Below are 72,089 nucleotides of genomic sequence, written 5' to 3' on the forward strand. Positions count from 1 at the left end.
TTTTTTTTAGTTTTTTAACTCGAGAGTGTACGTTGAATTCTCTTTAGGAGGGAGCAGGGGGTAATTGTGCTGTTCCCGTCTAGGATCCTCCTGTTCTGAGAATCTTATCGCTTACGATCCTGACTCGTCAGGTGCTGAGGGAGATGGATTCCTTAATTTACAACGGTCCTTTCCTAGGTGTAACAAGAGTTGGGTGATTGAATCCCATATTGCTCCTACCAAATATATTGACCATCCGTACACGGTGTGCAGGGCATATCCGTGCACAAAAGTATCTATTATTAGTTTTACAACTCTTACTGACATGTATATTCCGATTATCCCCGCGCTGACATTCCCAAAGATCAGAAATCGATTCCAGAATTTTTCCCATGCAGATGTAGCTATTTTCTCTATGGAGGCTTCGTCCAAAAGGTTAGAGATAGATCCTCCATTTATGGAGCCCGATTGCCCCATCATTCCTCGGGCTACCGTGTTAAGCAGAGCTGGTCGTTCGGCAGGAAACATTATATGATCCCTAACCGTTTCGAGTTCATTTTCTATATATATTCCGCTTGTGGCAAGCGAGCCGGGACTAATATATTTCCATGCTGGTTTAGTCATGGGCTTCGCATAATTATATAATTATCGGAGGTAGCGTCTCGACTGGTTTGGGTGTGAATTTATATCATGAGTCTCCGAGAAGATACATGGCGGGTGCGAGTGAGTTGCAAGTAACCTCCGTCCCTTGACGCAATAAAATATGAGTTTGTGGGGTTAAAAATAGGCTCTCGTTATTTCGTAGTACTGGTAGCTGATCATAGCATTTTCCAGTGTGAGCAAGTTTCACTTCGACAGGTACGCATTTCACTATATGTATCACTTCTCCGGCCAACAAAGCCATATATCCTGGCCCTTGCATTATGTGATAGGCGAAAGCGTCTGGGGCGTGAGTGGCGAGAGCCAATGCGTTTTTTAGTACATTTTGTTCGAGGGTGCACTGTTGTTGGAGGACATTTCGATATAATTCGTTTACTTGAGTGCGTACGTGTTTTTCCACATACAAAAACTTGGAGTTTATGTAGGCAAAAATATCGAGATTTTGCGGGCGATATTCTTTACCGAATATTGAACTCCCGAAAGTTGTTTCATAGATCAATAATTTCGGGTGTTCGGTTCTTATGAGTATATATCCACAGTGTGTATATCGTCCTCTCATCGTCAGTGCGAAGGTCGTTTCTTGAGAATTTAAAGAGTAAACTACCTGTGATTCTTTGCCGGTATCATCTACTAGTACATCCGCGAATCCATCATAAAGTGACCCGAAATTAGAAAGCGCACATTGACTCGGGGGGAGTGGGTCCCAGTAAGTGTTTCCTTCTTCTAGATCTACACATTGAGTGGACTTGAAATCGCAGGTCACCGCGGACCGGAGCACTATTCGATTTGAGTTGAGTTGGACCGTGGCCTCATAATCTTGAAGTGTGATTTTTACAGTTGCGAGCACAATCACGTTGGGCCAACTTCCAAAAGAATCGGAATAACTAGTCCCGTGGCACGTTCCTGCGTTATCTATGTGCCCTGCTAAAGTTACTGGCCGTGAGACTGATTGATTTGCTTTTAAGTCGGATATCACAGTATTTCCGTGACGATAGGTTCCGATCCATTGCATTTTCATGCAAACTTCACGGGAGGTTTCTTCTATGTATGAGTATTTGCCATTAAGCACATCACCGGTGTGAGAGAACATTCCGCATGTTTTTACTATCCTATCGATCTCAACTTTGCATTGAATAACTTTTACTGTTTTAAATTCATTGATCTGTAAGAGTTGTATATATTTTTTGGTCTGGTTCACGCGTTGGAGAGGTATATCGCATTCTTCTGTATTAAGCAAGGACATTGTTGTTATATTTGCCATCGGTGATCCGCAATCGTAGCCTATTATTCCGGCTGTTTCGCGAGCCCATGCTATTATTAGTATTATAGCCATAACCCGGGGATCCATCTGAAATTTTGATTGTTGTTACTATTTATTTTAATGGTTAAGGATGGGTTTTATATGGGAAACTCTCAATCGATTGGGATGTACAATTCGGCTATTTTTCTTTATTCTTATTTTAACGTTCTTTCTATTTATTATTTCGAGAATTTCGTGAGGGCCAGTATAATGGTCTCCGAATTTACCGGGTTTAGGCCCTTTTAATAAGAATACGTAATCTCCAGGCTTAAACGTCTGTGGGTTAATTTTCTTGTCGTAGTGTTTTTTCGACTTAATTTTCGCATTAATAACATTTTCGCGGGCGTTGGTTTGGATGCCGTGAAGTTGCGTAACTAAATTTATCAAATAGTCATCGTAACTTGCTAATTTATCTTCTGGACCTAAGAGTTCATTAGTCGGAATTCTTGCTATTTTGCCGAATACTAATTCATATGGGGTGTGCTTCGTGGCTTCGTGGACGCTGGTATTGTAATTAAATATTGCGAGTCCGATCCATCTATCCCATTGCTTTTGTTCATTAGCATACTGCTTTAAATATTCTCCTAATGCATGATGCGATCTTTCTAATGAGCCGTTTGATTGAGGGTGGAAAGCGAAATTTGCGAATTCGGAACAGCTTTGCTATTTTCTTCATTAATTCACTAATGGAATTTCTTCCTTGATCGGTCAATATGGCTTTGGGCGCTCCTAATACACAAATAAATTTATCTACAAAGGCTTCCGCTATTGTTTCGGAAGTCTGGTCAGGTAAAGGAATCCCCATACAGAATTTTGTCAGCTGATCCTGCAGGGTTAAAATGTATTCATTTCCTCTCATGGTTTTAGGTAACGGCCCCACTATATCCGTAGCAACTTTGTCGAAAGAAGATCCTGGCGTGTCAGTTATCATCATGGGTTGTTTAGTTTTTACCCTAACTAATTTTTTCAACTGACACTGCAAACATTGCTGTATATAATGCTGGACATCTGTCTTTAAATTTTCCCAATAGTAATTATGTTTGATTCTGTTATAAGTTTTTGTAACGCCACGATGTCCTCCAGTAGGCAAGCAATGTGTTTCTCCGATTATAATAAGTCGAAGATCTCTTGGAGGGTATTTAACTAATCCATTGCAAATAATTAGTTTAGTCGTGGAGTTGATAAACGTTAATTGCAATAGTGGTTTAATGTTATTCCATGGTACATTGTTAACAATATCCGTTTTTGCAATACTAAGAGCTTCTAGTTTTAATTTTTCGGCCATAACACAGCGATCTTTTAGCACGGCTGTTACCTGAGTTAAAGTCATCGTTGGACCCTCGCGCTGTCCCTCGCTAATGGGCAACGCCATCTGGTAACGTTTTTTATATTTTATAGCCTTAACCCTGCCTAAGGTAAGATCTTCCAAGTTTGGAAGCTCATTTCTTTCGAATAATTTTTGAGAGCCTGAATCTAAAGGCTTTCCTGTAGTATCTACGAAATATGCCACGTTATCCTTCCGCAAGAATAATAATTCTCGAGAGTCGAAAACGTTGCTTTTAATTATTTGATCCTTAATAATAGTAGGCTTTGCTTTTCGTCGTTTATTTATTTTGCTAATTTTATTTGCGCCATTTTCACTATCGCTTTCTTTATCCGGTGGATCATTTCTATTTCTTGTCTCGTCGTTTTCTTCTTCTTCGTCCTCTGTTTCCTCGTCTTGGTTTTCCATTGTCTCGTCGTCAGTATTATCGGCTTCTCTTGCTATCGGTCTGTTTCTAATCTTTGATGATTCGGTTTCGTCTATTGAATAATTATGAGCGGTGTCTTTAATCTTCGCTGTCTGGCTTTTCGTTTGTATTTTGTCGCGTGTAGGAAAGTCTTGAGTTACTTTCTCTTTCATTGTAGACACAGGCTGCGTGGAATCCATATGGTTACTATACAGATCGTTGTCCGACGGCGGATTCTCAAATTCCTCCTCGTCTGAGAGGTACAATTCAAAGTCTTCGTCTTCTTCGTCTGTTTCTTCTAATAAATCGGCTATAATTTCTGCGTCTTTCGGGTCATTAGGATTTAAGATTTTATTATGCTTAACTACATTACAGATTCTTTCATCGTAATCTACTGGATTTCTAGATAAAGCGTCGGCATTTACATTAGTTTTCCCGGCTTTATATACTACATCGTAATCATATTCTGATAATTTAAGTCTCCAGCGAAGTATGCGCATATTTGCATCTTGTGCATTTTTGAACCAGAGTAGGGGTTTATGGTCTGTGACTAGCGTAAATTTACGTCCGTATAAGTATGGACGAAAATGTTTGACGCAGTATATTATTGCTAATGCTTCTTTTTCGTAGGTGTCGTATTTTATTTCATTATCGGTTAATGTTCGAGATACGTATGCTACTGGTCGATCTTTATTTATTTCTCCTTGTGACAAAATGCCTCCCACGGCTATTCCAGTTGCGTCGGTAGTCAAAATAAATGGTTTAGAAAAATCAGGATATTGCAATACTGGTTCTTTGCACAATTTCTCCTTCAATGCTTCGAAAGAATCCTCTTGGGCAGATGCCCATTCGAAGCGAACGTCGTTTTTTAGCAAGTTTGACAGTGGTTTGGCTAGCGCAGAAAAATTTGGTATAAATCGCCTGTAATATCCCGCTAATCCAAGAAACTGTTTAATATTTTTCGGAGTTTTTGTTCGAGGAAATCGTCTTACGGCTTCTAATTTTTTCGGATCGGGCTTAACACCGCTTCTACCTATTATATGCCCAAGGTATGTCACTTCAGTCTACAAAAATTCACATTTATCAGGTTGTAATTTTAAATTTGCTTTGCGGAGTCGATCCATTAATAAATTATATTTTCTTTCATGCTCTTCCAGTGAAGTAGCATAAATAACTATATCGTCCATGTAGACGAATAATTCCTTGCCTTGCAATCCGGATAATACTAAATCCATTAAACGTTGGAAAGTCACAGGTGCATTTTTTAATCCGAATGGCATTCGTTCGAATTCATAATGCCCGAAGGGTGTAGTAAATGCCGTTTTGTGACCATCGGCGGGGTCCATTTTTATTTGATGGAAACCAGAAGCTAGATCGCATACGGAGAAATATTCCGCTCCTCCTAATTGATCCAGGATGTCAACAATGTTAGGTAATGGATAAGCGTCGCCAATGGTTTTTTCATTTAAAGCGCGGAAATCTAAAACCATTCTCCAGCGTTTGTTTCCCTTTGAATCTTCCTTCTTAGGCACTATCCATATGGGCGTATTGTAAGGTGACTGAGATAATTTTACTACGCCTCCATTTAACAATTCTTCAACTTGTTTATTTATTTCTTCTTTATGAATTTGAGGAAATCGATATTGTCTAGTATTGATAGGTCGGTCGTCTGTTGTCGGTATTTGATGTTGCAACACGTGAGTCGCTGTTAATTTTTCTCCGGGTATGTGGAATCTATCCTGGCTGCCGGATATAAGACTCATTACGTTATCTCTTTCTTGGATATTTAAATGATCGAGACGTAATAACTCCATAATTTCTGCGAGCCTATTCTGCTCCAAATGTTCAGAAATTTGAAAACATTCGCGAGGTATTTTATTTTGCAAATCTCGCTTCTCTTCTTCTGTTTGAATTTGTTTACTTTTAAAATTTTCACTCATTTGTTGAGTTGAGGCAACATTTTCTGCAAGAGATTCATTCTCTTTAGAATAATATAACTTACTTATTTCGGGGGTCTCGGTTCTGTTCTCTTTTGAAGGTATTTTTGTAATTGAATGAGAGATGTCATCGTTTCTTATGATCGTTTTGTTTCTAAGAGATTTTATTTTTTCTTGAGAAATAGAGGAACTCTTTTCCTTCGGTTCCCTTGAAATAAAAACCGCATCGCTTGACGAAGTTTGGTAATTTCCCTCTTCACGACCGGCAGGGATGAAGTACTCTGAGGGAGGGATTTGGAAATATCCCTCACTAATAATTTTTTGATTCTTGGACAATCCATAAGAAGTTTGGTAGCTTACCTCCGTTTGGATTTGTGAATCGCTGGATAATTTAGGAGGAATTGGGAATTCTCTCTCCCTAAGAATTTTAAGATTACTGGACAATCCAAGACAGGTTTGGTGATTTCCGTTTTCTTGAATTTTTGAATCTCTGGGCAATTCAGGAGAGATTTGGAAGCCTCTTCCTCCAAGGTTTTGGAGATCTGGATTTTTGAAATTAAAATTGTTATTTAATTCTTCATTTTCCTTTAAAATTTTATCTTCGTTTTTCTCTTTTATTTTTGCCTCATTTCTAAATTGATTTTCCTTTATATTCATTCTTTTACTTTCATTTTCTTCGAGATTTTTCATTTTTATTTGCTTACTTAATTTCTCAATTTTTCCATCAATTAAGTTTACCTCCTTGTAATGTGTATTATTTCCGCCTTCATTATTAATTTTTTCGTTTACTTCTTCTTTGTTAGTCTTGCATTTTATTTCCATAATTTCTTCTGGTTCATTTGGTGTCTTGATTTTATCCTCGTGATCGTCGAGTACATAATTCAGAGGCTTAAGATACAGTGTCGGTACTTGAACTTCTACTTCTTCATCCAAAGTACTTATAACATTAAAGTAGGCCTTTCCGTCAACGTTTTCTGCTATAGTTTCTTTTGAATAGATTCCATGGGCAATTTTTAATTTAGGTATGTACCCGATTTTTATATCAGGGTTCCTTATTCTCACATAAAATAATGATTCGGACCGTGGAGCTGCGGTAATAATTTCTGGAAAAAAGAAAGGAACGTTAGTGCCTGCTACGTTTAAATAACCATTAGCATAGTCGATTTTGGAAGATGTTTGTTGAAAGAAATCGTTACCTAATATACCGGATTGTGATATCGGAAAATTACTTGACACGATATGGAATGTTACTTCTTTCCCGAAAAGAGGGAGAACGATTTCTCCGAGAGTATAAACCGGGTATTCATTTATTCCGCTTAACTTCAAAATATTATTGTAATTGATAACTATGTCCGTGGGTATAAAATGTTCTTTAATTATATTCGGTCCTGACCCAGTATCCAATAAAAAGGTAGTTTGCGGAATTGTTTCACAAAAATTTACCTGAACGGTAGGCACGCGACTATGCTTGTCAAGGTTTATGGTTACCTCGCGGGCGGTCAACACATGCTTATTTACTTGGTTTCTTTGGCTGGCGACGGGTGTGAGATCCTTCCGGACCCCTGCTGCACACCCGACGTCGAGGGTCCATCCGCTTCCCGAATTGTTTGCTTTTCTACGATTGTTGCTTGCAATTCGCAGTTCGCAATTCTCGAGGAGGTGCCCCTGCTCTTTGCAATATCGACAAACTATCAAATCTTTAGGTACCGCATCTACCTTCGGATTTGATCGACAATTTTTTGCGATATGCCCGAAATTATTGCAAATTTGACAAGTGATTTTTAATTTGTTCACCTCGCCGCGTTGCTCATTTTGTTTTTTCCAACAATTATTGGCCGTATGCCCTAGCCGATCACACCACTGGCAAACTAGAGAGGGCTTATTTTGAATATTAATTTTATTGTTTCTACATGACTTAGCGTCATGCCCGGATTTAGAGCATAATTGACAAATGACGTTATTTTCCCGTATCATTCTAACAGACTGTCGAGTTTGAGGATCACGTAACCGATATTTGTCGGCACCGTGCCCACGTTTTTTGCAAATTTGACATATTAAAATTTCAGTTCCTAAATCGGATCCGATATGACCCAGCTGAATTGTTTGAGTCAATTTTCTGCATTTTGAAGCTGAATGTCCCTCCTTGTAACAAATTTGGCAAGTTTCGCGCGGCCGACTAATAATTGCTTCTCGGTCGGCAGCGCTACCTTTGCCTTGCCGCAAGTCGGTCATTGAGCGTAGTTCGCGCTCTATTCTTAATGCATCGGATACGGTTTCTTGAACATTTAAATCTCTCGCGATTCTTTGCTCAATTTCCGGTTTCAACCCTCTAATGAAACATTTGCACATGTCTTTTTCCAGTGATGTTTTTACATTATGATCGGGTGGGCCATTTCCCCAGGCTTTATATGCTTCTAATATTTGTTTTCCTAACAATTTTACTCTATTTGCATAAGTAATTACGTCTTCTTCAATTTTTTGATAAATGCATCCTAATTCCCCTTGCAATTGATATACGGTCTTAGATGCTCCGTATACTTGTTTTAAATATGCGGTTAATTGAGCAACGGTATCGAAATTTTGATCCTGAATTGTACGGCGCGCTTCGCCGACGATTCGTGTTCTAATTATGCGAGCAAATTGAAGCTCCGCCTCGGCGGGTAGCATGGATTTAGCTTCCTCGCATCCTTCAAAAAAATAAGATAACGGAATATTTTGTCCATCAAAGAAAGGGACGGCCTCTACCGCGTACTTCAAAGAAGCGAACGGATTTGAGTGAGCCATTCCGGGTGGTTTAGTTTTAACGATAGGTTCGGGTCCCTCTATTCTTTTTACTGTATCGTCACCCGCAACGTCGGAGTCGTCGAAACCAGGTATTAGCGTCTCGTCGCCACCTCTCAACGAACTCTCCGAATCATGCAAAGTAAGAGCAAATAATCTAGGAATTTTTTTAAAGGATGTGGTGGGAGTTGATGTCTGTGTAATCGTGACTGGTTTACGTCCAGGTATACCCTGGTTTTCAACAGCAGATTTATAAATGTTATCGATTTCTTCTTTATTTGATCCGGACCTCGTAGTCATTCCTGCTCTTAAAAATTGCACTTTTCATCCCGGACGAGCCCCCAAAATTTCTCAAATGGTCTGTTACGTCCAGAATTCTCGAAATAAGTCTCTCGGGTCGGTTGGCAGGTAGAGACTTAGGGAAATAATTCGAGCGAGGTAGGAAGGACGGAACAGGCCTAATCTCTTGCACACATGTCTCCGGGCGAGTGCGACGAGTCGAATGCGTCAGGTGAGTCAGAATGTAGGTCAGGTCTCGAGAATGACGACCTGTGACTCTCATTCAGACTCTTGCATTCGTGTAGTCCTTATTTTGCGTAAACGAATTGAATCGCTTTTACGCGGGATCGGACTAAGTGCAATTTTATCGGAGCGGGAATTAGAGGTGATTGAAATAAAGAAAAATGACTGAAATTAAGAATTACAATTTATTTTAACATAATAAAAGAAATAACCAATTACAATGATAGGTGATGACTAAAATAATAATTATTAATTTACAAATAATATTTTTGTTAGTAGAAAACATGTATAATAAAAAGAAGAAAAATCTTATGATCTTAATAAAAAAATGTAATTATAACTTAAATTTTAATTGGTTACATTTGTGCTTAACGAGATATAAATGTGCATGTGTGGGTGTACATTGTGATCAGGTGATTCTTAGCTATACAGGTAGGCTTTGAAGCGAGTCGAAGATTTCTTCCAATTCATTGACTACTCTTCGATTCGTTTCGAAATTTTCGTTTACTATATTCTCTATTTGTTCGGGAGTAAATAATGAGTAGGAATGCGGGTTTTCTTGAGGAGACTCTAACGCGGGGGAGTATGGATCTTCCGGGGGTCTTCGAACAGGTGAATCGAGATTACGATGAAAAAAATCGGGGGAAGGTGTAGGAGGAAAGTCGGTGGCAGAAAAGGTTGAATCCCGAGGAGATGCTAAGGGCTCTGCAAAGGGATCGAAGGTAGAAGAAGGTGACCCTGGTGATTGTTTAGAATCTGTTTCTACAGTAGATCCAGGGGAGTAAGAAGGGGAGGGATAACGACAGGGGGAAAGAGACAATGATTCGGGGGACGGATTTGAGACTGGTGGAGATGAATCGGTCGGTTCACCGGAAGTTCTTAAATTAATTAGAACGCTAGGCAAAACAGAATTTTCCGCTCGCAGATGGTTCAATTTTCCGTAGAGCGATAACGATGCGCCAAGCTTCCGGAGCTTCTTATTTCGACGACTCCGACAGTTCTTAATAGCTTTTTGCGTTTTCCGCTCAGGGACACGATTACGCACTAGAATGAATTTAAAAATTAAGGCTACGTTCTCTCTTTCTGGTAAAAGGAAATAAAATCTAGATCGTATTTACTCAAAAGAAAGGAAAAGAAAGAGTTTTAATTATCAAAAGAAGAGAATTCTTTGTTCCTGATGGAGGTGAAGAGAGTTGCGGATTCAATCGAAAGAAAAGTCGATTGTATCCTGCGGAAGGAAAAGAGAGTTGCGGATTCAATCGAAAGAGCATTCGATTGTATCCTGCAGGAAGTAAAAGAATTGCGGATTCAATCGAAAGAGAATTCGATTATATCCTGCGGAAAGTAAAGAATTGCGGATTCAATCGAAAAAGAATTCGATTGTATCCTGCAGGAAGTAAAAGGATTGCGGATTCAATCAAAGGAGAATTCGATTGTATCCTGCAGGAAGTAAGAGAATTGCAGATTCAATCGAAAGAGAATTCGATTGTATCCTGCAGGAAGTAAAAGAATTGCGGATTCAATCGAAAGAGAATTCGACTGTATCCTGCAGGAAGTAAAAGAATTGCGGATTCAATCGAAAGAGAATTCGATTGTATCCTGCAGGAAGAAAAGAGAGTTGCGGATTCAATCGAAAGAACATTCGATTGTATCCTGGGGAAAGTAAAGAGAGTGAGAGTAATAGAGGGAGGAAAGGAAGGGTGGTGCAATAATACTGAGTATATGAGTGTTTTGAAAAATCTAATAAATATCTTATTAGAGAGAGAAGGTAGTCTTATGAAGAGTAAAAATAAAAATATAATAATAATGGACGGCTGAGACTTACTGTTGAGTGAAGTTTTGAAGGTGCGAACGATTTGGTGGTTGGCGGAGCGGATTCAGCTTACAACGGCGGACGGTTGGTCGACGGTTGGCACTCAGAGTGTTCGGATCTCACAATGTCGCGTCAAATTTAAGTACGGTAAATACGAATCCGAACGTCACAAACTCGGACATATAATGTCACGGAATGTGCGCCGGATCGAACTAGAGTGAATCGCGAACGAAAAATGAGCGATCGATCAGAATGAAAAAGGTGCGGTATGTGCTCGTAAGTGACTGTAAATGACTGTAAGTAAGTAAGTGCTCGCGAGCTCCGAAGCTCCTTCCTTTTATACCTGATTCTGCCTATGGTTCCTATGGGATTTTAATCCGCAGGTGTACCGTCTCTTATTATTGCCCACGCCCTACCTATTAATTGCGCGACAAGTGTTTCGAGTCGGTGGGGTCAATCATTCGCGTTTCAACGCTTGCTTCCGCCCAAAATCGGCACGTGTCAAGGGTAGACCAACCGTATTGACTCGACCGGACAATTTTAGCGTATCCGCGCGGTTAAGATAGGCCATCTTTTCGCAATTTTTCGGTTGCTTGGCTGCATCGATTTCGAAAGAAAAGAATTGTTACTCCGCAGGACGTAACACTATTATGAGATACCTTTTTTTAAATGCTTGTAAGTTTTTAAATTTATAACATTAACTTCTATTTTTATGTTAAAATTATAGGAAATATATTTATGTTTCATCACCAAAAGTCAGTAATCAATAAAAGCTATACTGTTTTATATGAATTTTTTTTATCAAAAGTGCCAATTTTGCCATTTCAAAAAAAGGGTTCCTAATATGAGACATAAGGGTTTCCTATATGAGATAGTATCTCATAATAGGAAACCAAGGAAAAAAGAAGAATTTATTTGTATATAAACACTTTTATTATATAAAAGTAGAGACATAATAAGTTTTAATTTTAATTATACTTAGTAATTATAATTTTTCGGTGGTTTTGATCAAAACATAATAATCCTAAGACTAGGAAGCAATCACAATTAGTGTATCAAATTTATATACTTATTATAAAATAAAACAGAAATTAAACGAAACTTAAATTTCTCAATTTTCATAAATTAAATAAGACTTGGGGAGAATTTGCACCTTGACAGCAAAGCAGAAAACAGAAAAGTAAAAGCTCAATCAGAACTCGCGCTGGTAGTAAGCAGTACATTCTAGTAAGTTTAATTTTTACTGCGTTGAAAATGTAGAGTTTTGTTCCAAATGAGCACCATTTGCGAGAAGTTTTGATTTTCTGTTTCAATTGAAAGAAAAGTGCAGGTAAAGCGCATCGAATGCTTGTCGAAGTGTACGGTAAATCTGCACCATCGGATAAATCTTGCAGAAAATGATTTTGACGATTTAAAAGTGGTGATTATAGTGTTGAAAACAAAGAGCATTCGGGTCAACCGAAAAAGTTTGAAGACGAAAAATTAGAAACATTACTCGATTAAGATTCATGTCCAACGCAAGAGTATTGAAAGTTACTCAACAAGCTATTTTCGAAACGACTCAAAACCGCAAGATACATCCGAAAGCAAGAAAATTGGGTCCCATACGAATTGAAACCGAGAGATATCGAACGACAATTTTGCATGTCCGAAATGTTGCTTGAACGGTACGAAAAGAAATCTTTTCTGCATCAAATCATTACCAGGGACGAAAAATGTATTTACTACGAAACCTGAAACGCAAAAAATTGTTTGTAAAGCCGGGCCAACCGGGAACATCAACGCCGAAGCCGAATATTTATGGTGCCAAGGTAATGGTCTGTATTTGGTATCAGAAAAGTGTGATCCATTATGAGCTGCTAAAACCTGGTCAAACCATCATGGGAGACTTCTACAGGCAACAATTCATCCGTTTAAAGTGAGCTATAGCCGAAAAACGTCCAAAATATGCAATCAGACACAAGTCTATAATCTTTCACCATGACAAGCGCTCGGCTTCATGTTGCTGTTCCGGTTAAAATCTATTTGGAAAATAGCGGATGGAAGTTCTGGCTCACCCGCCTTATAGCCCAGATCTTGCCCTTTTTGATTACCATTTGTTTCGATCGATGCAGGACGCTTTGACTGAAATACTCTTTACTTCACAACAGTGTATCAAAAATTAGCTTAATTCATTCTTGGCTTCAAAAGATGAACGCTTTTTCTGCGACAAAATCCATAAATTGCCAGAAAGATGGAAAAAAGTAGTGGCTAGCAATGGACACTTTGAATAAGGTATTAATTCATTTTATTGTTCAAATAAATGCGTTTTTCGAGCAAAAAAAACGGACTGAATGTACACCCAATATAATAGAAATATAATTAGCGCTCGGGCATCAGTAGGATGTTTCTGAAGCATATCAAATCTATCGCAAAAGTCAACGTTAAAAGAAATGGCCGATCGTATCGAAAACAACGAGAATAATGTGCAAACTTTGAAGATTTAATAGACAAATCTGACGAAGAGTTGCCCGACAATAGTAATATAAACAGTGTTATTAGTAAAGATGATAACACTGTTTATATTACTATCGTCGGGCAACTCTTCGTTGCTATACATTCACCTAACCTAACCGTGAGAATCGTGTGGTAAAAGTTATAACGAGTGCCGAACTACGCGCTTTAGATGATCGCACGAAACACTGCATTATTCAATTCTGCTATTTGACTGGAGGAGCTTTATCTGTGGGTGCATATTGTATGATTTAGCTCAATGATATTGAACTAGGATCTATGGACGCTGTTCAAACTCACTGTACAGATTCTCTTGAACGACTTGACGGCGATTTATGCTCCAATTGCAGACGATCCATGCATGTGTACGTTTCGACTAACATGTGCCCAATTTGTATATACCCAGTCAGCAAAATGTTAGCACTGTGTCGGCAGGCTGGCGGCAGATTCGATCAAAACGTGTTGACAGACTGAACTCAACTGATCTCAAATTCTACTTACGTTCTGTTAACAGAACTTGTTGATATTTTATGTCAGCAGAATGACAGCACCAGGCGAGCACGCCATGCTGCCAGCACATGACGCCAGATAGGCGGCGGAATTCAAACATGACATGCGCAACACAATCTGACGGCAGACTGCTAGCACAAATCGAGTACGCCGTGCTAACAAGTTTTGACGTGACGCTGGCAGCAAAAATCAAGCATTTGTATTTAAAAATTTCAAAAATTTTTATTATAAAAAATTTTTTTTAGTTTTCTTGCAGATTTTATTCTTATTTTTATTATAGGTTAATCTAATTTGCATATATTTTATTTTACTAATTACGATTATGCATTAATTCTTAAAAACGCATTGGCGCCGGTGGGATTTAAACCTAAGATTTCGGGACAATAACCTAATACGCTAACACTGAGCTAATCGTACATTTGTGATATCATTAATAAAAAGTTATATTTGAAGTAAAGCTGATTTGAACAAGAAGAAACTTACAGTTACGTGTTGAGTATCGCGCAAACATTCTCACTAGCTCTTTGATTATTTAACCTTAAATATTTTAAAAATAAACTATATAAACTATATAAATAATTAAAATCCATTCCAGACTAATATAGTCAAGAAAACAACAATTGAAAATAGTTCCGGAGCATGAAAAAACATTATTGACGTAAAAAGCACGCTAGCAAAAATCAATTTTGCAACTAATTGTTATAAACAAATTGTTAAAAATTGATTGTAGAGAAAAACTGATTACTCCAATCGATTCGACGGAAAAAATGACTCAAGAAACATGTATAACACTTTCTTAGTTGTTATAAACAAATTAATTGCAAAATTTATTTTTGCAATGTTTCTTTAGTAATTTTTCCTGTAGAATCGATTGGCGCAATCAGTTCTATTTTAGAGTAAATTTTTAATAATTTGTTTATATCAGTTAGTTGCAAAATTGAGTTTTGAAAAGTTTTCTTTAAATCAGTAATGTTTTTTCATGCTTTAGTCCTATTTCCGATTCCAATTTTTTTTGAATATTTTTGTTAGTCAGACAATGGCTAGGACCAGGTTTTAATTATTTATATATGCGGGCAAATGCAGATAGAAATCTGGACAAATGCATGCGGATAGATACGAATAGGATTTCTATACGCAATCACGGACAAGTGCAGAGAGAAATTGCGGCGTATAGAATGCAAACAGAAACAGACAGAACATATGCATAAAGAAATTGATTGGTCCAATAATTAAGCAAATGCATAAGAAAATAGATCCATCACTTTTTTTATGCATATGTTATTTATGCATGCAATTGTGCAAGTTTGAATAGACCCTTAATAAATTTATGAAGAGTGAAGCCACAATTTAAAAATATGAAAAACAGCACATTTTGCTTGATTTCTCCTGTCAGCGTAACGTCAGATCCTGTTAGCACGGGGTGCTCGATTTGTGCTAACAATCTGCTGTCAGATTATGTTGTGCAGGTCTTGCTCTAATTTTGTCGCCTATCTGAGATTAAATGCTGACAGCACGGCGTGTTCGCGTGGTGCTGCCAGTCTGCTGTCAGATTGTCGCATAGATCCTGCTCGTTTTTTGCCGCCAATCTGACGTCAGTTCTTGTCAGCACGCGGTGCTCAATTTCTACTGCCAGTCTGGCGTCAGATTGTGTTGCGCAGGTTATGCTTGATTTCTGCCGCTAATCTGACAACAGTCCTGTCAACACTATGTGCTCGATTTCTGCTGAAATTAAATGTCAACCGTTTCTGTCCTATTTTTGACAGGAGTTTGCTGACACCGCAGATATTGCAGAGTCTGTGTAAAATATGTTGCCTTCCTAGCAACAGAAATTAATAGCAGACTCTTCGAATAATCTGTTTGTTCACGTTTGGCTGACGGGGTATATTTAAAAAATATATGTAGACATTATACACAATGAAAAACAGATCTTGACGAAGCAGTCCCTGATGTAGACTATGATGTAGAAGATATCCTGGAAGTTCTCGATACTGTGCCGGAAAAAACCGATTAACAAGTATCGCTGGTAAATTTCTTACGCGATAGAGAATTGGGCATACGCTGGACAAGTAAACGTGCCATGAGATAGGGTGTTAGCATCAACTATGTAGATGTTGGCGATTTGTAATTTACAATGCAAAGGAAAGTGTATACGTGGACACTAAACAATTTGTGCACGTTTAAAGGGATGCTAAAGTGAACGGCGAACTCAATTGAGGTCGGTAATGTTAGAATCTGCTTGACGACCAAACTTCAATGATCCTGCGATATCTGCAGTCCTCTGCAAAACTAAATGCTACATCTGCGGCCGTTTGCAGAACTAAAAATGATAAATGTCGATAACACTAACATTTTATCGATATTTATCACATTATTATATAATCTCTGTTAATCAGCTCTACTCTATTTCTTTTTGTTATATATAATAAAAAGAGAAGGGAAGAAGTACAGTGACGTACAGCGTTTTATAAAAATTATATGCGTATGATAAATGCTTGTAGCATTTTATCATAATTAGCTAGTTCAAACGCCTTCGACACTTTGTTATAAAATAGACAAAGCACAATTTACAGCTATGGCATTTTGTTATAAAATAGCTAGTCCACGATAAATGCCCCTGGCAAAATAATTAGAAAACCAGCCTATAAAATGCCTTTGGCAGTAATTGAAAATATAATTATAATTAGCAAATAGTTTACCGGTGTAGAATTTATGGCGAAAGAAACCTGTTGACATTATATTATGTCTCATTATAGGTTTCTTATACCACCGTTGTCCGTCTTCATAGACGATGCGGCGGCCCCGTTGTCCTCCGCTGCCGCCGTCGGGCGGATCCCGATAGCACACGGGACCGATAGCACACCACCACTCACAGCGGCCAATGCCTAAAGTTTTTCCGCTGGTTAGGTTAGATAAGTTAAAATGATTGGTCGGTGGGCTATCGTACCGTGCGCTATCGGATCCCGTCCACCGCCGTCACCTTTGCCACCTCTCTTTCTCTTCCTTCCTCGTCGCGAAAATGGACAACCCTGCCCTCGCGATTCCCGCGGTCGTTCACTTCCGGTACACTGTCCTTGATGCCGAGCATGCGGCGGCGACGGCTGTGGTTGCGGTGACGACGTCGTCGTCGTGTCATCGGCGTTCTCAATACTAACGCGCGTCGCAGCGTTATTATTAATACTAGTTATGATTCCTGCGACATCACCACTATTATCACTATCGCAATTACTATCGACGCCGCTGTCGCTGCCGACGACGTTACCGCTACCGTTGTCGTGGTCGTCCACTATTATCACCGACGACGACAACGACGGACGGCAACGGACGACGACGGACGACGACGACGACGACGACGACGATGACGACGACGAAAACAAACTTCAAATACGAAGAAGACAACACAGTAGAAGAACTAAGGAAAATATTCAAGGAAAGATTCAGAAAATTAGTGGACAGATATCAAAAAAAGAGCACAAGAAGCAGCGGCAAAACCAATGGCGTTAATAACGACGAAAGAACCTTTCAAAGGATATTCAAACTGGACCGCCTACAAAAAACAGCTGGATTGTTTTTTTCTAGTCAATGGTATTGAAGAAAATAAGAAAACACTTTTGTTACTAATAACAAAGTTGAGTCCAGAAGTGTACAAAATATTACAAACATTATGTTTGCCAAACACACTGGCGCAGAAAAGTTATAAGGAATTAACAGAGCTACTAGCGGAGCACTATCAACCGAAGCATGGTAAATTTATAAAAAAGTTCAAATTTCGCCAAAGGAAGCAGCAGCAAAATGAGACGGTACAACAATTTATCACGGCTCTAAGAAAATTAACGAACCAATGCAAGTTCTCGGACACGGAAAAGACAATCCTAAAACAAGTAATGCTGGGACAGAAAGACGAGAATATGCAAATGAAATTCTTGAAAAGAGAAATCATTCTATCTATGTCAAAAATGATCAGGACAGCAAGTGCCACAGAAACAGCAGAGGCTTTAGCAGAAAGGAGCAATGCAGAGACAATGAAGGAAAACACCGAGTCAAATATGTTCGCATTCCAATCAAGACAACCAAACAGGCGCCAAGGACAACGCTATGCCAGCGGCCAACAACAAACTTAGAACAGCAGCAGGTATACATCAAAAAGAAAAGCGCTCGACAACAACGGTCCGACATGTTACTCTTGCGGTAAGGCAGGGCACGTAAAAGCCGACTGTACATTGCGATACAAATTTTATAGCGAATGTGGACAACAAGGCCATATATTTAGGTCTGTACGCGCGACAAAAAGATAAACAGTAATAGTTCAAAGAAAGCGACCCAACATTTCATGCAAGCAATGGAGGGCGATAGGGCAACCAAGTAGTTAGTAGTGAGTCGAAACGGGGAGTCAGACATTGACGAGACAAACAAACACAATTTTTTTTTTACTGAACGGCGAAAGCAAAAAGGAACAAGTAGGCCCTTATTACTTAGACAAAATAAATAACAAAACCATAAAAATAGAAAAGGACACGAGGTCGCCGATTTCAGCTATATCGCTAAAAGATAAGAATATTCTGTTTTTATCGTTATACATTTATCCAACAAATAGAAAGTTTAAAGCATACAATAACAGCATAATAAATCCAGTTGCTATATTAAAAGACTTAAAGATTGAATATGTTATTAATTCGAGCACGCCTCGCACGTGCTCTGCCACGTTTGTTTCACGGGAGGATTGCTTCGTGGGTGAGAACGTGGTCGAGAAGCTGGTGTTCTCTCGATTACAAGATTTATTAATCTCAGTAAAAATCGTACGGTTACGATCGCACCGTCTTACTCGGTCGCGGGACGTGGTGTGCTGCCGTGGCTGCATCGCGAGCTTCCGAAGTTGCTCGAGAGAGAACGGACCGAGCCGAACGAGAAGTGTCCGAGTCACTAGACGCGAACCGACACAAATGGGGGATTTCTCCGCGCGGAAAAGTACAACTAGTATTATAAGAAGGGCAGTACTAACTGTAGTACTTAATAACGCTGGCCCCCTTGAAAGTACAAACTTTCAAATTAGCAAATGTACTTAAATAAGCAGCAAACAAAGGAAAAAAAAGGGAAAAAAGGGTGGGGGCAACAGTTAACGCAGCTTAAACGTAAGTTATCAACGCTAGGGGCTTAGAAGATAGAACTACATAAACGCGCGTTCAAACTTATAACGTGACGCAAACTGAAATTAATGTGTAACTGAACTGAAAGGTATGACCGCAAATAAACAAAAAAAGTGCGTTCCGAAGGACGTAAAACTAACAGATTTGTATCTTACATTCAGTGCCCTTAGGGCAATCACAGGTCATGCAAGCTTACTTAGCATTAACACTCAATGTTACAACTAGAATTATATTACAACCGACGTTCGCTTTCTAAGGGCAGTATCGCTAGCCTTGGCAATGGCCTTACAAACACGCCCTTAGCAGTCTTGATAGTGGCAGTTCGAGCCACCTTGTCGGATCCAGGGTGGACCTCCTGCACTCGTCCTATCGCCCACTGAAGCGGCGGCAAATTCGATTGTTTGATAAGCACCACTTGGTTAGGCATGAGCTGGGTGCCCTTGTCGCACTTCCATTTTGTCCGCTCCTGCAGGGAATGCAGGTACTCGTGACTCCACCTGCGCCAAAAATGTTGTCGCAGCTGTTCTACTCGCTGCCACCGAGTGAGCCTATTCTCATTTATATCGCTTACATCTAACTGAGGAAAGCTGTTCAATGGCGAGCCAACCAAAAAATGACCCGGGCTAAGATACGCTAAATCATTCGGCTCCTAACTTAACGGAGTAAGGGGACGAGAATTTAAGACGGCCTCTATCTCTGAGAGTACCGTCTGCAATTCCTCATATGTTAGATGCGCCTGGCCCACGATGCGAGCCATGTGTAGTTTTGCGGATTTTACCGCCGCCTCCCACAACCCACCGAAGTGAGGAGCGTTCGGCGGGATAAAGTTCCATGATATCTCCTGCTCAGACATGAATCGCGAAATGTCAGCCTGAGCTTGCCGCCCGCGGTAAAAGTCGTACAATTCCTTTAATTGATTTCGGGCTCCCACGAAAGTGGTCCCGTTGTCCGAATACATGTGCGAGGGCTTACCTCTTCGCGAAATAAATCTCTTGAACGCGGCGATGAAGGCTTCTGATGTGAGGTCGCTGACGATCTCTATGTGCACGCCCTTGGTGGCGAAGCACACAAAGATCGCTACATATGCCTTGCTATTCCTTGCGTTACGGCGCCTTTCTTCCCGTGTTCCCACCGGTCCAGCATAGTCGACGCCGCAGTGACAAAACGGTCTGGATACGGTGACCCTGCCGGCCGGCAACGAACCCATTGTAGCTTCCGAAAATCTCGGTTTTGCTTTGAAGCACGTTATGCATTTTTGAATGATATTACGTGTAGTCGATCGTAACGATAACGGCCAGAATCGCTGCCGGACAAACGCCATAGTCGCCTGTGCACCAGGGTGCATGTTTATATCATGTTCGAGTTTTATTATTCGCCTAGTCAATTTGTAATGCCGCGGCAATAGTATTGGGTGGCAGGCATCGTATTGCAAATCTGAGTTTTTTAGCCTGCCGCCCACGCGTATCAGTCCGACTTCGTCCATGAATGGAGCCAACGAGAGTATATTGCTAGATGCGTTAATGGAGCTTCCCTGACTTAGAATCTTGTATTCGCTCGGAAAGGCTCGGGCTTGTACGACTCTACACGCGACTTTTAAAGCAATTAGTTTCTCAGCGGGCGAAGGATATTCAGTGGGTACTTTCGGTCGATAAATCTTCGAGAACCTAAGGCAGTAAGCTATAATGCGACATATTTTCTTCAAATAGGAATATTTTTCCAATAGGTTATTGATCACGCACTCGGTTTGTGTGACGACTGTCGCGACAACTCTTATTTGCTCGGGGACGTCGTCGTCCAATTGTTGGAATTTACCGTTTGGCCATTGGTCCTCGTTCATTCCTAAAAAGGGAGGCCCGTGCCACCACATGGAGGCCAATGCTAATTTGCGAGAGCCTATTCCGCGCGATAGGATATCGGTAGGGTTGTTCGGTGAAGGGACGTGACGCCATGTTCTGATGTCAGTTGTGCGCTGGATCTCGCCGACTCTATTGGCTACAAACACTGACCACCTACGGGATGTGGAGGTTATCCAGTTTAGAGTGGTTGTGGAGTCGGTCCACAGAAATGTAGCTACATTTGCTAGATTTATAGCCTCCTTGATCTTAACAATTAGCCTTGCTAGTGGTAGTAAGACCGCAGATAATTCGAGCCGCGGCAAAGAGATTGTTTTGAGAGGTGCTACTCTGGACTTGGAACACAGGAGTTTCGTGCAATAATCGTCTGGTCCGAGCTTAGCACGCACGTATACACAAGCTCCGTACGCACGTTGGCGTCACAGATACCCGTGTATCTGAAGTAATTGATGTTCGCTTCGGAGCTTGACACAGCGGGGAACCCTCAGATCATTCAACTCTACCAATTGCGTCTTAAGATCGGCCCATCGAGTGTGAATCCCTTGAGGAACGGATTCGTCCCAGTGAGTGCCCACTAGCCAAAGTTCTTGGAGGATAAGCCTCGCAGTAATTGTAACGGGGCCGAGAAGGCCCAAGGGGTCGAACAGCCTTGCTGCTTCCGAGAGAATGGTGCGTTTGGATACGAAATTGCAAGCGGTGTCAACCTTATAAGAAAAATGGAATTCATCCTGAACTTGATTCCATTGGATACCTAAAATAGACGAGTCGGCATCGTCCTTGATTCTGATCCCCGTCAGTGATGACGGCATTTTTTAGTAATTCGGGGCAACTTGATGCCCACTTGCTGAGCTCGAACCCTCCCCGCCTTAGTAATTGAATTGTCTCGTCTCGAATTAGTTTTACTTCTCGAACGGTATCTGCCCCCGCGAGCAGATCGTCCATATAAAAATCGCATTTGACATGTATAGAACCGATGGGATACTCGGCTGCGAATTGATCGGCTAGGTGTGAGAGACACCTGGTAGCCAGATATGAAGCGGAAGCCGTGCCGTAAGTAATCGTCATCAGCTCATATGTGCCGATCTCATCGTCGGGGTCTTCCCGCCACAATATACGCTGTAAGCTAGTTTGCGAAGGATCAATCAAGATTTGTCTGTACATTTTTATTATATCGGCTGTAATAGCGTACCGAAAAGTTCGAAACCGAAGCAATATCGACATTAAGTCCTGTTGGACTACCGGTCCTATCATAAACGCGTTGTTCAAAGATACGTTAGAGCTCCCTTTGCAAGACGCGTCGAATACAACGCATAATTTAGAGGATTCGCTCGAAATCTTGTGCACGCAGTGGTGCGGTAGATAGAACGAGACTGGTGTCTCGATGTGTTGTGGTTCAACGCGCCGCATATGAGCTAGTGACAAATACTCGCGCATGAATTGTGAATACTGAGCCTTTAAGTCTGGATTACGTTTGAAACGTCTTTCGATTCCCATTAAACGTTTGAAGGCGACGCTGCGAGAATCTCCAAGCCTGGAGATTATTTGTTCCTTGACAGGAAGCTTCACAACGTACCGGCCTTGTGGCGTTTGGGTTACGTTGTTTAAGAAGTGACGCTCACAATATCTCTCTTCCAAAGTGTAATTGTCGGGAGAATCGGACCTGTCTTCAAGTTGCCAGAGTCGGCCTAATTGCGCGTGCAGTTCAACGTTAGTGATTGAGGTGTGAAATGAATTTACTCTTGACGCGCTAGCTAATGAATTGCTGACTGGACCGCCTATTACCCATCCTAACTGCGTCTTTTGCAACGTTAGTCGCCTGTCGGGAATTTTAATCTGACCGACGCACAATAGTTCCCAAAATATGTCCACCCTGATCAGAATATCTATGTCTGTTGATGCATAAAATCGAGGATCAGCTAGTTTTATATTACGAGGGACGTCGATCGCGTTTTGCTTAAGAGAGGAGGCAGGAAGCGGATCGGTGACGCGATCCGCGACAACACATTCTATGCTAGCGTTGTACGAGGTTAAGCGTGATTGCAACTTTACTTCGACTACCTGCGCTGTTGTCGACGCGGTTCCGTTTACGCCCGAAAGTGATACGTTTAATGGATGTGAGGTTAAGCCGAGGCTTGTTAAGTATTTTTTGGAAATTAAATTGGCTTGCGAACCAGAATCTAATAATGCTCGGCCTGGCCTAAGAGAGCCTTGGCTGTCGTAAACATATACTACCGCCGTGGACAGCAAGGATTGGCCGCTTCTAAGTACGCTCGACGCGGTAGTTAGCTGCGCGACCATTAAGTTCGACAATTTCGACGTTTCAGTATCTCCCGCGTTGCGTCCGGACGATCCCGGGAAAGCGTTGCTTACGTGCAGCAACGTATTGTGCTTAGCTTGGCAAATTCTGCAGCCTCCGGAAATGCACTCACTCGACGCGTGGGAACTCGAGCGCAAACAATTTGAGCACAATTTTCTATCGCGAATTTCCGCTATTCTTCTTTTTGTAGCAAGGGCTAAGAAATCCCTGCAATAATACACCGAATGCTCTCCTTGACAAAAATGGCATTTTTTCTTTATGGTGGTAGCACACGACTGTTTTTTAACACAAGATTGTAAACGCGCGCTGGACGTTTTCGCGGCCGCGGCGCTCGACTTGCCCGTGGCTTCGAGCATCTGACATTGACGCGTTATGAAATCAAAGAATTGTTTTTGCGTTGGCAGTTCGTTGCCGACTAACGACGATTGCCATTCGCGCAGCGTCACGGCATCCAATTTCGAAGATAAGACGTGTATCAATAAATCGTCCCACTTGTCCGTGGGACGTTTAAGCGCCTGAAGGGCATGGAGGTGCCGTGCTGCGCCATCCGCAATTTTTCGTAGTTCGACGTGATTCTCCTTTGCCATTGATGGCAATTCAATAAGAGCCTTAATATGGCTTTGTACTATAACGCGTTTATTGTCGTACCGCTCCTTCAGGAGCGTCCACGCGACCTCATAGTTTACATCGGATATCTCTAATGAATCGACGACCTTGCCCGCATCGCCGGTGAGCGAGGCTCGTAGATATTGTAGCCTCTGAATGTTACTTAATTCAGTATTTGAATGTATAACGGAAACGAACGTGTCGCGGAACGGGAACCACTCGTCGTATTTGCCCGAAAACGAAGGGAGATTGAGCTTTGGTAAGCGCACGTGCGTTAAGGGACGCGACGATTCGCGAGCGGTGGATGTTGAGGGACCGACACTCAGCGCCGTACCGACACTCACTGCGGGGGGCATAATAGTTAATAGTTCCCGCATTTTGGCCGCCAAACTATAAAAGATATCTTCGAACGTGGCTCGATCGGGCGCCTCGGCGTCATCTAAGGCCTCTAATTGAGTTTGTATGCCGTCATAATCCGCCCAATATTTATCTAGCTTGATTTTACTCTCCTCAATCTGAGCAAGCTGCGAAAGATTGACCGTGCGTATCGCGTCCACGTACGTCTTGATTCTCGTACACGACGATTTAATGGTGGCGCGTTGCCTTTTGAGTGACGCGAGATCGTTATCGTCAGGCATATTGAAAGAGAACAGAAATTTTCAATTCGCGAAAGCTGATTGGCTGCTACTGAAAGCTTACCTCGCTTTGCTAGTGCGCGCGCGCACGCGACCGAATCGTGTTGCTAGCCGTTGGCGCCGGGAGGGGGGAGAGGTCTCCTTTGGCGAGGCGATGTCCAGAAATGGCAGCTCGATGTCTGGCTGTCGAAGCCGCTCGTCCTGCGTCGTCCTTCCCCTCGAATGCTCGTTGCGTCGCCTCGGCGGGGCGCCGCGTACCTGCTTACCGGACTTGCTCGTCGCTGCGGTGCGCCTCCTAGGCGAGGCGCCGTTCGAATATGTCGTGCGCTCGCTTATGTCAAGAGCCACGTGTCCAGTTGGTCGGACGCGTTCCTTGGAACAATCACTGCTGCACGCCCGTTGCCTCAGGTGACGCGCCCCGAAGATGTAACGTGCCCGCGTGGTCGGGCTACGATCCTCGTATTTAATGGCTGCCGATCACCCGCTAATTTGGACGATGCTTCTTGATGACGCAATGTGCCCGCGTAGTCAGGCCTGCAATCGTCGTAAAATGGCCGCTGTTCACGCCTCGTTACACTGAACCTGGCTACCGTCGATGACCATCACACTGAGATCGCGGATTGAAGAATCCGGCTCGAAATTGTTATTAATTCGAGCACGCCTTGCACGTGCTCTGCCACGTTTGTTTCACGGGAGGATTGCTTCGTGGGTGAGAACGTGGTCGAGAAGCTGGTGTTCTCTCGATTACAAGATTTATTGATCTCAGTAAAAATCGTACGATTACAGCGATCGCACCGTCTTACTCGGTCGCGGAACGTGGTGTGCTGCCGTGGTTGCATCGCGAGCTTCCGAAGTTGCTCGAGAGAGAACGGACCGAGCCGAACGAGAAGTGTCCGAGTCACTAGACGCGAACCGACACAAATGGGGGATTTCTCCGCGCGGGAAAGTACAACTAGTATTATAAGAAGGGCAGTACTAACTGTAATACTTAACAGAATACAAAGAATGCTCTAAAATTTCGGTCATATACATAATAGAAAGCAAATGTGGACCACTGATCGGTCGAAAGTGGTTACCCGCACAGCACATAATATTGCAACAATATTGCAATAATATTAAGATATTGTAGTAATATTACAGCGATATTGTAATATTACAGTAATATTGCAGCAATATTGAAACGTGATGTACCACACTGCTACCATATTGGAGCAATATTGCAATATGATATTTCTCATTGCAATATTGCAGTAATATTATAGAAATATTAAAATCGATATCACATTATAACATTGCTATAACATTGTAGCAATATTGCAATATGATATTTCACATTGTAATATTGCAGTAATATTGTAAAAATATTAGAATACAATATATCAAATTATAATATTGCTATGACATTGCAGCAAGATTGCAATATAATATATCATATTACAATATTGCAGTGATATTGCAGAAATATTAGAATGCAATATACCGCATTGTAGCATTGCTATGGCATTGCAGCAATATTGCAATATGATGAATCATATTACAATATTGCAGTGATATTGCAAAAATATTGGAATGCGAATATCGCATTATAATATTGATGCATTCGCCAAAGACAGGCCCGCGATACGGTTCACTCGTGCACTCTTATACACACACGCACTAAGAAATTAGTCGACTTGTTTATTAAAAAATTCTTCTTTAATTCGAAACGTGTCACAAGATCAAAACTGGATTCAGAATAAACAAACAAAAACAGAAACACAACAATCTCCGATCGTCAAACGCAGCTCCGTTCACGCCCTGGACCTCCAATACCGGGCGTAACACTGCTTCCCTTCTTTAAAATTGTTGTCCCGACAACTAACTCCGAGGGTTTTCAAAAGTCTTCATTTTGTGTCTTGTGCGCTTGTTACTTTGTTTTTTGGACAAGGGGAGGGGGGAATAAACTTTCCAAGGACCCATTGCCAAAAAGGCTCTCCAAGTCCCTGTCTCGGTATTTGTCCGATGGCCCACGGGTAAACCTTGGATCAAAAACCGGGGTAAGACGGTCTTCTTAAAAGAATAAAGCGATCTTCCACAAGAAGTACATCGTCACGAATAGGTTTCAAAACTAAAAAAAAAAAAAAAAAAAAAATCAAAAATTCGACAAGTACTCAATTCAAAATAACAAAAACTCTGCAAGAGAAAAACTTTAGTAAAAGATTTTAATCAAGCAATCTCCTGCACTACCCTGGGCTCCTGCCACAGGTTACCGAGCATCGTCCTCATCATTCTTAAACATCTCAACGACTTCTTGCTCTACCCCGAACTCCTACCACGGGTTACCGAGCATCTTCCGTAATTTGGACCAAAATGACGATTTCTTGTTGTAGCCTGGGCTCCTGCCGCAGGTTACCGAGCATCAAACTTTTCTGTAATTACAATTTTCTTGATGATTTTCTGCTTTACCCTGAGCTCCTGCCACAAGTTACCGAGCGTTGTTTATTTCATTATAAAAAAAGAAATAATACCCTTTTAAAAAAAAGAAGTTTCAGATCTCTACGAGCTCGACTCTCTCATCCACAAATTAAATTTCTTCCCTCTTGTAAAAAGAAGCTAACCTATCTGAATAGACTATTCTATTTCTATGTCTGGAAGATTTTCTAATACAGAAAACATTACTAAATTTTTTAACAATCACAAAAGGCCTCTCCCAATGACTTTGCAACTTAGGACCTTTTCCTAACCTTTTTTGCGGATTGTAACCAAACCTTCTGACCTTCCTCAAATTGAGTATTTCTAGCATTTCTATCATTTAATTGCTTCAGTTCTATCATTTATACGAAGCCGTGCCTAAGCATAAATTTTATACAACTTTTCCTTTAAATTACGAGTAGAATTTTCCAAAATTTCTTCTTTTTTACGAAAAGATCGACCACAAAGGAGATCTAAAGGTAAAAGAAGTTTACGCCTCAAACACATTTCAGAAGGAGAAAATCCAGTAACCTCATGTTTAGAAGAACGATATGATAAAAGAAATAAAAAAATCCATCAATCTCAATCTTTCTGGTTTTCAGAAATAAATTTAGCTAAATAATTCAAAATAGTCAAATGCTGTCCTTCTACCTGACCATCAGATTGCGGATGTAAAGGTGTTATTCTAGTTTTCTTAGCTCCTAAAAAAAAGGATTTCCTTAAATAATTGGGATTCAAAATTCCTTCCCTGATCGGTATGAATCTCAAGAGGAACACCATGTCTTGAGACTACTTGTTCTACAAAAGCTTTTGCAACAAAAGAAGTCCTTTTATTCCTCAGAGAAATAGCCTCCGGTCACTTTGAGAAACAATCTACTATCACTAACAAATATTTGTTCCCCGAAAAAGTAAGAAAAAATATTTCAAAGATATTCATCTGGACCCTCTCAAAAGGAGCCCCAATATTATAAATTTGTAAAGAAGGTTTTTCTTTATCATAAGACCCCTTTTTTGCTGCACAGATTTTACACGACCTACACCAATTTTCCACATCTCCTTTACAAGTAGCCCAATAAAATCTTTTCCTTATTTTCTCTAAAGTTTTATTGATGCCAAAAAATATCCTCCAATAGGAGAATGATGTGCCTCTTCTAAAATCCGTTTAATTCCTCCTCGCGGAACAACAATCTGAAACACTTTAGTTTTCAAATTCAGAGCCAACCATTTTCTGTAAAGAATTCCATTTTTAACAACAAGAGCATTCCACTGAGCCTAATAAATTTTTGTTAAACTCTAAAGAAATTTCTTGTAAAGAAAAACTTCTCGATTTCTTTTCCTCGTAATATGATCGCAATAGCCTGATTATTCAATTGTTGCTCACGTAATTCCTTAAAATCACTTTTTTTAAAAACTATCCGACGAACTACATCAAAAGGATTTTTATTTTCTTTTAATTTCACTTTAAAGCAATAATTGCATTTATTTTCCGCGCAAGGTCTTCTAGATAGAGAGAGAGTCTGCATTTTTATGCGCAACTCCCTTTTGATGTAATACTTTAAAATCATACTGCTGAAGGCGTTCTAACCAACGTGCCAATTGTTTTCCAATTCCTTAAAAGACATAAGCCAACAAAGTGAAATATGATCCGTTCTAACTAAAAACCTCCGCCCATATAAATACTGATGAAATGACTTAATTAAGTCTCCACAGCTAAAAGCCACAACTAAAATTTGAACAGCACGGCAGTAAAGTTTTGTTAGGGTCAATGCGACCTATATAGTGTGTAAGTAAAACTTTTTTCGTGAGTGTTTTACATAAAAAAAACTGGACAAAATACGTTCAAACAGATCGGTTTGCGGATGTTACTTGCATATACTCTGTTTAAAGTTGGAATACTATAAAATGCTGTAGAAAAGGGAGTTTTTCAGAAATATATCATGAGACACATCAATTTTTAATTTTAGATACGATTTAATCAAAAATACCTCATATTCGCCTTGTTACAAACATTTTTAATAGAAATGACAAAAATATAATTTTTTTTTTGAAAGTATGAATCTTTAGCTTTAAAACGCCATATTGTAAAGTTTTTTGCAAAGTTGCAAAAATATAATTTTTTTTAAAAAGTGAATTTTTAGATGCCCGAAAATACCTCATATTCTCCATGTTACATAATTATACTTTTTAAAAGGAATGACTTAGTCAAATTTTATTTTAAAAGTGTTTCTTTACGTACGTTAGCTGTGGTTGTACCCGAAAAGATATCTGAGATCAAGTAGTCTTCGCAATTGCATCGAGACCTAAAAACCGACGCTGCGACAAGAGCACTACACATAATCTCACTCAAACGCTGTTTGCCAGCGACTGACACTATCAACAGGTGGGAAAAAATTCACGCATGCCCACGAAGGTTCAAGGTCGGATACTATTCTAACAGACCTCGTATGTATATAGCAAACCTTTTCGAAACGTATCCTTTACAAACGATATCCTCTGGACATTTAATAGACAATCTTAGAACATCTTCGAAATGTCTTATTTAATATAACGAACAACGCTCGCGATTTTCGAATGCATATTTATTATATATGTCGGGAACACGTTTAATATACATAATATGTTAGATATTACAAATTATCCCATATATGTCCTGCGGACGTCCTACAAACGTCTTACTGCAGCTACGATAAACCAGGATGTCCTTCGGACGTCCATGGAACATCCTATGGACATACAAGATACTGGAACATTACAAGAACTTTTGTGGACATGTATCAGACGTCCGGGGACGTCCATGTGTTGTGTGAGTATAAACCGGGAAAAACAAAGTGGATCGCGGTAAAAATAAAAAGGGTGCTTGTTCCAAGTGTTACTTACGAGTGTGAAGTTGTAAAAGAAAATATTGTATACAAACGACATATCTATGAGATAATAAGAGGAATAAATGATAAGGACGACCAAACAGCACAAGACGGCGTAGTAGAACGAGAGAAGAAGGCCGTGCGGAGATCAACAAGACTAAATAAAAAATGATAGAGCGGCGGAAAAGGTTATGGATCACCATCTATGATAAATAATAGCGCACAGAATAGGACGACTCCAACGAGTTAGTCGAGGCTCAGCAATCAAGCTATAAACACGTATGCCAAATAAATATACGTTCAAGTAGATAGCCGAGTCGACATTTTCTTGATAACCACCAAATATTACACCTGTTTAACACCAATGTTAATGATAACTTGAAAATAAATTGATTGATGTAGAAGGTCAAAAATAAAAAAAATATATTTATTTTCAGATTTATAATCAATAATTAGTACTATTTAAAGTATAATTTTTACTATTAAAATTAATTTAAGAGAAAAAAATATAAATATTTAATGAGATAATACTAAAGATAAATAAAAATATAATTATTATAGGTCAGAATCCAGCCAGAAATGACTCATCGAATCGATATCGATTCGACATCGAAAATAGCGATCAAAAACTAATCGAAATACTCATCGATTTCGATTCAATTATGTCACACTTTTCGATAAATTATTGACTAAAAAATGATCGATTTCGACTTGATTTCGGCTCGATTTCGATTAGATTTCGAATACTGTTTTTTTTTTACTGCAGCTACATTCGCAGCACCACAGGAACGCCTCTGTTAGTCGTAGCAATACGTTGTACCAGTGTTAATAAACACGTTATATTACGCTTAATCTTTTGGTGATTTACGTGTCGGTCCGTGGTCCCCTTCGTTGCCCTCCTTTCCCTTTCATTCCTGACTTGCTGGAATTCGCCGGTTTTCCCCCTCTCTCAGGAACGCAACTAAGAGCGTTCCTGTTTCCCCGGCTTTACCCTTACAGTATTTCAAAAGTGGGATGTCCACCACGTGGCTTGATGCGTGATCTTTGAGATACGCGTTTGTAGCAGATTTTGGAAAAGTTATTGTTTGCGTCCGGGTTCACCGGCAAAGGTAGCGGTATCCGTCCCTTCATTGTCCCAGCGTCCTACGCTGTCAAGAAGTAGTCCCGCCTCGAGCGTTCTCACCGCGTCCCTCGAACTCGTTTCATTTTTACCGGCATCACCTCGCGTCCGGGTTCACCGGCGAGCGATCCGTTTGTTGCCGTTCTCAGTGTTCGGCTCTTTGCGAATTATTCGCTCGATTACGCGACGCCGTCCGGTGTCGGCGTGGTCGCTCAATTACTACGCCACATTCCGAGGCAAAATAGTTCCGCCGCCTCGCGCGCGCTTGTCGTGTCGTGTCGTTTTCGTGCACGTTTCGTTCTGGTTGAATTTCGCGTCTCAAGAAAAAAGATAAATGAAGAGACGCTAAGGAGTCTCATTCTTTTCCAACTCAAGGAAAAGGTAAAGAATACGGCCTTCTCGAGCAATTTAACAAGCCAGCCTGCATCGAGGTACTCCTCACCTACCAAAGAGACCGCAATGCAGCGAACTTCTTGACGTCTTTGGCGGAAGGCGGTGCTGACTCAATCAATCAAGGTTAGTCGTCTCAAGACTCGAAAACGAGGAATGAAAGAAAGAGTTACAGGCACTAAAACTGCAGGTTCAAAGTTTTTCATTACGCCTCAATGCAGCGAGTCCTGCAACGACGTCTCAGCTCAGAGCCCGGCTCGCGAAGTAAAGGCGTCACCGTTATCGTCGTTAGCGATGATTCCGCTTGCTCAAGCAGTCACACTTCTCTCGTCGTAGATTCCTGCGTTCTCTGGTTCCGACGACGATCGGGTTGATCTATGGATACAGAAGATTGAACGCACAGCTTGTGTGCACCAAGTGGACGACAGCGTGAAGCTGTATGCGACCACTCGCAATTTACAAAAGATTGCAAGAAAATAGTTCGACAACAAGGAAGGTTCTGTTGCAGATTCATGAGCAGAGTTCAAGGTTGCCATACTTAAGTGATTTGAAGAGGACGTCTTCTTTGCTGATGTCATTAGACAAGCGCAACATTGTCTATGGAACTTCCCCAAGAAGAACTTCGCCGATTATGCGATGTGGAAGCTCAGGATACTGGGACCGCTGCATTTGAGTCAAAGGAAACTCATCGACTTACTGATCAGTGGTATCACCAACTTTGCACTCCGTGGAGATGCAACAGCTCTCATTGCTTCCACGGTTAACGACCTTATTCGTCGGATGCGACAGTTAATTCGAGCATACGGCACCAAAGTTCATAAATCATCATCAGACCTTTCGGCGAGAGAGAAGCCAAAAGATCCTCCGATCTCTCTGTCTAGTGCTGCGGTTGAAAAATCAGCTTAGTCTAAAGCTGTGGATTCATCAAAATCTGCGGATTTCACAAAAGTCTCCAATTTCTGTTGTGCCTATTGCAAGGCCAAGGCCACCTAAAAGCGGACTGCTTTAAATTAAAGAGGAAGGAGCAAACATCATCGCAGAGTTCATCGAAAGCTACGTCAACATTGACGGCAGCGGAAGAGACCAAGGACGTCCCGGCCATTGTGGGGTACGTCGAAGATGACACTCCGTTAACTATAAAGTTGAATGACACTGTAATAAATATCAATTCCATTAATGGGATTTCTTGTAATTTGCTAGGCTTGGTTGATACGGGCAGGCCCGTTTCTTTTATTCGCTCGTCTACTCGTTTAAATCGTTTTGCCACGATCTTTCTTGTTTTAAAAATATTACGTCCAGTAGTTTTAAACAACACGCACATTCCGATCGTAGGCTCGTGTTCCTCAAAATTAGGTTTAGTTACTTCCAAATAAGAATTTTGATACAAAATTTAAGATTTTAGATAGCAAAACGTGGACCACGCACATACTGTTGGGTCGTGACTTTTTAAATAATAATAACTTGTCTTTAATGTATAACTCGAACAATGGAAATTCTTCGAATAAATTTTTATTGTTAAACGAAGTTGCTTTGGCTGAGATTGTTGAAGCGTTTGCATCCGACGCTCCTGCGTCAGCATTTAAATCAGACTTCGGTGAGCGGATCAACAATTAAATAATTTGCTTAACGAGGTGGATAACACGCCTGTACAAATAAAAGTCGATGATTACTTTGTTACAGTAACGTTAAAGGATGATTTCATATACGCTTACGCCCCGAGGCGATTTGCGTTGTCCGAACGTTTTCAAATACGTCAAATTGTCGACGATTTGCTCAAGCAAAAAATAATTAAACCAAGCAGCTCACCTTATTGCGCTAGGATTGTGCCGGTAAGAAAGAAGAATGGGCAGCTAAAGCTTCGCGTGGATTTAAGACCCCTTAACGATAGGGTACTCAAACAAAAATATCCGTTTCCCCTCTTAGAGGATTGTGTGGCTAGAATAGGGGATGCAACCGTGTTCACTTGATTTAAAAGACGGTTTTTATCTTATCAAAATTCACCCCGTCCACACCAAGTTTTTCTCATTCGCGACCCCGGATGGTCAATTCGGAGTACAACCGTTTACCATTTGATTTTTGTGAAAGCCCGGCTGAATTCCAAAAAAGAATTGTACAAATCTTACAACCCTTGATAAGGGAAGATAAAGTAATTGTGTACGTGGATGATATTCTTATTTCTTCCAAGTTAATCGAAGAAAATTTAACCGTATTAAAAGAGATGTTAATGCTGCTCAAAAGCTACGACTTTACATTAATTTGTTATAATTTACGTAAAAATTTTGACGTAATAGAATAGAATACTTAGGTTACATAATTTTCTCTTCTGAGATCTCGCTCAGTGATAGACACGTGGAAGCCGTTAAACGGTTCCTCGTGCCTACCAAAGTAGTAGAAGTGCAGCAATTTTTGGGTCTCACTAACTACTTCCGAAAATTTGTTCAGGGATATGCACAAATGGCTAAGCCACTGCATAACTTAGTGAAAAAGTCTGTTAACTTTCTGTTCGACGACGAGTGCAGCCAAGGTTTTAAAAATCTCAAGTCTGCATTGACTTCGTATCCCGTGTTAAGACTGTATAATCCGTTCCTCGAAACGGAACTTCACACGGATACAAGCGCTATAGCGCTGGAAGCTATTTTGCTACAAAAACAATCTTCTGGTTCGTGGGCTTCAATGGCATACTTTAGTCAAGTCACGAACAGCACTGAAAATAAATATCACTCATTCAAACTGGAGATGTTAGCCATCGTCAGAGCCATCAAAAGGTTTCATGTTTACTTATATGACATTTCATTTACGGTGGTCACGGATTGTCACGCACTTGAATACGCCGTTAACAAAGCACACCTTAACCATCGAATTGCACGTTGGACTCTTCATCTACAAAATTATCGGTTTAAAGTAGTTCACAGAAGTGACCAAAAAATGGCACACGTAAACGCACTCAGTCAGATTGTATCTTCAGTGGAAGCAATTTCACTTGAAAAAGAATTACAGTACCGACAGTTGGCAGACCCTCAAATCAAAGCACTCGTTACAGAATTAGAAAACACAGATCTCGAAAAGTATAACTTAATCAAAAGATTAGTTTATCAAAAATGCTCTGATAAGCCGCGACTTTTTGTACCATAATCAATGGTCATAAATTTACCGCGTCATTACCATGACGAGGTGGCACATTGCGATGCTAAGAAAACATTGCAGGGAATCGGTACTTACTATTGGTTTCCATACATGCAAAGTAGGATAAGAAAATATATAGACAATTGTATTGTATGCCTATTGGCTAATACGTCGTTATTAGCCAATAGACATACAATACAATTAATGTGCGTGAAGGAGAGATGCAACTCTTGAGTGCTCCGGAGGAAGCTTTCCAAATTCTGCATACCGACCATTTCGGTCCATTGTCAGAGTCTTTTGAAGGTTTTAAACACATATTAGTGTTAGTGGATGCGTTTACTAGGTTCACCTGGTTTTTTCTAGTAAAATCAACTTCCACGAGAGAGGTAATTAAACATTTTTTTTCACTTTTTAACATTTTTGGTAATCCTTTCAAGGTAGTATCCAATAAGGGAACAGTTTTTTTTTTCGAATAAGTTTGCAGAATTTCTTCAAGCACGAAATATTAAACTTCGGTTGTCGCCGCACCATGGGCGAATGGATTAGTCAAACGTGTAAACCTCAAATCGTCATTGAAAAAAACCGTAAAAGAAACAAGAAATATGGTCCACCCATCTGGGTACCATACAGTATGTTGTGAATAACACGCATCACTTTTCGACCCCATCAAAGCTGTTGTTTGGCTTTCAACAAGGAAGTTATGCTGATGCCAAGTTTCTAAACGATCTCGCTAACGTAGAGTTAAAGGTAGAAGAGGAAAGAGACTCAAATCGGAAAAAAATTATAAAAGTTTCAGACAAAATCAGAAACTACAACAAGGTGTACTATGATAAAAAACAAAACGCCTTCTAAATATAATACATAAATTAAAGCCTTCTTATAAAGGGCCCTATGTAGTAACTAAGGTTCTAAATAAGAATCGTTATGTGGTCCAGGACATTCCCGGTTTTAATATCAGCCAGAAGCCCTATAACCCATCTATACTGTCCCCAGAGAGAATAAAGCCCTACGCTTAAAAAAAAAAGAAAAGAACTGGTAGTGCCTTGACTGCATTAAGCTATTGATAATATTTGTTTCTTTTGTTACTCAAGTTTAATTCTACGTTTAACTATATTGTTTAGTGATAATTAAGCTAAGATATGCTCTAAGCATTTCTTTTCTCGTTGTTAGTAAAGGCTAACTCTTGCAATATTCGAATCAGTATTAATTAAATTTAATTGTTTTTTCAAAAAAGCTAACTTATGTTATACGACACTGTGATTTTAATCAAAGTTCAAGCATTCGTTTTAGATTTCATTCGGGACGATTGACAGTTCAAGATGGCCGAGCTGTAAGATATCAGTGCTAACACCGATATCCGGCCTTGCCTCATTCGTATTCCGCCATGTTTGGCGGCAATGCACGCCATTGGCTGAATGCCAATTGCGTCAATCATTGACTGCGCCACGTTCACACAGCGCCTCACACGGGCTACGAGTGCGAGAATGGTCCGGCAACGACACTCGTGTTGCAAGTCCCGCGCTGGAAAAGTCGGCCATGCGGATCGACTGCGTGTTTTATACAAAATGCCTCCATTAATCGTAGCAATACGTTGTACCAGTGTTAATAAACACATTATATTATGCTTAATCTCTTGGTGATTTACGTGTCGGCCCGTATTCCCCTTCGTTGCCCTCCTTTCCCTTTCATTCCTGACTTGCTTGGGATTCGCTGGTTTTTCCCCTCTTCCAGGAATGCAACTAAGAGTGTTCCTGTTTCATCAGCTTTATCCTTACACATTATTTTCCAATTCACTGTTAAAATGATTATGAATTACAAATACAAAATCCTTTAAGATCTATTTTACTGTAAATGTTGCGGATTGCCGCGTTGGCGCCCGTGCGCTCCTTTGAATCTCACGGCGAGGCGTTCTTCGTTGACTCTTCGTGCGCGCGTTATATCAATACGCGCAAGAGCCGTCGCGAGAGCGATCGCCTGGTAACAGGCGCTCAGTCCGTGCGATTTAGAAGTCGCAAACAATAGTATTTGCGCGCTTCATTGGCTATGCGAAGGTTTCCCGATCGATAACTTCCTCGACTTAAAAACAAGGAAAAATTTAAGCGGGAACTTTTGGGAAGCCACTCGGCGTGTATATAAGGGGGTCGCCGGATCGCCCGGCGCTCCTTTTCTCGTTTGCTACTCTCATCGTGATAACATAGAGTATCTGTATGTACGCGTGTGTACTCTTAAAAATTAAACTAATTAAAGGTGTGCTAACAAAAAGAACATCTCTTGCTAGAGATCTTTATTCCCGTTTCTTTCTTCTCATCCTTTTGTTTCTTTTTCTCTTTGTCGTCGCAACGTGCGATATTCAAACGTTTCCTTGGCGTTAACGTTCCGCGCGTGTACATAAATTCTGGTCCTTCGAGTCGGATACGTGATGTCCGATCCCGTGTAGTGCTCGAGTGCGGTGAACTCCGTGATACGGTGCATTTCGACAGCGATCATCTAAAAGAAAAAAGGAAACAAGATGGCTAAAAAACAAAAAGAGCTCGTGCGTGGCCAGTACGATATGTACGGGCGCCTAGCTAGATCGTACGAAAACATGATGAAATTAGGCGCGGCTAACATCACCGCGGGACTGCTGGAATGCTGACCTTCGATGGCTACTGGACCAGATTCCAGGCCCAGTACGAACAGCTCATTATGAGCTACGGTGCGGATCTCGATGAGGACGACTACGTCAAGGACGACCTGTTGGGCAAAGCAGATGAATTGTACCATGTACAAAAGGGGCCTACCTTAATGACCTTCGCAATTTGACGGGCAGTGGCGGAATAAACGTTCCTGCTATTATGATTAACGACACCACTTCCTCGCACACCAAGTTGCCGCGAATCTTCATTCCGCAATTCTCGGGCCGATATGAGAACTGGCCTGCATTCCGTGATCTCTTCGTGTCACTCGTCGTGGAAAATCCGTTTGCGTCGCCGGTCCAGAAATTGCACCACCTCAAGACGAGCCTCAAAGGAGAAGCAAAGCAAGTTGCGCGTCGCCTACCCACTACCAGTACTAATTTCGAGCGTACCTGGCGAGCCCTGGTCAATCACTACGAAAATCGGCGCCTCCTCGTGAAGTCCATTTCCGGGGTGCTAGCGTTGCCGAAATCAAAGGGTGAGTCCGCCTTTGACCTACGCAAGATATATCATTGCGTTAACAGCGCAGTCGGCGCTCTGGACGGCATCGGGCGGTCGTTAACGCGCTCGGATGATCTGATCGTCCAGATAGTGACGGTGTCAAGAATCGTACATTATTCGATAATGTATTATTAATGGATAGTTCTCGTTCACGTTGATGACTTGTTATCGCACACGCTCGATCCACGCTTCATAGCAACACGCCTTGATCGTAGCTTAACATTATTGTAAGACTTGCCTATTATTGTAACGTTTAGTATTGTTCTTAGTTTTGCATTCCTCGATAAATTTAGGCAGGCTTATTCGTATTCAAAAGCCGCTTGTTCGCATGATTTACTCGAAAACACGCGCGAGTATTTTTCACGTAATTCCCGAGTGGATATTACCAGCCCATAGGCTATCCCCTCTCTCAAAAGCAGATTCGGGAGCTCCGCAGCTTTTCCATCGTTGCCGATTTTCAGATTCGGTCAAGAGTTCATGCGAGCAAAACGCAATTAACAGATAGTCGTAAACTACGTGGAAGCGTTTAGAGAATTTGTGAGTTAACGCGAGTGACCATAAACTTCCGTGCCGTGAGTGCTAGTTCATAGCAAAAGAACAAATGTTCGTTCGCTTACCTGCTCCGAAATGCACGTGAAGCAGTTATAGCTGCATTAATATAAATCGTACTCGCAAAATATTTGCCGTTGTATTGAGGAAACAATCTCGAAAAACTTTCTGACATAGTGTGCATGATCATTTATAATAAATACGACTTTGACTCAGACTCATAAAACTATTGGTGGAACCTAATCAAATTTGCCTGCTCCTACATGCACTCTGTTCTCTTGCTTCCACGCTCTCACTTCTCCGTCGCTCTCGCTCTCTCACATACATGACTCCTATTCGTCCACGCTCTCTCAAGATAACTCACGCATTCTCGCGCGGCTGCCTCTTTCCGATAAGAAGAAAAACAAAACTCATTTTCGCATCTCAAACCACGCGCTCTCTCTGAGTGATGCCGGCGCTCTATTCAACTAATCTCGGTTCTCAAACATAAAATTGTTGTCCTTCGAGCCGGATTCGTGGTGATTCTGTGCAGAATTCTCGAGTGACGTACCAACTGCAAGGACGGAAGACGACAGCAACCCTGCGCTCTGAGGCATCATCACGGACGACAACATGACCAAACTTCTCGAACAACAAGTGACTGCCCTTCAAACAATAGGAAGGTCTTTATCCAACTTCAAGAAGATAGGAAAAAACAATTACACAGCTGCCATGATTCGGCAGCGGATGACAACGCTGAAAGACACTTGGGCAACGTGTCTAGCCAGGCACGTCTGACTCCTACAAACCTTTCCGGAGGACAAAGAAGCCAACCTGACCTACTTCAAGGAAGTCAAATTCGAGCTTAACCAGAAAGTCTACGAATGCTCGATTACATGGCTACCAGCCTCGAGGAACTGGAACCCCCCGTCCCAGCATTATCTTCACCACTACATTCAATAAGTATATACCAATAAGTAAATACCTTCGAAAAGGCGTCATTCTCTCTGAATCATTTTCCTCCGATCAAGCTTCCCCCGTTTTCCGGGAATCTTGATGAATAGGAGAATTTCCGGGATCGATTCACGTCTCTCATCATACAAAACAACGATCTCACTGCATTCTCGAGGATGCATTTTCTTGCATCCAGTCTTACCGGTCGTACGCTTGACACCATCAAGTCAATTCAAGTCACCGCGGCTAATTTTGAACTAGAGTGGAAAACGCTCGTGGCACGCTACGATAATACGCGACGGCTCGTCGAAGTACACGCATCCGTGCTCTTCAATCTTCTGACGATTGCCCGCGAGTCCGCGCTCGAATTGAATAAACTTCGTGACAAAGCTAACCGGTGTATCACATCACTGAGAAACTTGAATCGATCCAACAACGAAATACTCAGCGACTTGCTAGTGTACAGCGTGACGCAACTACTTGACCACGCAACACGGAAGGCGTGGCGACTTAAAATGGGCGACGATTCTAGCATTCCGACATACGAAGCTCTCGACAAGTTTCTTGAAACGCGCGTTCGCGGTCTTGAGGAATTATCACCTCAAAATTCTTCCAAATACACAAGCATTGCGGAAGTATCGAGCACGTCGGCAGCTGCGTCGAGTCCGGCGTGCCCCGTCTGTGCCGCTTCTCATTTTATAAATAGGTGTCCTCAATTTTTAAAGAAGATGCCGAGTCAAAGAATAGAAATTATCAAACAAGCAAAAAAATGCATAAACTGCTTGAGTTATAAACACGCTGCTCAAGCGTGCCCCAGCAGATATTCATGCCGCACATGCCACAATAGACATCATTTCATGCTTCACAATGACTCGGCTTCTTCTTCCTCTTCGACGAATTTAAGTCTAGCGACCACCTCAGACGTCACCAACGCTAGTAAAGTCACCGACCACGTTTCCGTTCTGTGCTCAACCTCGCCGGTCGCTGCGCGAAAGCGCGTGTTGCTTGCTATCGCTCGTGTCAATATAATATCTCCGGCAAATCGCAAGCTCGCGGTACGAGCACTCCTTGATCAAGGATCAGAAATCACGTTTATTAGCAAACGTCTCACGCAAGCGTTACGTTTGCGCCGCTTCAGCATGCCTCTTGAAATCTCTACCGTCGGTAGAATAAATATCGATATGAGCCGTTACGCTCAGATTCAGGTCGCTCCAATCAACGAATCAGCTTCGGCGCTCGCGACAACGGCGTCAATTCTCAAGTCATTGACTAAGTATTCGCCATCACAACCACGCAATAAAAATGAGAGCATCCATCTGGCTGATCTCAAGCTCGCTGATCCGACTCCCTTTAGCGCCGAACCGATCGATGCGATAATCGGAGCGGACGTCTACAACAAAATGCTCCTCAATAAAGTACGTAAAGGCGCACCTGATCAACTAGCTGCGCAGTAAACCATTTTCGGGTGGATTCTGTCAGGCCCAACCTCCGATACTTCTCCTCAGAGTTGCACGATCACCGTTCGGTACTGCTGACATTCTGGATCGCGATATCCGTCGGTTTTGGGAGGTAGAGGAGGTCCCGCGTAAACCGCTGCTCACACCGGAAAAGCAGCAACGTGAAGATCATTTCGCCAACACTCATTCTTGCGGCCCCGACGGCTGATATATTGTATGGTTGCCGTTTAAGCGTGGCCCTCTGATCAAAATCGGCAACTCACACGTCACCGCGGAACGTTTGCTCAGATCGCTTCATCGTCGTCCTTCGGTACGACCCAAATTAAAAATAGAGTACTCACAATTTTTGCGCGATTATGAATCGTTGAATCATGCACCGGGTGACAGACGCGAACGACTCATCTCAACACGTGTATATACCGCATCACGCTGTTATTCGGGATAGCAGCGCGACTACATACCTAAGAGTAGTTTTCAACGCTTCTTGTCAGACTTCCAACGCAACCTCGCTCAACGACCATCTCCTCGCGGGGCCAAAATTACAAGCAAACTTGTCGGCAGTCATCCTCCGTTGGCGGTTATTTCGGTACGTTTACCCAGCCGATATAACAAAAATGTATCGGCAGATATAAGTCGATCCGCGAGATATCGATTACCAACGTATTCTTTGGAACTCCGAGCCTGACAATCCTGTGCAAACATTTCGGCTCGCGACCGTTACGTACGGCACAGCGTGCGTTCCGTTTCTGGTTTTGCGCGCGATACAGCTGGTTGAGGACAAAGGCGCCGCGTTTCCACTAGCCGCATCTGTATTATCAGAAAACGTATACATAGACGATGTCCTGTTCGGCGCCGATAGCGTGTCACGCCTAAAGCAAATTTGCACTCAAGTCTGTTCACTAATGCGACAAGGCAAGTTCAAACTAAGAAAATGGTCGAGCAACTCAGCAGAGTTGCTAGACAATATCAGCGTTGAAAATCACGGTGTCGCTTGCGACAAAACGTTATAATCCGACAAAAGTCTCAAGATCCTGGGCATCATCTGGAATCCATCTACTGTATTCCGATTCAAAGTTTCTTTTAATTCGGTTCCGTCCACAACCAAGCGATCAATTCTCTCCGCCATCTCAAAGCTCTTTGACCCTCTCGGGTGGAGCACCCTAATCACAATCACAGCTAAAATGTTTATTCAAACATTGTGGCAATCTAAGCTTGACTGGGACGACATTCTCCCTTCAGATCTCTTAATTCAATGGAAGCGTATTCAATTATCCCTCTCAGAGCTACACGGACTTTCATTGCCCCGCTGGGTATGACTCTCAAACTGTGCAATGCAAATTGCCGACGAATCCACTCAAGCATATGCTGCTGTGTCTATCTCAGGTTGGTGTCTAAGTCCGGCGTCGTGATCACTCAGCTGCTCATCGGGAAATCTAAAGTCGCGCCACTGAAGCCACTCAGTATCCTGAGACTCAAATTACAAGCCGCAGTGCTGCTCACGCGTTTATTAAAATTTGTCCAAATAACTCTCTCTCAGCTGCTCCATGCTATTGCTGGACAGCTCGTCTTCGGCGGGCTCAAATCGCCCTTGGCTGGCTGCAATGACTCGAGTGTCTGCATTCTTTTGCGGATGAACTGATGCAAGTCGACCGATCCGCGTCAAACGACGGCGGATCGGTCGACTTGCTCAATAACGTCTCCCATTCGTGACGCGACACCGAGTCCAGCAACTCCATCTGTTCGAGAACCGAGATTAGTTGAACAGAGCGCCGGTGTCACTCAGAAAGAGCGCGTGGTTCAAGATGTGAAAATGAGTTTTGTTTTTCTTCTGATCGGAAAGAGGCAGCCGCGCGAGAATGCGTGAGGTATCTTGAGAGAGCGTGGACAAATGGGAGTCATGCATGTGAGAGAGCGAGAGCGACGGAGAAGTGAGAGCGTGGAAGCAAGAGAACAGAGTGCATGTAGGAGCAGGCAAATTTGATTAGGTTCCACCAATAGTTTTATGAATCTGAGTCAAAGTCGTATTTATTATAAATGATCATGCACACTGTGTCAAAGAATTCTCGAAGATTGTTTCCTCAACACAACGGCAAATATTTTGCGAGTATTTATATTAATGCAGCTGTAACTGCTTCACGTGCATTTCGGAGCAGGCAAGCAAACGAATGTTTGTTCTTTCGCTATGAACTAGCACTCACGGCACGGAAGTTTATGGTCACTCGCGTTAACTCACAAATTCTCTAAACGCTTCCACGTAGTTTACGACTATCTATTAATTGCGTTTCGCTCGCATGAACTCTCGACCGAATCTGAAAATCGGCAGTGGAAAAGCTGCGGAGCTCTCAAATCTGCCTTTGAGAGAGGGAATAGCCTATGGGCTGGTAAAGTCCACTCGGGAATCACGTGAAAAATGTTCGCGCGTGTTTTCTAGTAAATCATGCGAACGAGCGGCTTTTGAATACGAATAAGCCTGCCTGACATTACCGAGGAATGCAGAACTAAGAACAATACTAAACGGTACAATAATAGGCAAGTCTTACAATAATGTTAAGCTACGATCAACAAGGCGTGTTGCTATGAAGTAAAACGCGTGGATCGAGCGTGTGCGATAACAAGTCATCAACGTGAACGAGAACTATCTATCAATAATACATTATCGAATAGTGTACGATTCTTAACATACCGTCCGCCTCGAAACCATCGTTTCGAAAATTAAGTAATGAGACTAGGATAAGAATAAAAAGAAAGAGAAAAAAAATAAAAATTTGAATTGATTTGATGAAGCGGTCGGAATGTCAATTACATATCATTTTACAAATCTACGTTAGGAATTCAGACGCTATTCCGCAGTGGCGTCTGAGTGCTCAATATCAATTGGGAGCATACATAATTTCGTTAAAGGGCGCTTATATTCTGAGGAGGCGGTTTTTACCGTGACGACGCGTCAAACCGTCGGCGCCCGGGCATTGCATAACTCTCGCGAGTTCCCATTTACATGGGAGAAGTAGCAGATTTCTTAAGAGTACAATCTGTCCAACACGAACCTCTGCTTTTTCGACTCGTTTCCATTTTCCGCGCTGCTGTAGATTGTTAACGTAATCGCCATGCCACAGCCTCCAGAAGCGCTCCGTAAGCTGCCGCACAAGTTGCCAGCGCGTAAGTCGATTTTCTCGTACCTCAAATATGGAGGGCTCGGGAACCGCTGTAATTGCGGAGCCAATTAAAAAATAACCAGGGGTTAGTGGGTCGTAGTCGGTTGCAGCGTCGGTGAGAGGGGCTAGAGGCCGCAAATTTAAGCAAGCCTCGACATTACAGAGCACGGTCAAAAACTCTTCAAATGTAAGAGTATGTGACCCTATGACTCGCCGTAGGTGGTGCTTGATACTTCGAACTTCGGCTTCCCAAAGACCGCTAAAGTGCGGAGCCCAAGGGTGGATAAAGTGCCAAAAAATACTGTCAGAGAATGTTTTATTCAAAAAATTCGGGTCTCGCAATGCCGATCGAAATGCGGCGGTTAGCTCGCTGTCGACGCCTACGAATGTAGTACCGTTATCCGAGTATACGGACGTAGGGAGACCGCGTCGAGAGCAAAATCTGGGGAAAGCTCCGAGGAATGTCAACGTTGAGTAGCTGTCAACTAGCTCGAGATGAATGGCTCAAGTGGCCATACAGATAAATATGGCGATACGAGGTGTGTTCAAAAAGTATCGCGAATTTTGAATTTTCGCGGGTTACGTATATTCGAATTTCGATCTTTTTGTGGCGTTATGTTGGTACTCATGTCTCTCACTTATGCCGACAAGCTCGGCCATTTTGAATGTTCACTTAATTGTTGACAGCTGCTTTGCTTGCACGTGTTTTGGATCGTCTTCGATTTTTACCTATTCAAAAAAATGGATCAAAGAACCTGTATCAAATTTTGTGTGAAAAACGAAATTAAGTGCGCGGATGCATTCCGAATGTTGACTGTGGCATACGGAGAAGCTACCTTGGACCGAAGCAACGTTTATCGGTGGTACAAAATGTTCTCAGAAGGCCGAGAAGATGTGAACGACGAAGAGCGTGCCGGATGCCCGAGCACTTCAACAACAGACGAAAAAATTAATGAAGTGGAGAAAATGGTATTGGCCAATCGTCGAATCACCGTTAGAGAAGTTGCTGAGGACCTAAACATATCGATTGGCTCGTGCCATTCGATTTTTATCAATGATTTGGGCATGAGACGGGTCGCCGCGAAATTCGTACCAAAATTGCTCAATTGCGACCAAAAACAGCATCGCATGAACATTGCTAATGAGATGTTGGACTCTGTCCGCGACGACCCAAATTTGCTCTAGAGGGTCATAACTGGTGACGAATCGTGGGTTTATGGTTATGACGTGGAAACCAAAGCTCAATCATCTCAATGGAAGCTGCCGCACGAACCAAGACCGAAAAAAGCGCGCCAAATTCGGTCGAATGTGAAAGTTTTGCTGACAGTTTTCTTCGATTGCAGGGGCGTGGTGCATCATGAGTTCTTGCCACAGGGTAGAACGGTCAATAAGGAATATTACCTGCAAGTTATGCGCAATTTGCGCGAAGCAATCCGCCAGAAACGCCCGGATTTGTGGAAGAACAAAAATTGGCTTTTGCACCACGATAACGCCCCTGCTCACACATCGTTGCTTGTGCGCGACTTTTTGGCCAAAAACAACACACTAATGATGCCGCAGCCACCGTATTCCCCAGATCTGGCCCCCTGTGACTTTTTCTTGTTCCCTAAACTGAAGAGGCCCATGAAAGGACGACGTTACGCTACGCTTGACGAGATAAAGACGGCATCGAAGGAGGAGCTGAACAAGATAAAAAAAATGATTTTTTGAAGTGCTTCGAAGATTGGAAAAACCGTTGGCACAAGTGTATAATATCTCATGGGGATTACTTTGAAGGGGACAAAATAGATATTCATGAATAAATAAATAATTTTTGAAAAAACACAAAATTCGCGATACTTTTTGAACACACCTCGTATGCGCCTTGCGTGATGTTATGTCGCGCCCGGACATTGATCGTATTAGAACAGGACCGGCGTAGTCCACTCCGCAATGCAAAAACGCGCGTTTTGGAGGATTGACTCGTATTTTCGGCAAATTGCCCATAAGTTGCGTCGGGATCGCGGCTCGCTCCCGAGTGCAAGCAACAATGAATTATAGTTTTTGTTATCGGTCTCGCTCGTAAGACCCAGTAGTCGCGTCGGTGGGTTGCAAGCAACGGTGAATTGAAGACCGGCGTGCAAGGTTTTAATATGAATGTGATGAGTTAATAGATGAACGATTGGATGCGCGGCTAAAATTATGGGATGCTTCGCGTTAAACGCGATGGGAGCGTGGGCCAGCCGCCCGCTAACGCAAATTATTTTAGCATTGTCCAGAAACGGATTTAGCGAGACCAGTGTACTTTTGAACGCGATTGGTTAATTACTTAGCAGAGCCTTTCATTCGTAGGGAAAAAACTCTGATTGAACGTATCGGAACCAAAATTCCTTCGCGATCTGATATTCGCGAGTATGAATCGCCGATTTATACTGATTTACGCTATCGTGAACATCGGGTTTCCGTCGCGTTCTCGTCACAAATCGCTTTATATATATGCTGTAATTTGAATGAAGCAAGACCACGATGAATATCGCGTTGCTAGATCCCACGAATTTTGACACGCGACGAGAGCCTAAATTGTATCATTTTTGCTTTCAAACGATGTATCGAGATGTTTCAAATTGATTTGCTGCGGCCACTCAGATGCAGGATGCCGAAGCCATGGTGATTCCGCCCACCATAGCGGATGCAACGCGAGCGAATGACCCGTGATTCCGCGAGATGCGCAATCGGCGGAATTGTCGTCGGTTGTCACGTGTCTCCAAATTGCGTTCGAAATTTGCGTTTGAATCTCGGATACGCGGTTTGCTACGAACGTCTTCCATCTTGCGGGTTGTTCAGTCACCCACTCGCCAACCTCGCTCCCTGCACGTGCGTAAGCAAGAGATTCCAGTGTGCGCTGCATATTGTGCAGTAAAGAACATTACCTGCAGCTTTGCTCAACGTACCTTAGGAAGCTGAGTGCCGATCGTAGGCGGGTCGTTGAATCAAGCGGTCTTTGCGCGAATTGCCTCGGTCGACACAAAGTGACTGACTGTATGTTAGCAAAGACATGCTTAGCCTGCGGTGTGCGGCACTATACCACAATCCACGACGCGTTCATCAACGCGACGCCCGTAATTGCTACCCATGTAGCTAGGCCGCAACTCGACACTTATGCCGTGTTGCTGGCTACCGCGTGCGTCCGCTTATCCGATCGGTTCGGTGCCAATTACATCGTTCGAGCTTTTGTGGATCAGGGCTCTGAATCGTCGCTAGTTACGGAGTCATTGGTGCAACGAGTATGCTTGCCTCGGTCACCCGCCATCTTAGCCGTATACAGGGTCGACGGTGTTCAAGCCAAATATACTCGCGGTAGAGTGACGCTTCGTATCTCACCTCTGGCGAGCGGTGCTCCCATAGACGTGTCGGCGCTGGTACTTCCAGAACGCACACTGTATAACGGCGGAATCCTGGCCGAGTCGCGTACCTGGGAACACATCAGCGGGCTGGAGCTTGCTGACGCAGACTTCCTCGCCGGTGATCCTGTGGACATCTTGCTGGGAGCCAAAGTCTACGCCGCCATCCTTCGAACAGGAAAAAGGGAGAACCGCATCAACCTGTGGCACACCAAACCACTTTAAGCTGGATTATCTCGGGCATTGTCAACGCAAAGGATAATCCTGCCTGTGCTGTGACGCTGCATTACCGAGTGGAGGACGATATTGGTGCTTTTGTCCGCCGCTTCTGGCAACAGAAGGAATTACCTACCAACGCTGCCCCGCTTACTTCGGAAGAGAGGGCATGCAAAGAGCATTTTCGCCAGACGCATTCTTGAGACGCCGAGGGCCGTTACGTGGTGCGTCTCTCAATCATCGAGCCGGTGCCCGACCTCGCGGCGACGAGGCACTCGGCGCTCCGTGTTCTCCTCAGCATGAAGGGACATTTTTGGTGTGATGACGGCTGCGCGTCTTATACGTGAACTTCAATTTGAGCGACAATACGAGGAGCTGGGCCACATGACGCTTGTCAAACCCGCTGTGGTTGATGGAGCGTGCGTGAGCTACCTCCCTTATCACGGAGTGCTGAAGGAGACTTCCTCCTAAACTCCGTGCCGTCTTCAACGGATCAACGGAGCCTGCGGGGCAATCATTAAACCGGTGGGCCCAAACTTGCCGCCACTGGCCGACGTCATCCTCCGATGGCAAACACATCGGTACGTCCTCTCAACTGACGTTGAGAAGATGTACCGGCAGAACCAGGTGCACCCTGAAGACAGAGATCTGCAACGAATCGTTTGACGCTATGGTGAGAGAGACAGAGTTTCAGAGTACGTGCTAAATACCGTGACTTACGGTCTAGCGTGTGCGCCTTTTCTGGCCATGCATACCCTTCGTTAGCTGGCCAGAGATGAGTCTGAGCAATACCGTCGGGCGGCGGAGGTCCTAGTCAAGGATGTTTATATGGACTACATCCTCACCGGGGCTGAAACCGTAGATAAGGTATGCGAACTGCGAGACCAGCTAGACAGCCTCTGCATGACGGGCGGCTTCCCGCTTCGCAAGTGGTCTGCAAACAATCCCGAGCTAGTGAGGGCCGTCCCTGAGACCAATTGCACAAGGACTGCTTGGATTGGAGATCGCAAGAAGCTCACGCCACCCTCGGATTGCAGTAGCATTTCGGCCTCGATCACTTCTCTTTCACTATGAGGACCTACGCCATTGACGTTCTAACGAAACGAGCGGTGCTCTCCCTCACGGCCAAACTGTTCGACCCACTAGCTTGGTTGGCGCCTGTCGTGGTGCTTGCTAAGATTGAGTTTCAGGGTACCTGGCTGCAGGATATCGGTTGGGACGACCCCCTCGACTGCGCATCGGGACGCCGGTGGCGCAAACTGCAGAGTGGGCTACCCCTGCTGAAGAGTGTCCGCATTCCGCGGTGGCTGACTCCGGGCTCGTGAATCGACTACGTGGAGGTCCACGGCTTCGCAGAAGCATCGGAGCGCGCGTATGCGGCTGTTATATACCTGCGGAAAAGGAACGGTGACTCATGGGGGACTTTTCTCGTGGCTGCTAAAACCAAGGTGGCACCTATCAAGCAGGTGACCTTACCGCAATTAGAACGTGTGCCGTCGTGTTACTTGGCCGTCTGGTTTTATAGATTCAAGCCGCGCTCTCCCTCTCGGCGGTCCCGCTGCATTTCTAGTCCGACTCTACTGTCACCTTGGGTTGGGAGCGCGGTCATCCGACCCGGTGGAAGACTTACGTCGCTAACCGGGTGAGCAAGCTGCAGAGCGCAGTTCTCGATGTGCTGTGGCATCACGTGCCGGGCAGAAAGAACCCGGCAGATTGCGCCTCTTGAAGACTCACCTCGAGAGAGCTGGTGGAACACCCTCTCTGGTGGGGGCTCTGCATGGCTGTTGGGGAACCTTCCATCTGGCCAAGCCAAGACGGCTTGACCGTTGACGTGGCGCTGCCCGAGATTCGCACTCGGAGTCATGCCGCGGCAGTGAGGCTCGACATTCCGGAGGAGGCTGCCGAGCGGGCTTCAATTCTCTTCTCTTTCCAGGCTTTTTCGCGCCGACAACCAGCTACGGAATCTCTTCGTCGAGAGCGGTCCCAAATTCCGCAAATTCGTGGAGCGGCTGGCCGGAGACAGCATTGAGTGGCAATTCAGTCCGCCGTCCGCTCCACACTTCGGCGGCATTTCAAAGGCCGCGGTCAAATCGCTGAAGCATCACCTTCGACGAATGCTGGACGACGCGACGCTGACGTTTGAGGAGATGACCACCCTCTTCACTTAGATTGAGGCCTACCTGACCTCACGTCCGCTGCAGGCGCTTTTGGACGATCCGGATGACTTCGCTGCCCTTCGCCGGGGCACTTCTTGATAGGGTCTGCGGTGACGGCTGTGCCAAAGCCTTCTCTGCAGGACGAAGGGATAAGCCGGTTAAATCGCTGGCAAATGCTGTAGAGAATGAGAGATCATTTCTGGAATCGCTGATCTCGGGAATACCTCCACTCCTTGTCTCATTGCCCTAAGTGGTGGAACCGGACGGAACAAGGCGCGGTGGGAAGACTCTGTCTCATCCGTCATGAGGCAAGTCCGCCGACAAGGTGGCGCGGGTGATCCGTGTCCATCCCGGGGAAAATGGCCAAGTCCAAGTCGTCACCGTACGCACGACGGCCCCCGAGCTGGTGCGACCCGTGCACAAGCTTGTCCTCCTGCCTGTTTCGGACGCCGATGCCAGGAAGGAAGCGTTGACATAGCTGCTCGTTGCTGCTCACCGGCTTAAAGCCTAAAATTTCTGAAATTTTCTGTTCCCGCGTTCTAATATGTTAGTTATAAGTTTGCGTTATAAATAAGTGTTGTGTTTATTTTCGCCCAAATAATTAGGTTAATAATAAGATGTGATTTTTGCCTCAGTAAGAATTGCGGCTACTTACCTGTACGCGCCTATCTTGCGCTGCATCGGTTTGCAACACACAAACTTTCAACTTTGATGCGCCAGCGCGCGCCTTTATATTGTAACTTTATCTACAGCAATTCACGGTGTTTTGTTTACTTGCAAAGATCAGAAATATTTGGTTAAAAAACTTTAAAGAATTTTGACCTTTTTTTGTGTAGTTTTTAAGATTTTTTTTTGTTAGAGAAAGGAAAATATAAATATCTGCTATACAAATTTTGAACCAATTAAATTAAAACTGAATGAATTATTACAACGATCTTGAAAAACGCTATTTAGTAAAAAAAAAATGCGTTAAAAATTTTGCCTGATAATAAAACTGAATTTCAATTAAATTAATTAAGATTCACGGACTGTTGCATTGGCCGTTGGTCTCTTATATTTTCTAAAAGTAAAGTGTTTCTTCCTATCAATCGAGACCGCTAGGACCAACTGTCAAAATTGTCGATTACATCGATCAAGGCGGGCGGGATGTTGCGGATCGCCACGCCAGCGCCCGTGCGCTCCTTCAAATTCCACGGCAAATTCTTCGTTGGCTCTTCGTGCACGCACTATATCAATACGCGCGAGAGCCGTTGCAAAAGCGATCGCCTGGTAACAAAGTTCGCTCAGTGCGTGATATTTAGAAGTCGCAAACAATAGTATTTGCGCGCTTTATTGGCTTTGCGAAGGTTCCCCAATTGATAAATTCCTCGACTCGAAAACAAGAAAGAATTTGAGCGAGAACTTTTGGAAAGCCACTCAGCGTATATATGAGGGGGTCGCCGGATCGGCCGGCGCTCCTTTTCTCGTTCGCTACTCTCATCGTGATAACATATCTGTATGTACGCTCGTGTACTCGCAAAAATTAAACTAATTAAAGGTGTGCCAATAAAAAGAACATCTCTTGATAGAGATCTTTATTCTCGTTTCTTTCTTCTCATTCTTTTGTTTTTTTTCTCTTCGTCGTCGCAACGTGCAATATCCAAATGTTTCCTCGGCGTTAATGTTCTGCGCATGTACAGTAAAACATCACAATTATTTTTAATTTGTTCTATAATTAATATTTTAACTTTGAGAAATTCTGGCTATTTTAGTGCAATTTTACCTTATAGAAAGTTAGCATCATTGAAAATCGTAATTCTCTGTTGCAATCCACGTGAAACGCTGGTACTTTTGGGTGGGAGGGTTCCGATAGCGCACATCCCGATAGCCTACCAACCAATCATCTTGACTTATCTAACCCAACCTACGGAAAATCTCTAGGCATCTGCCATTGTGAGTGGTTTGTGTGCTATCGGGATCCGCCGCTTTTCGGTGCGGTTACGGAATTGCGTCGGGATCGGTTGCTCGGATGTGCTCGCCGGATGCCAGGGTTTCGGTCGTAATGAGAACTCCGTGTTGAATACAATAATACAAACGGGAAAATATATTTATCAAACTTAATTGAAATACATAAATAACAATAATGCACCGGAGTGCTCGGTCAAACAACGATTCCCCCGCGCAAAGCTAATGAGCGGCGATTGGTCGGGCCGGACAGAGTACAGTTTGCTACGCGAATTACATTTTAAACAAAGAACGGACTTGGGTAACTATCTGAACTAAACGGACGGACGCGTATGTTTTAATATCTATATACAGGACGGATTCAGATTACCGCAATGCTGCGATCAGACTCGTATGTTTTCATACAGCGTATACGGTTGGAGCCGCTGAGGGGTAGCGAACTCCCGGAAACGGTTTCAACGGGCCGTGATTGGCCCGTGTGCCGGCCGGTCGTGATCGCGGAATCGACAATGTGCGGCGCGGCGGACGGTTCCGACTACGCGGGGTAGTCGGCGGTAAACCTGCGTGGTCTCTTCTCGCGGGATGAACCTTCCGCGAGGTACGGTGTGCCGGACCATGGTGGAAGGATAACATGATTTGTGTAGTTCGCGCGTGTTTCTTTCTAAAAATTTGCCCTCTTCGTCTATCGGTGGGTTATTATGAACCAGACAGCCAACTGTGGAAAGCAAAATTATTTAGCGTCAGCCTATTGGTATGCCGAGTTATCTGTCCTTGTTTCATGCACTTATTGAAGTATCTGCTTCTCTTTCTATCGGGAACAGTTATGCACATGGAGAATTACACTAATTTTTGACCGAAGATTCGGTTCATTCGGTTAGTTTCCTCCATTTCTTCTTCATCGCGAGAACACGTGTGAAAGAAATAGGAAACAGCGTAAGAGTTTGCAAGAAATTGACAAGCCTTTAATATGTTGTAATACAGATAAAAATATGGGACACGTATTTTTATATGTATTACAACGGGCTCACATAATTATCAAAAGGATGAAACACGCTCTTGAAATAAATTGATTTTTTCATTTTTGAAGTAATACTATCGAAATGGTAAAAAATATAAAAAAAAGTTTCAAATAAAAGTTTTATATATTTCTATGTATTTTATGACACTTTGTTTAGATTTTTTTTAAATGTCATTTTTCTCAAAATTCTTCTTCTCTTCTAAATTTCTGAAAAATTTAAAATTTATTTTATATCAAAACTTATAGCATATTTAACAACAAATTCAAACATGTATGGTAAAGTTATAGTTTGAAGACACATTTTTCAGAAATAAACTAAAAATATCTATATCGCTATACACGCGTCCCATCCATATCTGCTTTATGGCGTCTATTGTTAATATATATATTTTTTTGTAATGACTACAAGACTTTTCGTATTATTATATTTTTAATATTTTTTAGGTTTGATTTTATTGTCTTTTTATTTTTTATTTATTTATTTATTTACTTATTTTTTATCTATTTACTTTTTATTGCTAAAAATCTATACAATAATGAGGACGCTCAGAATTTAACTGAGCGAAAATAACTGTATTTGCTTGTCTTACTGTTAAGCCTTTCCAATTTAATATTTAATTTTGATATAACAACAAACTTGTTCAATTATAAAATATTAAAAAATATCACTTACGAGGTGTGATCAAAAAGTAAGGTAACTTTTCATTTTTATAAAAAAATATTCATTTATTCATCCAAAATTGTTATCCCCTTCAAAATAATCCCCCTCTGATACAATGCATTTGTGCCAGCGCTTTTTCCAGTCGTCAAAACATTTCTGAAATGCACTTTTGGGTATTGCCTTGAGCTCCTCCAGCGATGCAGCCTTAATCTCCTCAATCGTCGCAAATCTTCGTCCTTTCATAGGCCTTTTCAATTTTGGGAAGAGGAAAAAGTCGCAGGGGGCCAAGTCTGGTGAATACGGTGGCTGAGACATGATGATAGTATTGTTTTTGGCCAAAAAAGTACTCACTAGTAACGATGTGTGCGTAGGTGCATTATCATGGTGCAGAATCCATGAATTTTCTTTCCACACTTCCGGACGTTTTTTCCTTATTGATTTACGCAAACGCCGCATAACCTCAAGGTAATACTCCTTGTTTACCGTACGACCTTGTAGTAGGAATTCTTGATGCACAACGCCATGGTAATCAAAGAAAACTGTGAGCAAAACCTTCACATTCGAACGAACTTGGCGTGCCTTTTTCGGTCTTGGCTCTCCTGGGCTCTTCCACTGGGATGATTGGGCTTTGGTTTCGACGTCATAACCATATACCCATGTTTCGTCACCAGTTATAACCCTTTTGAGCAGATCAGGATCATCATTGACGTCGTTCAACATGTCTTGGGCGATGTTCATGCGACGCTGCTTCTAATCAAAATTAAGCAGTTTTGAAACAAATTTCGCTTTGAAACAAAATTCGAACACACGTGTCATACCCAAAACACCCGTTAAAATTGATTGGCATGAGCCAAACGATATGTTAAGATCATCAGCTATTTCTCTAATCGTGATTCGACGGTTTTTCAACACAATTTCTTTCACTTCCTAAACATTTTCGTCGGTTTTTGACGTGCTGGGGCGAACCAGAGCGAGGTTCATCGTTAACATTTTCTCGGCCCTCTTGGAATAACTTATACCATTTATAAACATTTTTTTTGCTCAAAGTTGACTCACCGTACGCTACTGTCAACATTTCAAGAGTTTTTGAACACTTAATACCATTTTTTACACAAAAATTAATACAAACTCTCTACTCCATTATTTTCAACAGCAAAAAATCGCCGAGCACGCAAGCACGAGTCTAACCTTTATGCCTCTCACATAAAAACAACACATGCTATATAGTCAAAACTGTGAACATATGGTCGTGACGAGTGTACCAACACAAATAAAAAATTTTTGAAATTAGAGTGTACAGAGCGCGCAAAATTCATAAAGTCACCTTACTTTTTGATCACACCTCGTACAAGCAAATCACACCTTCCTTCTGACGTATGTAAATCGAGCCATGGAAATATACATACAAGGATAGAAAGAGAAACTAACATTTGTGAAACAAAGAAGGTAAATCCAGCATACCAACAGGCTGACACTAAATAATTTTACTTTTCACAATTGGCTGTCTGGTTCATTGTAGCCCTTGCAGAGCAAAAGTGAGCGTGGTTTAGCCGAACTGCACACACCATGCTATCCCTTCCACCATGTGCCGGACAAGAAAACGGTGTCGGCGGAGTTGGTCCCCGAGATCATCCGGGGACGTACGGAACGGATAGGCCGTGCGGTGAGAATGCCCGTCGCACGGCTAAACGGATTGAATTGGCCGCGCGACGAGAATGCCCGTCGCGCGGCTGAGCGGATCGGATTGGCCGAGCATACCCGGCCTCGGTCGCGCGTGATATCACGTGGTCGCGATCTTAGAACATATAGGCTGTCTTCCGATATAACTGCCAATACTGGCAGTGGTGAAAAATCCGTTCCGTTATTGGTACGCAGCGCACTGCGACAGCATCTAGTAACATCAATGACGTCATGAATGGTAGTCATATTGCTACTGTGACTACTGCAGCTTCCAAGGTGAGGTAGCTACAGTGCAATATGGCTACTGCAATGCTGTTCCAAAATACGATGCTATAGCAGTGCTGGCAGTAATGCAGTAATATTGGAACAGTTGGGACAGTGTACTGTCATGACGTCACATTTACTGCACTGCCAGTAAAAACGGAACACAGCCATAGACATGGAAGCAGAATAGAAGACTAAAATGTGTCCGGAGGAAGTGAGAAAAAAAAATCATAGTTGCCTCTCTCTTCTGAGTAACTGCTCGAAAATGCGCATGCGCGCCAATTTGGCGCATACAAGCATCGTATCTGTAGATGTAGATATATGTAGATACTTTTGTCTTTTTTATCACATAAAATGCAATATAAACCCATTGTTTAACTTTTGACAGTTTGCAAAAGAATACATTTTACAACTTTGGAACTTTAAAGAATCCTAACCTATTTTCATGGATAAAACCGGCCAAGCAAACGTAAGCTTCACATGCGCACTGTTGAGCAGTTACTCACAAGAGAGAGAGGCAACTATGATTTTTTTTCTCACTTCTTCTGGACATATTTTTCTTTCGAGAACAATAGGCATTCTCCTTCCATGTCTATATGTTCTAAGGTCGCGATATAGTAAGCCGAGCGTACGTACATATGTGGATTCGATCATGGTAGCTCGTAGTGAGCGGACGTGTTCCTCTGCGACGTAGTTGTGACGTTTTTGCGAACATTTTCGATCTTTTTCAAGCTTTCTGTGGCTATTCAGTCTCTTGAGCCGTCCGACCTTTGCTTTGACTCTATTTGTGCGCGTATAGTGATCTCGTAGTTACACCTGAGCACAAGTAACGATGAATAATAATCCCCCTGCCTCTTTGGCAGGGAGCGGCGGTACGGGTGCATACAACGGCGATGCACGCCGTTTGCACCCTGAGGTACCTGTCCCCCCGATCCTTCTTCCTTTCCCCCCCTCCCCCTAGCCCTTCCATTCTCATATCTTCTAATTTTGGCGTTCCGGCCGACCAATTTAACGATTTTGAGTCTACACTGAATAACAACACTAACCTCAGCTCTGAAACAATTGACAATCCAAAAATCTTTCAGGCGAATACTCTCTTATCTCAAGACGTAATTTCATCCATCGCTAATAAGAACCTCGATGACCAAGGACATACTGTATCAAACATCGGCACTTCAGACAATAGCACAAAAACTACTGCCTCAGAGTATACTAATGTTCCTATGGAAATTGAACCGACCAAAAGTATCCGTAAAAGAGCCTCAGAGGACTCGCCGACACAGCCCCAATCTACTAAGGTGAGCAAATCTCACAAAACCAAAACAGATTCCGTCAAGAAGAACAGCCTGCCTACAAACAGCACACATTCCAGTTCAATTCTAAATCATACTCGCTCGCACCCACGCTGGATAACAATGACGGGAATTCCAATTGCAATCCTTCTCCCTCCTCGGATGGCTCTAGTTCTTCTCCTTATAAATACTCACACAAAGACAATTCTCCTTATACGTCTACAGTGCTGATAATTCCAAGTTTGAGTCCACACACCCTCTCCACATTAGCTGCATTATTTCCAATATTGTATCTAAAGATATCCTTGAAATTAAAAACATAGGTAGAGGCAAGGTTATGGTGGAATTTAGCTCAGCCTATTCCGCTACCAATTTAGTTTCTTCTCAGACATTAAACGCACATGGCTTACGCGGCCTTTATCCCCATCTTCCGCACCATGCGCATAGGCATCATTAGAAACATTCCACCCAGCATTAGTGTAGAATCTATCACTAAGTTGATTGAAGCTCATCCTTTACAAATCATCGAAGTCAAAAGACTACAAAAAAGAGTCACTGTTGATGGCACCACTAACCTTGTTCCTTCTTCTCTAATCACCGTTAAATTCAAGGGCCAAATTCTTCCTAAATTTGTCTACCCTATGATCAGAAAGTACCGGGAATTTTTAAATAAAACAACATAGAGTTAAATTTCAGGCAAATTTATTTTATCTCCTTCAAAATATGATCCATCTGAAGCAACACACATGTGCCAACGCTTGACCCAGTCCTCCATGCATCCCTGGTAGGCCGACGAAGGGATGGCCTTTAGTTCCCTCGTCGCATTCTCTTTGATCTCCTTGATCGACTGAAATCTCTTTCCACGAAGTGACAACTTCAACTTGGGGAACAAAAAAAAGTCGCCATATCAGGTGAATACGGTGCTTGCTTGATGATATTTACTTGATGTTTGGTCAAATAATTCATTGGTGTTTTTGCAAGAAATTCAGATCCTTCGGAACGAGCCTGGCTGCCACGCGTCTCATACCCAAAACATCAACCACAATATGCTGTGCCGTTCCATATGCAATGCCAAGTTCACTAGACATCTCTCTTAAGCTGGTATGACGATTTTCAAGCACCATTTCTTTCACTTTCTTCACGTTTTCATCGGTGTTCGATGTCGATGGACGTCCGGAACGAGGGAAATCTTCCACCACTGTACGACCACTTTTAAAGTCTTTATACCACTCGTGTGCTCTTGTTTTTGATAGAGCAGATTCGCAAAATGCTTTTTGCAACATTTTCAGTGCATCGGCACACGAAATTTCGTTCGCAACACAAAATTTCAAACAAACTCTTTGTTCAACAAAATTATTCATGGTAAAATGTGGCAAAATGAAAAAAGTTGACTGATGTAAACAAACGCCAGGCAGACACTAATGATCGGATGGCACTAAAACCTGACAGATGTGCGTCTTAAGGTCGTACCAACATAAGAAAAAAAATAAAACGGTTCCCGCATGCGCGGTACTTTTAAATAAAAAATTCCCGGTACTTTCTGATCATAGGGTACATCTTCAAAACTAGGCACGAGGTTAATCCCTTCATTCCCAATCCCCGTACTTGTTACAAATGCTATAGAATCGGGCACATTAAACCTGTTTGTAGAGGATCCGAAAGATGTCCAAACTGCGGCTGTGACAAACATAAAGACGAAGAGAATTGCCTCATGTCAGATAAACCTCCTACCTGCATAAATTGCAAAGGCAACCACATTGCCACCTCTCCCGACTGTCTGATCTTTTTTAGACACAAACAAATCCTCTCTCTAGCAGCATCCGAAAACATACCTCTCTTTGAGGCTAGAAAAATCATTCGTTCTAACACTCCGATCAGTGTTACTCACTCTCGTTCCTCGGACCTCTCTAGTGATCCTAGAGTGGATTATAAAAACTTTTCTCGCCTAAACAATTGTAATTTACCGACTTTCCGCGCGCGGATCAGCTCGTTGGGCTCCCGGTGCGAGACCGCGAAAATTGTTCGACGCGGGAGAAAGGAAGGTCGTCGGGGCAGTTTGAATTACTCGATGAGTTCGAATGCAGTTACACAGATATATTTCCTAAATGGTATGTACAGTGAGGTGCAACGATTCGCAGGGTCATAGTAGGTAGCTTGAGTTACCGACGCTGAGTCGATAACGATAACGCACGCGCGCGCTCGGAACATGAATAATTTTATAGATCAAATGTTTTTATTATTTATGTTTATTACTTTATTAGTCTACATATTTGTGTATAACTATATATAATTATGTATGAAATATTTTTACTGGAAGTGAGAAAGATAAAGAAATAAATTAATATGTCTCAGATACTTTGTTTTCAATTTTAAATATAAATTTATTTAGTTTAATGTAATTATGTTTTTGTTTCTATTGCGTATAAACAATAATATATTCATATAATTACATACGCAAAATTATTAACGTCAAAATGCAGAATAATCTCCGTTACGTTATGTTTATACCATTTGTAGATCTATCCGTATAAATTTGATTCAGTATTATGTTATTATTTTTGCACAGACAGAGATATACATAACAACAAAGATAAACGTGTATGAGAAGGTAGGAAAGGTAAGGGAATAAGTCATTTTTTAAAATTAAAAATATATTGGTTCTTTAATATTTTCTTTTTTTTTATTAAATATTGCATTCTTGACAAATGTTCCACCGTTAAATAATTTGGTGGTTCTGAAAAGAATTTTTAGGTGAATAGACATTTAGCGATTGTATTTTGTTTATATTCCTTTTCCATGCTAGTAAGATATGCAAGAAAGCCTGCGCAGAATCGCGCGGCGGTTGTTGCATCTCTTACTAGCATGGAAAAGAAATATAAACAAAATACAATCGCTGAGCGTCTATTCATTTGTTTTAACTTCTTGTCTAATATTCATTCATTCTCGTGCAACCATGGCAAGCGATCTATTCGAACGTGGTCGCATTATCGGATTGTGGGAAGCTGGAATACGCACGCGAGAAATCGCGCGTCGAATTCCATGTAGTGAATCAAGTGTGCAAAAATGGATTAAACGGTGGCGGGAAGAAGGAAGAGAAGGGATGGACGACAAGCGGAAACACAACCGTGGACAGCGATCAACGACTGCCGAAGAAAATGCAGTTTTAATCAATCAGGTAGATGCTGAACCTTTTCTTCCGGTGTCGCATTCTGTAAATCAACTTGATTTACAGATATCTAATTGGACAGCGCGAAGGCGTTTACACGAAGCAAACGTGCATTGTCATTATGCCGCACGTAAAATTCCTCTAACGAGGAAACATTGCGATGATCATGTCGCTTTTGCGCTGCATCAATGAAATACAGCTTCACCTGAAGATTGGAACAGAACTATCTGGACTGACGAGAAAGTATTTTGTTCGACGGATGATCGTCGTTTACGGGTGTGGAGACCGGAAAATTGTCGCCATGATCCCAAATATGTAGTTCCTTACGGGAGAAGTGGGCGTATCACTTGTGCTATGTGGGGGTGGATAAGTGCTCATTGTCCGGGAGAATTAATCGAAGTGTCGACGCATATGGATGCTTTAGAATACGTGTATATTCTGGAGAACGTGTTGCTCCCCAGCGTTCGCAGAATATACACTGAAGAAGATATGCCGACATTTCGGTTAGTTCAAGACAATAGTGCTGTTCATACCGCCCACATAGTAAAAGAATGGTTCGCTCAACATCCAGAGATTGAAGTTCTCGATTGGCCAGCCAAATCCCCGGATCTCAATTTAATAGAAAATGTTTGGGGAATAATTGCAAATTCGTGAGATACTGGACATGAGAGAACTAAAGAACATCTGGTTGCTCACGCGAGGAACTGATGGGAAAATTTGAGGTGTAAGCCTCAATATTTTGCGCATTTAAATGATTCGGTAGAAAGGCGATTGCAGCAAGTGGTTGCACGGGAAGGCTACTGGACCGACTATTAATTGGTGGCAGTATTATTTCAAACGGTTCTTTTCAGAACCACCAAATTATTTAACGGTGGAACATTTGTCAAGAATGCAATATTTAATAAAAAAAAAGAAAATATTAAAGAACCAATATATTTTTAATTTTAAAAAATGATTTATTCCCTTACCTTTCCTACCTTCTCATACACGTTTATCTTTGTTGTTATGTATATCTCTGTCTGTGCAAAAATAATAACATAATACTGAATCAAATTTATACGGATAGATCTACAAATGGTATAAACGTAACGTAACGGAGATTATTCTGCATTTTGGCGTTAATAATTTTGCGTATGTAATTATATGAATATATTATTGTTTATAAGCAATAGAAACAAAAACATAATTACATTAAACTAAATAAATTTATATTTAAAATTGAAAACAAAGTATCTGAGACATATTAATTTATTTCTTTATCTTTCTCACTTCCAGTAAAAATATTTCATACATAATTATATATAGTTATACACAAATATGTAGACTAATAAAGTAATAAACATAAATAATAAAAACATTTGATCTATAAAATTATTCATGTTCCGAGCGCGCGCGTGCGTTATCGTTACCGACTCAGCGTCGGTAACTCAAGCTACCTACTATGACCCTGCGAATCGTTGCACCTCACTGTACACGTCGAGTTATTTACATATATACAGGTACTTATGTATAGATGCGTCCCGGCGCTAGATGGCACGGGAGCGTATCGGCGCGATTCCGTGTGGGTGCAGCCCCGCGGTCTGTGTGTCGTGTTTCGGCGACGCGGTAGGCGTGGCCTACGGTACGATTCGCGGGCTAGCTGTTGTGATTATCTTGGGCGGATCGGATTCCCGCGCGGTATGGCGGTCTTGCGACGGGATCGTCGCGGGCAGGTCGGACGCGCGACACCCTGTCAAGTACCTTGACCCGGGACCCCGAACACGGCGGTCGCGGTTTTGGTGCGTGTCGCGAGGAGAGGAGGGTAGCCTCTGGGTCGCCGGGGACCGGCTCGCAGACCGAGACTCGTGGTCCTCGGTTTGCGTAGGCTGGTGTATGTGGAAAGGATTTGCGTCGGAGGCGGAGTACCCTCTCGCCGCGGCCAAGCACTCTTCGACCGGGTTTTCCGACTTTAGGAGCAGGATATCGCCGACGCAGCGGACCGTGATCGGGAAGCTGGTCGGTGGTAGAGTGTCGTTTCTCGTCGCGGTGGCCCTATTTACACCGAGCGACTCCGCTCGCCTCCGTTATCTTTCTCGGCGCTTGACGGCGGAGTCGTCGGGGTAGGGAGGACCGCGTGTCCTCCGAGAGCGCGTGCGCGCCGACTCAGCGCGTTTCTTCTGGCGATGTTTGTCGCCAGGCGGTATCGCGATCTTGGATTCTTAAAAGTGGGTGCCTACGGCACCCCCGGTTATAGTCCGGCGGCCTTTTCGGCTGATGTTTGCCGTGGCGATGTTTTTTATACGGAGTGCATCGTCACACAATAAACAACCTGAAAATTCCTACAGTCATCTATCTTACACTGACGCTCTCCCGTCGTCTTTCTATAGCAACAACAAATACGAAGCCTTAAATAATATAAATTCCTATGACTTTTTTGAGTCGTCACGTCATTCTTCCTCGGATTCTTACGCAAATGCTGTATCTAACCAAAAACACACTCGCTTGAATTCTAATGAGTGCGCTCCTTCTCATCTTCCTACAAGCAATAATGGTTCTAACCAGTGTCGTGGTGGCCCTTCGGTTCCACCCAGACCAGACAACAAACAGACTTTCACAAAGAATTCCTCCTTTAGCCAAACGGTCGCTCCTCCTTTCCTTCTAGGAATGGTGTTGTATTTGAACAATATAACACTGGTCCGACCCCCTCTCGTAGAAGTCCCTTTAATCCTGTCGACTCATCATTTAACTCCGTTAACCCCAATAACTTTATTGATAATCTAAGTAAATTTTTCATAAATGATCTCTTGCCTTTTTTCCCCAAAAAGATTTTACAGCAATTATTGATGCCTCACTTAACTTTCTATCTGCTCATATCAACACGAATAACATTGTTTGCTTAATAAAAAACCTTTTTAATTGCAAATTTAACGACACTGACACTTTTAATACTGATGTCCCCTTAAACCAATATTCGGAAAGCTCACCAACTTCCCAGTCGAACAGGAATAGCCCAGGCCGTTCATCACCTATTTTAACCCTTCCTAAACTCGTCAATACTAATCTTTCCTCTTAAATTTATCAACTTTTCTTAACTTGAACTTTACTTCCACATATCATTAACTATTCACCTCTCAAACTCAAACACCCCTGATTATTCTTACTTTAATAACACTATGAATTCCAATTCCCCCTTCCTCTCACAAAAATAACTCTCGCAATCCCTCAAATAAAACATTTAACATATTGCAATAAAATTCGCAGTAAACTTCGCAGTAAAATTTCCACTTTACAGTCTGTAGCTTGTAATTACAAAATTATTTGTATCCAAGAATCCATTTTATATGAAAACAATTCCTTCCATTTGAAAGGATTTCAGACCATTAGAAAAGACATTGACACTCATAACAAACGCGGATTGTGCACACTCGTGCGCAATGACATTTCATATTCCAATATCAATCTCGAACACATCGCGGATCCTTCTATCGAAATTCTAAGTATTAAAATTAAAGTTAACAACATCCAATGCCTTATTGTTAATTTGTATCGCCATCCTGGTAGACGTATACCTTTCTCAGTATTTAACAAGATACTAGAACTCCAAGATAAATTTCAACTAGTACTTTTAGTGGGCGACTTCAACTGTCATCATTTCTACTGGAATAATTCATATAATGATGGTCCAGGCAAATTATTGGCTAAGGCTATTGATCAACATAATTACGTTATTCTTAACGACAAAAATCCTACGCTTTTGCTTCCTTCTGGTTATAGAGACTCGACCAATGATCTTTCCCTCTCCTCTCATAAATTAGCCTCCTTATGCCTTTCCAAGACCTCGAGTGATTCCTGGGACAGTGATCATTTTCCTGTAATTACTCAAATTAACGGCACGTTATCAAAGCAGAAAAAATTCATTTATAAATGGTCCCTCTCTCGCGGTCAATTGAACGCCTTTGGAGCCCTCTGTCTTAACAACCCAGTTTCCTATGAGAACCTCTCCGGTGCCAATGCTTGCGAAAAATATGATAGCTTTATCACACATATCAAAAATTTAATATTCAATTTTATCCCAGAGCATCAGAGATTTCCTAAATCCGCCACATCTAAACCTTCTAAAGGCGCTTCTCCTTGGTGGAATGTTGATTGCCAGAAAGCTGTTGACTCTAGAAGAGAGGCCACTGCCATATACAAACGCTTTCCCACATTGGAAAATTACAGACTTTTTATTCAAGCCAAAAGATCGTGTTCTAAAATTCTTAAAAAACAAAAAAGAAACAGCTGGAAAAACCTTTGTAAATCTTTCAACTCTAAGACCCCTTCGGCAGAACTTTGGTCACTGATAAAACTTTTTAAAAAACGCAATCTAGCTCAATCTTTACATCAACAAGACTCGTCAGTAGTGGTCAGGTCACAACTGGAATGTGTTGATAAACTGTGTCCACCCTCGTGCTTACTCGACCTTCAAGCATTACGTACCATATCCTCTTATTTTACAAAACATTATCCTAATACTAATTCAGATGAAAATCACACCGAAAGTTATAACTTGCTGAACTCTGATATTTCTATTTTGGATATCGTTTCTGTCTTACAAAACATGAAGACTCATTCTGCTCCGGGCCTTGACCAATTTACATACAACATGATTAAAGCTCTTCCTGACTGCTACCTTTCCACTCTGGCGGATCTCTACAATGCTATCACAATGGAAGGTTCCTTCCCAGAACAGTGGTCTCACTCACTGGTAGTTCTAATCCCTAAGCCTCAAGGTGGAGTAAGACCTATTTCACTTTTGTCATGTTTCCTCAAAATCCTGGAAAAGATATTTTATTACAGACTTAGATGGATTGTTGAGAATAACTGTTTTGTACCAGATTTTCAGGCTAGTTTCAGATCAAACAGATCCTGTATTGACAATCTCGTCTCTCTCTATAGCTTCGTACATTCTGTTTTCATTATGGGGGGAAATTGTTGCTTGTGTGTTTTTAGATATTGAGGGAGCATTCGACAATGTTGTTCCTTATATATTGATTCAAGATTTGGTGGACATGCGCTTGCCCCCCAACTTTTGTAAATTTATTGCCAACCTCATTATGGAAAGAAAACTCTTTTTTATTACCGACGGGGAACTCAAAGGTCCATTTCTTACACGCAAGGGCACCCCTCAGGGATCCACATTAAGTCCTACCCTTTTTAATATATACCTCAGGCATATTGACAAACACTTAACCAAAGAGGGCCAGATTTTGCAGTACGCAGATGATATTGCTCTGTTTGTATCTGCTGAAAGCGTCAGCAGTGCGCTTGGTCTCCTACAGCATAACTTGGATCGAGTTTCCAATTTTCTTAAAGATAGAGGCTTGACTTTGTCTCCCGCCAAATCTCAACTTTTGATTTTCTCCCGGAAACGCTCCTCTTCACAAAATATGCATGGTTCTTTGGACATCTTCATAAATGGTGCTCTTGTTCCGACAGTCCCTAGCGCCCGTTTCTTAGGTATCTGTTTTGACGAAAAACTCAAAAGAGATACACACTTAAAATATCTGATTCATAAGGGCAGGAAATTGGCGGACATTATCTCATCTCTCTCCGGTGTTTGGTGGGGGGTTCATCCCCGTCTACTTTTGCAAATTTTTCGAGCTACCTTCAGAAGCTCTATTGAATATGGAGGTCAGATCTTTCAATTTAGCAACAACTCATTCGATTTTTTGAAACTTAAAAGACTCATTTATAGATGCATCAGAGTTGCTCTCGGTTATAGAATCTCCACCCCCATCAACATAATGCTTTATGAATCTAAAGAACCTCCATTAGAAGTCAGAATCTCTCATATTTCCTTTAAATACATTTACAAAGCCTTTGCCAATAAAAGTAATCCCGCCACTTCTTTCCTTAAATCTCTCAGGGATCTGATGGTGTCATCACAGGACAAAGTTAATCTCATTAAAAAATTCCCCATTTTTCGAATTTATATTCAAGCTTCAGGAGACTTAATAAAAATATTTCGCAGCATTATTCCTCCGAAATTCCAATACTCTTATTCTGTCTACTCATTCTCCCCACATATCAACAATTCTCTCATGAAGCTGGACAAAGATGCCTCTAAGGACCTCGTCAATCAAAGTTTCCGGCACATGACTGATAAACTCTTCAAAGAACACACTCATCTTTACACGGACGGCTCAAAATCTGAACACTCTTTGGCTATCGGAGCCAGCGTATACATCCCTAATCTAAATAAAGCCATAATGCATAAACTTCCAGCTGAAACATCCATCTTCTCTGCCGAAGCTTGGGCGTTGCTTGAAGCCATAGGAATCATCGAGGAACTCCACTGGATCAATTCCGTCATTTTCACCGACTCATTAAGTGTGCTCCAAGCTATCTCTCAATACAATCACAAGGCTAACAATCATATCATATACAGACTTAAATATAAGCTCTTTCTTCTAGATAAACTAAACTTCAACCTGACACTATGCTGGATCCCGGCACACAAGGGAATTCCTGGAAATGAAAACCAAGCTGCCAAAATCGCGACCCGTCAAGGATTCATTCCCCCGTTCCGCATTCCATACGCGGATTATTTTGCTGAAGTTAACTGTACTACTACTAATAAATTCAGAGCTTATCTGGAAGAAGCGGCACAAGTTAATGGCATCCAGCATGCTTCCTTATACCAACATACTCTTCATAAACGCCCTTGGTTTCACCGTAAACCTCTTGGCAAAGAAGAAATAGTAATAGTCAACCGACTTAGAAGCAACCACTACAACTTAAAATACAGCTTATTTAGAAAAAACATGTCAGACTCACCAAATTGCCCCTGTGGGGAAGGTCGGCAGGACGCCAACCATATCATTTTTTATTGTCCTATTACTACTCCAAAATCATCCAATCTCAGACCTTAAAGACAAATACCCTTCATTCCAAATCAACATCTTTCCCATTCTTGGCTACCCTACTACTAAATTATGCCGCCTCATGCTTTCGTACTTCAAATCGTGCGAGCTTAACATTTGAACCCTCCCGTCTCGTGTACATGCACGAGTTCACGTCTCTGACACGATTCAAAGGGAGGGCGCTCAATACTCATCTTACGTGGCTTCGGAGCCGTTTGGAGCGCGCACGCGTGCTCCCAAAGCTCCGGTTGCTCCGCCATTGCCAATTTGTTTCTATCATCATGATCACCGTCTACCCGTTACATCTTTCAATCCAGCATTTATACCTTTCTGCTACCCAAAAATTATTCTGGTTAATGGCCAAATCGTCCCTGCCCTACTAGTTACTGGGGACGGTTGCCAATTCAATAAAAGGAAGAAGAAGAAGACGTACATATGTGCTCGGCTGCGGTGCGTCGGACGGTTGGTCAGTCTTAAGTGGCGGCATGGTGGAGGGGCGTAATGTTACACACGTACATAATAAACAAATGGCAATGGCTATAACAATAAATGTATAAGTGGGCTTTATTTATAATACATTATTTATAAAAAAGTATTCTTATTCTAAAAAATCGATGTATATATTTGTATTTTTTTCATAATTATAAAGTTGAATAATATTATAATATGTTGTAATAAATCATAAAAAAATATATACTTATTAAATTTACAACAAATTTTTATAAAAACGGCTGATTTACCTACTTTATTATAAGCTTTGAGTGTAAAAAAATTTATTGCCAATATATAAAGAACTTTCCAGAAGAGATCTTTTAGAAAGATATTTCGGCGCGCACACACAAAATGCAAATGAAAGTTTCAACCAGTTTCAACTCGACAGTGGCGTTTGGCTCCTAAACATCTTAATTGCGGCTTAAAAACAATCATAATTGCCGCTTTTGTAGCTGCTGACGTCTTTGAAGGTTAATTCAATTTTACAAATATTGAGCAGCCTCGATATTGGTCAGCAATGCAAAATATTTACTGATTAATACAACGCACATAGAATACAGAAGGAGGATCGCAGTAGCACAAAAGAGGATCGATTGGCTCGTCAAAAAAAGAAAGGCCTTACAAGAATTTTATGAGAAAACGGAAGGATTATTTTATGAGCCTGGCACAGCAGATTAGTTGCAAGTACTTGAAAATTATTAGTTATCTATAGTCAAAACATTAAACGCGTTTTTCTCGAAACTACTCTTTTTGAATTGGCAAGATAACTCAAAAACTATTCATCCGACTATGAATTCTCCTTGTGCAGACATTTAGATAAATATTTTCCTTATAATTTGAACCATTATTTACAATTGTATTGTTCAAACAAATTATTTTTATTGCATAATTAACAAGAAAATTTTTTGTAAAAATTGGTATTTTTTTTCTTTTAAATTTTTGCATTATTGTCTTTAATTTTAGATTTAATTAATAACATAAACCCTATCAAAGAGAAATCGATTCAATTTTTTTGTTTCAGATGAATACAAGCAGTGCTACATTGCACGCCGACAAGTAATTTCAACACTTAAACATTCCATTAATATTATTATTATTTATAAAACCTTACTTGTTTGTAAAAAAATATTTTTTTAGTAATTTAATGTTAGAATAAAACATCCTGAAAATTTCAAAAGAATTTGTCATAGTTTTTTCCAAAAAAATGCAAAAAATTGTCTTAGTTTCAGCGCGTTACACTAGGCTCTTCCCTTAAAGATCGGCGTATAAAATCATTAATAAAAATTTTCGAAATTACATACTTTTTAGGTTTTAACTCTTTTTTTTTTTTAAAACCTTATATGAAACCATTTTTGAAATCATATATTCAGCGCATCTTATTTACCAAAGAACGATTATTCATGACAAAAATACAAGAAATTTGTTATATAGTGTAATTTTTATTTTCACACAATAAATCAATATTTTTTTAATAAAAAAGCAAGCGTGCAAAAAATTCTGGAAAACATATACATTATATTTTGATATACATAAAATATTCAGTTTTTTATCTTAAATATTTTTCAAAAAACCACATTTTTTAAATAAAAAATGCTCTTCTTTCAACTTTTTTTATAAATAATTATAAAAAAATAATCGGACATACAGACCATGGAAAACGTAATAATATATCAGAAAAATGTGAAGTCATCATTGGTTTTATTAAATTATAAGTACACCTTAAAAATGAAAACAAGGAAAATGGAAAGTATACTTTCCATCGCTTCTCAAAGGATTAACTCTTAAACACGAAAGTGGGTCTGATAGACCTCATATGAAGTTTTGAACGCTTGCTATGTGAAGACGGAATGAGATAGGAGGTTCGGACCAAGACGTAAAAAAAGTTTGAAATCTCCTCTTTCGATATGGTCGATCAACTTTTTGGGTTAACTAGAATTCAAACGGCACGGCAGTAAAGTTTTGTTAGGGTCAATGCAACTCATATAGTGTAAGTAAAACTTTTTTTTGTATTTTATAAAAAAAGCTGGACAAAATACGTTCGAACAGGTTGGTTTGCGGATGTTACTCGTACAGGGGAGAGTAGGGCTGGTTGGGCGCGGAGCAGGTTAGCCGACTGGCTGTTTGAAAATGATAGGAACAACAAGTGGCGCCCTCTCTACGAAATTAAGTGTGTTAGTGAGAGATAAATACGTGACTGTGTTTTTGTTTATTTATGCTGCGTCGTTTTGGCAAAACCGCAATTTGTTTATTTTCGAGAGTGGTGAGTAAATATATACAGTAAGAAATGTTTATGGTTATTGAATATACTTGTTGTTATAATTAATGGAGAGTATACATATTTTAAACAGCATTCCATAGACTTTCTAAATTATCATTGTTTTTGAAACTAACCTCACTTTTGGTATTCGTAAGATGTAAAAATGTTTTGCTCGTGGCGTTTGGGGCAGGTTGGCTGAGTTGGGTACGGGGCAGATTGACTCATTCGTAAAATATGAAACAGGAAACAGTTTTAATTATATGCACTGTGCGGATAAACAATAATATAATATTCATGTTAAACGGATAAATATTTTATTTCAAGCTATGTATTGTTGTAATAAACTATGTATTGTTAGTATTAAATAAATGAAAACCTAATTTTTGTTAGAATAATACCACTGCAACAAAATGCGGGTGTACAAGCGAAAGAGCAAGAAAGGAATGACAGTTAAAAAAGGTTTTAAAGAAAGCTGTCAACGCTGTCGTCGTAAAAAAACAGAAAATCGGAGCTGTTGCATCACAGTATAACATTCCTAAGCGAACCTTGTCCAGATATTGTTTCAAAACGCAAAACAAGAACCAGGAAAATAATGCGGATACATCATTGCAAGAAAATATTGCTAATCTGAACATTGGGTACCAAAGAAATCGACAAGTAAGCTGAGAATAATTGTCTACTCTTGTATCAAAAGTAAAAAAAAAGCAGTTTAATCAATAAAAAACAATTTTTTTATAAGTTTTTACTGTTGATCAAGAAAAAGCACTGGAAAAGTACCTCTTGCGCGCATCGGACATTTATTTTGGTTTATGCCCCAAAGAAGTTCGAAAACTAGCTTTCCAATATGGAAAGGCAATTCCGGTTACTATGCCAGCGTCTTGGACAGAAAATGAATTGGCCGGGAAAGATTGGTTTTGCTCATTCCTCAAAAGAAACAACTCATTGTCGATACGCACTCCAGAAGCAACTAGTCTTGCTCGAGTTTCAAGTTTCACTCCTACAAACGTTGCTCGATTTTTCAACAACTTAATAACAGTCTTGAAACGATTCAATATTCAAGCAAGCGACATATGGAACATAGATGAAACAGAAGTTACTACAGTCCAAAGACCAAACCGCATTGTTGCTCGAAAAGGATTCAAACAAATCGGCAGAATCACATCAGCTAAAAGAGGAACTTTGGTTACGGTTGCTGCCACAGTGTCGGCATCGGGAAATACAATTCCCCCATATTTCGTTTTTCCTCGTGTGCATTTCCACGACCATTTCATTCGCGATGCTCCCACGGGCAGCGCTGGATCGGCGAATCGGAGTGGTTGGATGACTGAAGATATTTTTGTGGAGTATGCAAATCATTTTATTCGCCATGTCAAGTCATCTCGCGAAAGAAACGTCCTTCTGTTGCTCGATAATCACGAGTCGCATTTGTCTATTGAAGCGCTGGATTTATTCAAAAATAATGGCGTCGTTGTCTTGAGCTTTCCATCTCATTGCAATCATAAACTGCAATCACTGGATCGGTCTGTTTATGGACCTTTCAAAACTTACGTCAATACATTCATGGACGCATGGATAACTAATAACCCAGGGAAGAGCATGACGATTTACGATCTTCGTAGCATTGTTGCTTCAGCATTATCACTTGTATGCACGCCGCAAAACATCCAATCTGGATTTCGAGTTTCAGGCGTGTGGCCTTTTAATCCTGAAATTTTCCGTCCTGAAGAATACCTTGCTGGATTCTCAACCTATCGTCCAAATCCGAATGCTGAGGCAGATCCCGTTCCGACTTCATCGGAACGTTCTCAACAAATCATCGCTTTGGAAGAAATCCGACCATTTCAAAAAACCGATTCTCGCACATCAGATGTGAAACAGCGCAAAGGCAGAAAGCGGAGATCGACAGAAATTTTGACCGACTCGCCAGTTAAGAAAGCTCTGGAAGAAGAAAAGGAAACCTCGCGAAAAAAACGAGCGAAAAACGCATCCAAGCAAACTGAAGCAGCGGCAAAAGAAGCGAAGAAGGCTCCTAAAAAACAAGCAGCAATTCCTGTACATAAATCAACGAGAAACATAAAAAAACAAATACAATGAAACAATTTTTAAATGTGCACAATTGATTCAATATATTATACAAATCGTTTAAAATAAAATAATTACTGCCCTTCTTTAATTTCACGAAATCGGCCAACCTGCCCCGTTGTCGGGGCAGGCTGGCCGTTTTTCCCCGCAGCGTTTAATTATTTTTAGCATTTTATAACATAATTTTAAAAATTCTAAACTTTCCGTATATGTAGTCATAGGTTGTACCTTTGAAATGGTCAATTCGTTTTTTTTTTCAAAGGGCCTGGAAAATATAAAAAATCCAAGAATGAAAAAGCGGCCAACCAGCCCCACTCTCCCCTATACTCTGTCTAAAGTTGGAATACTATAAAATGCTGTAGAAAAGGGAGTTTTTCCGAAATATATCATGAAACACATCAATTTTCAATTTTAGATACGATTTAATCAAAAATACCTCATATTCGCCTTGTTACATAAGTACATTTTTTAATAGAAATGGCAATGATATAAATTTTTTTTGGACAATATGAATCTTTATCTTTAAAACGCCGTATTGTAAAGTTCTTCAAAGTTTTTTGTTGCAAAGATATGATTTTTTTTTAAAAAGTAGATTTTTAGATGCCCAAAAATACCTCATATTCTCCATGTTACATAATTATACTTTTTAAAAGGAATGACTTTGCCATATTTTATTTTAAAAGTGTGACTCTTTAGCTTTAAAACGCCGTATTTGAAAGTCCTTAAACATTTTTTGTTGCAAAGATATGATTTTTTGAAGAAAAAGTGGATTTTTAACCAATTTCTCATTTTTGCTTAATGGTTTTGCTTTTATAACTTTATAATAAATTATTTTTTGGCAATGCCAATTGTGCAATCACACTTCTGAGATTTTAAACTTTTGTTTTTAAAAAAATCATAGAAAAATATTGATTGTAATCAAAGTTATAACTTCTCAAAGTTGAAAAAGTCTCCCAAACCTAAAAATGTGTTTCCGTATTTTACAGGATCGGTGTATTTAAGGGTTAATTACCAGAAATGGAAATGCACTTCGTATATCTATCAGCAGTGTTGCATATTATTCATTCGATAAAAAATTATTAAAAATATAAGAAATATTGTCATCATA

General features: G+C 41.5%; 4 protein-coding genes across 9 annotated transcripts in view; 2 read left to right on the forward strand and 2 right to left on the reverse strand.

Moving 5' to 3' along the window:
* Positions 1 to 19,098: 19,098 nt before the first annotated feature.
* On the reverse strand, positions 19,099 to 24,280 carry LOC105199694. Its single transcript, XM_026141411.2, has 4 exons — positions 21,623 to 24,280; positions 21,149 to 21,423; positions 19,573 to 21,049; positions 19,099 to 19,398 (listed from the first exon to the last, which is right to left on the reverse strand). Exons 1-4 carry the CDS (start codon positions 24,278 to 24,280, stop codon positions 19,099 to 19,101), a joined length of 4,710 nt encoding a protein of 1,569 aa, XP_025997196.2.
* A 14,776-nt stretch (positions 24,281 to 39,056) lies between these two features.
* LOC105199693 lies at positions 39,057 to 40,334 on the forward strand. The gene has a single exon (XM_011166893.1). The coding sequence runs from the start codon at positions 39,057 to 39,059 to the stop codon at positions 40,332 to 40,334; it is 1,278 nt and encodes a 425-aa protein (XP_011165195.1).
* A 29,432-nt stretch (positions 40,335 to 69,766) lies between these two features.
* Positions 69,767 to 70,993, forward strand: LOC120359065. Its single transcript, XM_039455365.1, has one exon. It carries the CDS (start codon positions 69,767 to 69,769, stop codon positions 70,991 to 70,993), a length of 1,227 nt encoding a protein of 408 aa, XP_039311299.1.
* Positions 70,994 to 72,010: 1,017 nt separating this feature from the next.
* LOC105199692 (mitochondrial import inner membrane translocase subunit Tim10 B) overlaps positions 72,011 to 72,089 on the reverse strand; it is a 6,100-nt gene continuing 6,021 nt past the window's right edge. For all 6 annotated transcript variants that reach the window (XM_011166890.3, XM_039455933.1, XM_011166892.3 and 3 more), the window contains exon 4: positions 72,011 to 72,089. This exon is cut by the window's right edge and continues 631 nt beyond it. The gene's annotated coding sequence lies outside the window, so the exon portion shown is untranslated.

The sequence above is a fragment of the Solenopsis invicta genome, chromosome 12 (assembly GCF_016802725.1).
Source record: "Solenopsis invicta isolate M01_SB chromosome 12, UNIL_Sinv_3.0, whole genome shotgun sequence".
Lineage (NCBI taxonomy): Eukaryota > Metazoa > Arthropoda > Insecta > Hymenoptera > Formicidae > Solenopsis > Solenopsis invicta.

Bases quoted from the DNA above. Each gene is read 5' to 3' on its own strand.
- LOC105199694 (XM_026141411.2), bottom strand. From the start codon at position 24,280: ATGCCTGACGATAACGATCTCGCGTCACTCAAAAGGCAACGCGCCACC. The intron at 21,424-21,622 runs GTAAAACTAATT...TTTTCTTATAAG, and splicing joins GGGCAGATACCGTTCGAGAA to GTTGACACCGCTTGCAATTT. The intron at 19,399-19,572 runs GTACTCTCAGAG...ACTCGGTGGCAG, and splicing joins CATATGAGGAATTGCAGACG to CGAGTAGAACAGCTGCGACA.
- LOC105199693 (XM_011166893.1), top strand. From the start codon at position 39,057: ATGCATTTTCTTGCATCCAGTCTTACCGGTCGTACGCTTGACACCATC.
- LOC120359065 (XM_039455365.1), top strand. From the start codon at position 69,767: ATGCCAGCGTCTTGGACAGAAAATGAATTGGCCGGGAAAGATTGGTTT.